This window comes from Chionomys nivalis, chromosome 7 (assembly GCF_950005125.1).
Source record: "Chionomys nivalis chromosome 7, mChiNiv1.1, whole genome shotgun sequence".
Taxonomy (NCBI): domain Eukaryota; kingdom Metazoa; phylum Chordata; class Mammalia; order Rodentia; family Cricetidae; genus Chionomys; species Chionomys nivalis.
In genome coordinates, this window is record NC_080092.1 from 13,635,131 (window position 1) to 13,697,637 (window position 62,507).

Genomic DNA, 62,507 nt, shown 5'->3' on the forward strand with positions numbered 1-62,507 from the left:
AGACCCTACGAGAAACTGCTCCATGCTGCCAGTTTGCCTGGCTTTAGACCACAGCATGCAGCATCTCAAAACCTTTGACCCAAAGGCGGTTTTCTAGTTACTTTCTGTTGCTCTGGTAAAACACTGACCAAAACAAACTTGGGAAGTAAAAGGTTTAATTGACTTATACTTCCTTGTCACAGTCCACTAATGAAGGAAGCCAGGACAGGAACTGAACACAGGGAGCTGGAGGCAGGCACTGAGGTAGAGACCATCGCAGAATGCTGCCTGTTGCCTACTCTCTCTGGCTTGCCCACCACTGGCACCTCCCACAGTGAGCTGGGTCCTCCTATAGCAATTAGCAATCAAGAAAATGCCCTTTTCAGGTGGATCTCTGAGTTCAAGGCCAGCCTGGTCTACAGAGTGAGTTCCAGGATAGCCAAGGCTACAAAGAAAAACCCTGTCTCAAAAAACAACAAAAAAGCCTCTTTATTATTATTATTGTTTTACACACACACAGAGAGAGAGAGAGAGAGAGAGAGAGAGAGAGAGAGAGAGAGAGAGAGGTGCTCAGAAATAGGGAAATGCCTCAAAGACATGCCCACAGGCCAATCTGATGGAGGAAATTTTTCAGTTGAGGTTCTCTCTTCCCATGCGTGTTAAGTTGACAACCAAGAGTAGCCATCACAGGGGTTGTCCAAGCTGGAAACCATCCTGAGAGCTGTTTCCTGTCCTGGCTTCCCCAGGGCCTTGTACTGCACCTCATGGGATGCAGTGGGTAGCAGCAGAGGCCTAAGTTGTCACCGCTCAGGCTGCCCACCTCCAGCCGCAGCTGTCCCCATAACACAGGCATTTGCAGGTTGAGGACATTGATGGTATATCCACATGCTGAATCCTGACCAGAGCAGAGGACAGGTAGCCCCAGCATCCAACAGGAGAGCTGATGGCAGACATGCAGTTGACTCAGTGAGTGGGCCATCATCTAAGGAGGCCATTTGGGAAAGAGATTCAAGTGAGGAGAATTGACAGGTTAGAGAGACTATGGTCCCAGGACCATCGGGCTTTAAACAAACACAACCACAAAATATAAATGGGAAAGATGGCATGTTCGGGCTGGAAAGATGACTCGGTAGTAAAAAGCACTAACTGCTCTCCCAAAGGTCCTGAGTTCAATTCCCAGCAACCACATGGTGGCTCACAGCCACCTGTAATGAGATCTGGTGCCATCTTCTGGCCTTCAGGCATACATGCAGGCAAAACACTGTATACAGAATAAACAAATTTTTTTTAAAAAAAAAAATGGCAGGATCAGCTCCCAGTAGGTCTACTACTGGGAGTGGATGAAATTGGGTTTCTTCCTGATCTTGTGAGAAAAACTAGAAAGGACGATAAGTCTCCCGCCTGCCCAAGACGCCCCTCTTCACAGATCTCAAATTTCACTTGAAGCCATGTGGGGACTAGATGTAGCTGGCCAGAGACGCTTTCTTTGTCTCTAGCTAAACCTGTGGCACCAAGACCCTTACAGCTAGAACTGAGCAAGGATGGGGCTGCCGGATGAATAAGGAAGACAGTTCATTCCTACAACCGATGAGCAGGGGATATCGGGGACCCAGGAAAGAGTACCAGCAGCTCCTACTGTGAGCACTGCCTTTGGTTACTGTACCCAGCTGGACCTTGGCAGCTTCAGGGTGATTCAGTCATCATCCAGGACGTAATCATAGCTGCCAGCTCCCAAGCAGTCTCAAGTGCCCACCCATTCCTATGAGGTCTGACTGCATCCACCTTCAGCTTAGCACTTCAAGAGGGGGAGGCATTAATGTTTCTATCTCTGTGTTTTTTCATTTGCTGAGAAGACCACCCTGCAACACCTTGCATCTCCTGAGGAGCCCAAAATGCAGCTGCTGATTGATTTGAAGCTGAGCTAAAAATAGCCACTGGCTCCAGCCAGGGCCAGGGGAAAATATCCCATTGCTAGGAGACGACCGTTGCCGGGAGACCGCCATCACTAGGCGACGCGTGCTGCTGAGGTGACAGCTGAGCCCTGAGTCATCCTCAGCCTTGACAGGGGGCGGGCCAGGCCAGAGCAGAGGCCACCAGAGAACCTTGGTGCCCTCACCCTCTCATCTGGGCAGTCGGACAACAGCTGTCCCATCTGCTTCTCTCCAGTGCTCTCGAGTCTCTGAGTCTGGGCAGGGACAGGGTGGAGGAAAAGGAGGGCCCGGGGGTACAGGTGGGGAAAGAAAGAAGAATGAAAAGGGGCACAGGGTAAGTGAAGGAAGGAGAGGTAGGAAAAGAGGGTACAGAAGATCAGGGGCACAAAGTTCCTATCTAGCCCCAGGATGACTCACTTTGTCCTTGAGGGGGTTGCTCACCACCGGTACTGTGCTAAAATATTCAAGGCATCCCTCCTTAGAACCCAGTCACATTTCCCAGAAGGCGTTCAGTGAAGGGAACAGCCTGAGGAGGATGTGACCCAGCCATGTGTCTCTGGAGCATGAGAGCCTCGTAAGGACATGCCTGAGGAGCTCTTGTGACGAGACTTAGAGCAGACGTAGAGCCGTCATTCTAGGCCCAGGGAGGGGTCCCCTGGTGCTCCCTCAGCCCTCTGTCTCTGAGCCAAATGTGCCAGCAGTCCTGGGCCCACAGAGTCCCCCATCACTGTAGAGCTGGACCCCAGCAGTCTAGACAGGAGACAGTCCTCTGTGCTCTGACATTCGGGTAAGGGTAATGATGGTGGGGGTGGTTTTAGATGAGGGATGTCTTCAAAGAGGGGTGCTCCAAGCCAGAAGGGTTCCAGGTAGTGAGTGCTCCCACGGAGAGTACTACAGGTGAGAGGTTCTCCAGTTAAATGCGTTTTGGTTTAAAGGTGTTCCCATAGAGGGTATTCCAAATGAGGGGTCCTCCAGGTGAGGACGCTTAACTTGAGGATGCTCCAGATGCGAACGCTCCAGTTAATTACATTTCAATTAAAAGATGATCCAATTGAGAGTGTTTCAAGTGAGGGGTCCTCCAGGTGCGGGTGTTTCGCATGAGGGGTGCTCCACTGAGAGACACTCCATGTGTCCTTAGGAGCCAAGTTCATAGATACTCCCATATCAGTCCCTTAAGACTAACCCAGGAAGAGAGCACCCTGGTTGAACTGGTCCCACACGCTACCTCATATTCTTCAAAGAGATGAAAAGTCACATGTACGGCCAGTTGGACTTTGTCTGATATACTTCTCTCAGGACATAAGCTGTTCTCCAAAAGCGAGCAGGAGTCCTTGACAGAAGGTGCTTCAAAAGCCAGTTTCCCTATCCTCCCTGACCATGTTGTGTATGTGTGCACCTCCCCTGTGCTCTGCTGGGTGCCCAGGGAACCCCACCTTGGCCCTCTAGGGGTTCTGTGAGCCACCAGCCCACTGTAACTGTACCATCAAAGAGAGTTAGTAGGCTCAGGCTGAGATGAGGAGGATTTTGGTGTTGTGGGCAGATGTAGAAATGGAAGTTCCTGCCGGGCGGTGGTGGCGCACGCCTTTAATCCCAGCACTTGGGAGGCAGAGGCAGGCGGATCTCTGTGAGTTCAAGACCAGCCTGGTCTACAAGAGCTAGTTCCAGGACAGGCTCCAAAGCCACAGAGAAACCCTGTCTCGAAAAACCAAAAAAAAAAAAAAAAAAAAAGAAAGAAAGAAAGAAAGAAATGGAAGTTCCTAGGAAGGACTGCCAAGTCTGAAAGTCAAATAAATTCATTCAGGGGCAGGTGACAAGAGGCTGCTCCAGGCCGGGCGGTGGTGGCACACGCCTTTAATCCCAGCACTTGGGAGGCAGAGGCAGGCGGATCTCTGTGAGTTCGAGACCAGCCTGGTCTACAGAGCTAGTTCCAGGACAGGCTCCAAAACCACAGAGAAACCCTGTCTCGAAAAACCAAAAAAAAAAAAAAAAAAAAAAAAAAAAGAGGCTGCTCCAGGTGTGGTGCCAGGTGAGAGAGGAGCTGCAGATGAGGGGTGTACACTCCTGGCTGGTACAGAGCCCTAGGAACCAGGGTCTCCCAGACTACATAGAGAAGAGAGCAGCCTAGGAGAGATGGCCCCTTACTGCATGCCAACTGACCCCTGGGAACCCTGGGGGAAACAGGGCAGGGAGCAGGAGAGACCAGTAAGGAGGAAGCTGCTGATGCCATGAAGGAGAAAAACAGGTGCCTGACCTGGGGAGGATGGCAGAGGTAGAGGGAAACAGGTGGGTCCCTTGATGGGGGGGCAGGAGAGGCCCCATCAGACCAGTATGCAGTAATCTCCTAAGTGTCCTCATTGGTGTTTTCTCAAAAACAGGGCCACTTTCTGGGACCCGTTCCAGGGCCACTGTGTGCCTAGGCCTGCCTCATACCCTTCATGTGTTCGTCATAAAGCCCAAGCCAAGGCACAATACCCTCTGCCCAAGGTCCCCGCCTGCCACCCACTGCTACCTATCCAAGGACAATGACTAGGTGAGTGGGAAGGACAGCCTCTGATGGCTCAGTGTCTACACTCGTCTCTGTCCCACGCCAATGCACATTCTTTGACCCATATCCAGACAAGATGGTGACACTCCAGTCCCAGCCGCACAGTTGCCTGCCCTGTCCTGGCTCTGGCAAGCTGGACTCAAGGCCCCCGCTAGAAGAACAGTGATTCACCATGTTAAAAACCAGCCAGGGCCTTGGAAAGAAGTCAGTTAATAAAGTGTTTGTCTTGTGAGCTCAAGGTCCTGAGTTTGATCCCTGGATCCAAATTTTAAAAATTTAAAAACAAAAAACTGGGGGGCTGGAGAGATGGCTCAGTGGTTAATAGCGCTGGCTGCTCTTCCAAAGGTCCTGAGTTCAATTCCCAGCAACCACATGGTGGCTCACAACCATCTGTAATAAGATCTGGTGCCCTCTTCTGGTGTGCAGGCATACATGGAGGCAGAATGTTGTATACATAATAAATAGATAAATCTTAAAAAAAAAAAAAAAAAACCTGAACTTTGTGACATGTGACTGATTGTATTCTCAGTACTGGAAAGGAAAACACAGGCTTATCCTTGGAGTTCAGTGTCCAGCCAGCCTAGCTTACTTGATCAGCTCCAAGCCAGTGACCTTTCACACACACACAGAGAGAGAGAGAGAGAGAGAGAGAGAGAGAGAGAGAGAGAGAGAGAGGAGAAGATGGGCTAGGGGAAGTACCTGCTAACCCCAGCACTGAAGGGCAGACGGGGATCCTGAAGACCTGCAGGTCAGTCGGTCTGACATAAATGGTGAGCCTCAAGTTCAGTGAGAGATTCTGTTTAAAAAAAAAAAAAAAAAACAAACAGGGTAAAAGCTGGGCGGTGGCAGCTCACACTTTAATCCCAGCACTCGGGAGGCAGAGGCAGGTGGATCTCTGTGAGTTTGAGGCCAGCCTGGTCTACAGGATAAATTCCAAGACAGCCAGGGCTACACAGAGAAACCCTGTCTCAAACAAAACAAAACAAAAAGTAAAAGAGTGGTAGAGGAGGGTTCTAATATCAACTTCTCACTTCCATGCTTGTGTGTGCGCACACATACACAGATATTCTTAGGTGTGCCTAAGGAACACCTGAGGTCGTTCTCTGATCTCTAAAGGCACCTGCACACACATGATTATATACAACACATAAATGCACACACACACACACACACACACACACACACCAGCCGGGATCCAGTTTACTTCCCTTCCTCAGTCCCATGAGGCCATGTTTGCCAACACCAGTTGGTCTCATTTGAGAACACTTCACCCTGTAGCTCCTCCTTTCAAGACGCTACTCTGCTGTCCCCACATCTGTTATCCCTGCTCCCAAGAGACCCCAGATTAGGATCCCATTAGCCTGCTGGGAGGCCGGCTATTCAGCCAGCAACCCTTACAGGGTCCTCCATACGAAGCACCTGCTTGGGGCCACACGGGCTGCTACCACCGGACCTCCACTTCATTCCAGAGGGAACCTGCGGAACGCAAGGCCTTAGGATCTTTGCACACCCCTTCTTGAACCGTTTCTGTCTCCTGTCTCTCACACCCCCTGCCCCGGGGAGGAGGGCATCTCAGACCGTTTGTGGCATTCTTAGAAGTAACCCCTCCCCACTATCTCTACACTGTCATGTGTTTTCATTGACACTCGTTTTAGTCATTTGCTTGCAGGTTTCTCCAGGTGCGTGACTATGTCACCACCAAGGGAGACTCTTCAGCAGCAGGAACAGAAAGGAAATGAGATCCTAGAGGCTTGCCCTGCGTCATGTGGAAGGTGTGTGTGTGTGGTGTGTGTGTGTGGAGGGGGTGCGACCGTGCTAGTGTCTCCACAGGGCCTCCCTTTCCTCGCCCTCGCAGGTGGCAGTCCAAGCAAGAACACATAGGGCCGTCTGCATCTGCGTAGAATCCGGAACCCTACTACCAACCGCTCGCGCCAAGGACCCCAGTTCTCTTCAGCGGGCGGGATTCTGGGTTGCTACCGCTTGGTGCAGAAGGGTCACTCAAAGCTACTCTTCGGCAGCGCGCCCTGTTTCCCATCGAATGTCCTCCCGGACGCGCGGCCTGCGGGGTTTGTTATTGTGCGAGCACCGGTCTCCGAGCGGGCGCTGGTACTTGGCGCGTGCCCGTCGGTACCGCACCGGGAGCGCGCTGCGCGGGGCGGGGCTCGGGATTCTCGACACCTCAGCCCGGCTCGAGAGCCGGGATTGGTCCGGACGCCGGGAGCGCGCGAGGGCGCGGCTCTTAGGGCCGGGCGGGGGGCAAGCGCGGCGCCGCTGGCGGCCGCGGAGGAGCGCGGAGGAGGAGCGCGGGGAGGAGGGCAAGGGGAGGGAGGAGGCGCCCGCCGGGCTCCCTGCAAAGCGGCCTTATTTATCTGGGCACAGCCTCAGCCTCCCCGGTGGGAGGCTCAGGGCGGCAGATCCTCTCCCACCGGGGAGCTCCGCTCTGGGCTCTGCCGAGAGGGCCCTGGCGCGGAGCGCCGGGCACGGGGCACAGTCGGGCCCTGCTAGCCAGTCCAGCACCTCGGCCGCCTCCGCGTTTGGCGGCTCTGGTGCTGGGCTCCCCATGACGCGAGGTCGCCCGGCGGACAGCGTGGCATGAGCCAGAAGTCCTGGCCGAGGTAAGGTGTATGTGCGCGCGGCCAGGCTGCGGGGAGGGGAGGGTCCAGGTCGAGCCACTGCCTCCGCGGAGGCTACAATGAGGAGGGGGCGGGGTGGGGACTTGGGACTGCGCCGCGGCCGCCGCCGCCTGAGCAGGGCTTACGTAATCGCAGCCCCTTCCCCACCTCATCCTCCGGCCGCTGGGCCAACCGGTCGTTCCACAGCCCCTAGCCCCAGCAGCCGGCCTGATCGCTCCCCGTTCTCCACCGGCAAGGCAGTCAGGTACCACGGAACCGCTTGAGAGGAAGCACGGTGACTGCGAGGACGCGGAATTGCAGGCAGTCAGCCCCCACTCCTCCTGGCTTGGCTCTAGGCTCTCCCCACTCCAGCTCTATGAGCCTCGGGCGGACTAGAGGACGTGACAGGTGTTGATACAATTAAACGGGAGGAGCCATGTGGATATGTGGCCTAGGGGCCTTGGACACCTTCTGGACATGAGCTGGTATAGAACGGCCGCCCACAGGGAGGCAGAAGGAGTGGGCTGGCATGTCTTTGGTTCTGGAGAGGGGAATGGGCCTTGGCCAAGGTTGGAAAGCTTCAAAATGGGAACGGGGTACCCTGAGATTGCTGAGCAGGGCTTCCATGTCCTTCTGGGATGTTAGGTCAATGGGGGATCTTCCCTGCCCTTTATCCCAGGAGAGAAGGTTGCACTGTTGAGGCCTGGATCTGGCCTACCAGCCCTCCTGCTAGCCCCTCCCAGCCTGAGCCAGCAGCTGACCTCCCAGGAGCAGATGGCAGATGCCACTTCACCTGCTCCCTCCTGCCATCCTGTACCAATGGCCCACTGACCAGGGTCTGTTCAGGCCTCCCTGGTGCCCCTTTGGACACAGGACCCTCTCTTCCAGATCATCACTTTGATGAGGTGCTGGACAGGAGCCTCAGAGCAGAAGGTGGGGGTTGGGAAGAGAGCCTGAAAGATTGGGGGCTGCCTAGATGAGGTCACAAGCCTGCCGGAGCCTGGCTGTCCTGCCTAGAAGGGGTTTGAGAGCTGGACTGGGAGCCATTAGGAGGAGAGAGAGGGAGATTCAAGGTTGAAAACATGGATGGTACTGAGATACCCCAGAATCCGGCTGCCCCATTTCCTGCAACCCTCACTTCTTGACTCCCCAGCCACCCGTTCCCTTGAGTCCTGGATACATATACACTCACCCCTTCACCCAAATTCTCACCTCCTGACACCTGAATGAGTCCTGTCTCCTCCCATTGTTTAGGTTAGAGCAAGGGATCTAGACCCAGGAAGTCCTGAGAGGCTGAGCCAGGTGGATCCCAGAAACAGGGGAAGGGGCTTCTGGCTGGCACTGTTCAACTATCCTCACCTGTTGGAGTCACTGATGTACCTTCCAGGACTGGCACAAGGAAGGGTAGTGGTGGCAACAAAGCAAGGTCTGGGAGGCCAGTGCATGGCCCTAAACCATCCCTGCTAGTGGTCTAATGGCCAAACGGATTGCAGAGAGCGCAGCTGAGCTGCATTGGCAGGTGTCTAAAGGATCCTCGGGCCTACCTCTTGGAGGTCTCATATTCTGCAGAACAGGGGAGACCTAATAAACTAAAACCTCAGTGCCTCATGGCCATTTGCCCTTAGCTTGGTCGCAGAGCCTCAGTGTGCTGGAGCATCAACGTGGGTTCTTCTCAAGGCCTATGTACGTCCTGGGCCACCAGTCTCCCCATCCCCAAATCCCTGGCGCATCCCCCAGAGGCTGCTTCAGCAAGGGGTGGAAGAAGATGCTGCTGTTGACACATGCAAAGTGGCATGGATGTGAATGTCCCTGAGTCACAGCCCTGTCACTGATCATGTCGCCTGCAGTGTGCCCCCAATCCCAGCTACCCTGCTTGTCACCCCAGTCCCTGGGGCTACCGCCACAGACTGAGCTAGATATGAGTATTTGGGTTGTTTTTCCCAAGCATGAGGAACTGATCAGGGCAGGTTCTATGCAGGTCAGGCACAAGCATCCAGGGTGGCCTCTATCCTGACCTGGTGCTCACAGAGATGACTATGTCAGAGATGGGGGGCAAGCCCCTAGACTGATAGCTGTGAGGAGTGGGATATTGGTGGGTGTGTAGTTTGCAGTGTTTAGGACTTGAGGGTTAGAGACCCCACTGGATGAGAACTATGTGCAGAGGCCACTAGCCAGATCACAGGAAGATACACCCAGTAAGACAGAAAAAAGAGAAGCAAAATGCAGCGGACGTGTTCCTGGTCTGAGGGTTTGGGAATCAGGAAACGCTGGGGTCTTGGGACAAGTTGCGCCTTTATGCAGCTTCCGAAAGATTCATCTCTGAGCCTTGTTTTCCCCAGTGGTGCTTCAGACAGTAATGAGGCAGGGGCTGCTAGGAGGACAAGGCCGCCTTCTTCCCATCATCTCGGTGGTTCCTGTCTCTTCCAGGGTCAGGCCAGATTTAGGGGGACAGGCAGCTATATTCTTTAGCCATGAAACTTCAGAGGGGACTTAGCCAAAAAAGAGCTGCAAGAGCTTTTCTCCCCAGTATCTGCACCTCAAGCTCACAGGGACTGGGGAGCCAGGAGCTGACACCAATCTAGATCCTTCCCTAGAAATACTAACCACAGTTGTACCTGGAGTTAAGCTCTCAAGCTGCTCCTTCCCCACCGATCAGCCAAGCCTCTGAAGTTCTGGCAGCTGCACCCCTAGCAGTTTGGGTGACTAGTTCTTGTTCCTTCCTTCAGCAGTACCCAGAAACCACACATGCATGGTACCATTTGTCCTCAAGGAGTTACCAGGCTAAGGGGAAAGACAGAGATGGTGAGGACGATCCCTGTGATGGGTGACACTCAGAATACTAGGATGCTAGCTATGGGGGCAGCACTGAGAGTCTATGGAACAAGCAGGGGTCACTATTTGGTCAAGTGATGGGGAACAGGAGGAAAGGAATAAAGGACAAAGGCCTGACTGGGCAAGAAGTCGGGACTGGAGGTAAGGCTGTGAAGTTATATTCAGGTCCTGGGGTCCAATAATTGGATATACAGAAGAGGCAAGTTCTTGTGGCTCAGCACCTTGTTAATCTGGAAATCACCAAATACTGGAACTTTCCCAGGAGCCCCGTTGTGCCCACCATATTCCTTATGCTCACAGTGAGTCCTCTAGGGAGATGGAAGGCCACAGTCAGCTGGAGTACCTCCATGAGGCTTGGGATGATGAGGACATGGCAGCTGAGGAAGTTATCCCTGTCTCCTCCTAGCCTAGGATGGACTCAGGGACCCCAAGCTCCTCCTCAGCCTAGAGCTGATCCAGAATCCCACTCTAAACCGAGCACTGCACACACTGGGCCTGTGACTGAGTGCAGTTCAGTCATCATTCCAGAAGACCTCTCCCCAGTATTAGCACCTAAGATGCTCGCCTGGGGAGGGAGAGGCAGGCTGGATGTCCTGGCCACTGATCCATCCTCCTTCTAGCAGGCAACTCCAGACAGGTATGGGAGCCACCCTGGGTGGAGAGAGGAGTTGCAGAATGAAGAAGGGGCTCTAACTGTACATGGTAGTGCATATCTGTGATCCCAGCATGTGAGGTAGTATGAGTGCTGCAAATACAAGGCCAGCCTCGGCTACATGATGAGATCCTGTCTCTCCAACACCTGGGAGCAGGCCCTATGTCACCCTCTGGCTAGAGAGCAGGGCTGGGTAGAGGGATCCTTGCTGGAGCCTATCAATAACCTCTTATTTACCTATGTAAACAGCTGAAAGCCTCAGCCCTTCCTTGGGTCCAGGTGAATCTGCTCCCAGTTTTGAACCACAGAACAGGGGGTGCTTGGGCTTGGTTCTTGCCACAAGTGGGAGAAGCAGTGAGAATCCCCCTAAGCATAAAGCTGGGGAGCAGCAGGATTGCCTCTGTGACTTCCAACCAAGGGCAGGGGCCTGGATGGGGGATTTAGACAGAGTCTGGCCTGGTTTCACCTACCTGATGTAAGTCTGGAAGGTAGGAAGGGGATCGTGTGCTTCTGCAAACGTGAGTTCCAGAGCTGCAGCAAGGGACAGGAAGGAGCCCTGCAAATGCCCGGGGCATCCACGTGCATCTCCCCCCACACACCCCCAGCAACTCAGGCACTCCACGTGCACACCCGCGGCTGGGAGCATTTTCAGCCTAAATCGGTACAGCTCTTGGATTATTTCTCCCCTGGCACCGCCTCCGCAGCCTCCTCCGGATCCTAGCCAAGCGGGCGGCTTCTCCCCCTGCCTCTTCCTGTGGAGCTGGGTTTGCCGGAGCCACCGATCACCCCTCCTCCGCTCCACTGTCTGTGGTGCAGTAAGCCCAGCTGACCCCAATGAGCGCGGGAGCTGTCCATGGTGCTGTTCTCAGGGCTCCGAGAGCGCTGGTTCTGCGCCTAGTGGCTGAGGTTAGATGGGCGGCGGTCTAGGCGTAGACTGTGAATCATGGATGTGGCGGGTATTCTGGCTGTGGCTGTCTCTCCATCTTCAGCATAGTTCCCAGGAATGTGGGTGGTGCTGAACAAGAACTGGAGCAGTCAAGGAAGAACCTCATCTTTCCCCATCATGAATGCTGCTGTCCCGCAGCAGGCCCCTTCCCTATATTGCTCTAAGGCAACTGGAGTAACCACACTTTGGACTCCCCTTGCCATGGCACACAACTGTAACTCCTCAGAGCCTCAGGCTCGTTGTATAAAGACTGGGTAACAATAGTGGCTACACAAGGGTGTCTGCTGTGAAGCTAAAATATGTGGTTGTTCCAGGGTGCATTTGGGGAGAGATAGCTACTGTCCTACTAGCTTTTGTGTAACTGCTAATAGCCAATGGCCATCCTTAGACACAGAGCTAGGTGATGATGGATCATGAGGACCATGCTCTGGGGAAATTCCAGTCCAGGGCTTTCCCCCTCCCAGAAGTCAACACTGGCACAGATCACCGTGCAGTATAGAAAGTCAATGAGATAGTGCCTTAACGCAGCGGGGAGGACTCCATCCTGGTGGTTCTCATCCACTCTCTTTTGTGTCAAGCCAGACTGTAAACATGAGTGGCCAGCTTGGCCCTGCAGCTCCAGAAAGGGGTCTCAGCCTAACATGAGTCCTTCTCTTCTGAGGGTGTGCATATTCCAGTGCCCACCCCTTAGGTAGCTTCCTCACGCATCCCTTGGTACTGGGCAAGATTCCCTGGTGAGGCTATGACCCACTGAAACCAGGTAGGAGGGTATGACTGACAGAGGACCTGAGGAAACTTTTGCTGACTCCTCTGAGATTGTAGGGCAGGAAGTTAACAGCTCACATGTGGATCCAGTTCAGTTCTAGAAACACACATACATACAGGAAAGGAGGTCATGACTTGCCCTTGGGTCAGTTCTGGAACTCAGAAAAAACATCCAAGCCCCTTATCCTAGTACACAAACCCTTCCACAAGAGAGAGTCTGTGGTGTCACCTCCCAGATTTCATGTTGAGGAAATAGAGTCACCAGTGGCTAGCCAAGAACACACATTCAAAGTAGGGGTTGGGCAGTGGTGGCACACGCCTTCAATCCCAGCACCCTGGAGGCAGAGGCAGGTGGATCTCTGTGAGTTTGAGGCCAGCCTGGTCCATGGAGTGAGTTCCAGGACAGCTAAGGCTGTTGCACAGAGAAACCCTGTCTAAAAAACAAACAAACAAAAAAAAAAAAGTAGTGGCCATTTGAACTCCAGAGTGTCCAAATTTGAATCTGCAAGTGAAACCCATGGAAAAACCACATCTTTTCTGGATGTTGGGTAGTGGTGGGCGTGATATTTCTATCTGGAATGCAGAGCAAATGGTTATGGCATTGTGAGGTTCTCTTTGTCCCTTCCCTCCATGCTGTCCATTCACGATGCCCTCTGCCACCCGGTTGCAGCCCTGGGAATCTGAGGGGAGCTGAGATGAGTAGTGAGTGACCCGGACCTGCTTTATGGGCAGGTGACCCTGGCCTGCCACGTGACTTCCTCTTCCAGCTCTGGCCCAAACTTTAGCTCAATTACTTAACTACTGGCCGTGACCTCAAACAAGCAGTTCACTTGGCCTTGGCCTCCACTTCCTTGTTTGTACAACAGATAGCTTGGCACCATCCTCAGTGGGTCCCGTGGAGGATTAAGGAGCATGTGTCCAGCAGGGCTAAAGAGGTGTCTCAGCGGTTAGGAGTACTTGCCACTTTCACAGAGGACCTGGGGACCTGGAACTCCAGTCCCAGGAGATCTGATGCCCTCTTCTGGCTTCCGAGGATGCCAGGCATCCATGTGATACACATACATACATGCAAACAAAACACTTATACACAGAAAATTTTAATTTTTTTAAATATGAAAAAGCATGTGTGTAGGTATCACTCTACTGCTACTGCAGTCCACTATGGGAAGATGCCTGCATTCCAGAGTTTACTATAGGTGTGCAAATTATTTTTTTAATATTTAACTTTATTTTATCTATTTATTTTTTGATTTTTTTTTTTGAGTCAGGGTTTCTTTATGTAACAGTCCTAGCTGTCCTGGAACTAGCTCTTGTAGACCAGCCTGGCATCAAACTCACAGAGATCCACCTGCCTCTGCCTCTGGAGTGCTGGGGTTAAAGGCATGCGCCACCACCACCAGGCACTTTATTTTATGTGCATTTGGTGTGAAGGTGTCAAATTTCCTTGGAACTAGAGTTACAGACAGTTGTGAGCTGCTATGTAGGTGCTGGGAATTGAATCTGGGTCCTCTGGGAAAACGACCAGTGCTCTTAACCACCGAGCCATCTCTCCAGCCCTGGTGCACAGATTCTTGAGAGCTGGTCTGTGACTCTCAGGGCTGCTGGCACCCCGGGAAAGAGGGAGTCAGAGACTGCTCAAACACTTTTCATTAGTTTTCCTGATCCTGCTCAGCAGGGTAAGCCCCAATAGTGGGCATCAAGAGGGCAGAGGTGGAGGGAGCAATTAAGGCTCTTTCTCTCCCTAACCTTGAATGGGAATTAAAACATCAGAAAGCCCCTATGAGCAGTGCAGGCTGAGCCAGTGAATATGACAGGCTGTGGATGTTTGGGCTAGTATGAATAAGGTCAGCCTGTTTCTAGTGCAGTCAGAGAAAGGCTGTGCTAGGATCCCTTCTGCTGAGTGGTCCAGGAAGTGCTGCCGGAGAGGATGCCCAGAGGGCTAGCTCTCCAGCTACTCCAGAGACTGGCACACTCATTTGTTCCTCCCATCTCATCCACAGAACGCACAAGGAAAATGTCGAGCCCAAGTATCGATGGTGACCCCAAGCCTCCATGCTTGCCTCGAAATGGTCTGGTGAAGCTGCCTGGCCAGCCCAACGGTCTAGGCGCAGCCAGCATCACCAAGGGCACACCTGCTGCCAAGAACCGCCCTTGCCAGCCACCACCCCCACCCACCCTTCCACCTCCCAGCCTGGCTACACCACTGTCCCGGGTTGCTCTGGCCGGGGGGCCATGCCCCCCAGCCAGTGGACCAGCCTCAGGCCCGGTGCCTGGACCCCCAGTGGAGCGGCCACCACTGGCTACAGATGAGAAGATCCTTAACGGGCTCTTCTGGTATTTCTCAGCATGTGAGAAGTGCATACTAGCCCAGGTGTGCAAGGCTTGGCGGCGCGTGCTCTACCAGCCCAAGTTCTGGGCAGGCCTCACGCCTGTGCTGCATGCTAAGGAGCTGTACAACGTGATGCCTGGAGGCGAGAAGGAGTTTGTGAACCTGCAGGGCTTCGCCGCTAGAGGCTTTGAGGGCTTCTGCCTCGTTGGGGTCTCTGACTTAGACATCTGTGAGTTCATCGACAACTACGCGCTCTCTAAGAAGGGAGTCAAGGCCATGAGCCTCAAGCGCTCCACCATCACTGACGCTGGCCTAGAGGTGTGTCCCCAAATTGGCTGGGAGTGGACAGGGCCAGAGGGGCAGGCACAGGCAGCAGCAGTCCTACAGACATGGGAGGTGGAGGGGCCAAGAGCATGCTCAGTGTACACAGGACAAAAAGTAACAAGGATGGTATTGTCCGGGCCTAATGCAAAACGAAAATATGGGCTTGTTGTTAAAAAGAATAAGATTTCAAGGTTGGGGCAGAAGAGTGGTCAATTCCATGTGAGTTCGTGCTTGCTAGTGAAGCTGGCCTTGGTGAGTGGGATGCCAGAGGGAGGGGAGAGGGGACAACTGAGAGTCTCCTAGGAGCAACGGTTGAAGGAGCATCTGGGCACTCTGCCCTTTCCCCCCCAGGACCTGGATTGTAATTTTAATATTCAAATCATCTGTTCCAAACACCCACACTGGCCTTCCCTGGCTCATGGGTCTCCTGTGCCCTGCCTCTCTTTTGGAATATTGGCAAAGAATAACAAGCAGTTTAAGTGCATTCCTTGGAATTCAGCTTAATGCATGCTTACACAAGTCCACACCCAAGAGGCCACTGCTTCTGGGTTCCCAGAAGCTCTTTCTGCTCTCCATAGGCAACTCTCATTACCCCTGGCAGGATGGGTACCAGGAGTGCGTGGGGGAGCTGTCTTAGCCTCTGTTCTGTACCTGCCTGTAGGTGATGTTGGAGCAGATGCAGGGAGTAGTGCGCCTGGAGCTGTCAGGCTGTAACGATTTCACTGAGGCTGGCCTGTGGTCCAGCCTCAGCGCACGAATCACCTCCCTGAGCGTCAGTGACTGCATCAATGTGGCGGATGATGCCATTGCTGCCATCTCGCAACTTCTACCCAACCTGGCAGAGCTAAGCCTTCAGGCCTACCACGTGACTGACACTGCACTGGCCTACTTCACAGCACGCCAGGGCCACAGCACCCACACGCTGCGCCTGCTCTCTTGCTGGGAGATAACCAACCATGGGGTGGTCAATGTGGTGCACAGTCTGCCCAACCTCACCTCACTCAGCCTTTCAGGCTGCTCTAAGGTCACTGATGATGGAGTGGAGCTTGTAGCTGAGAACCTGCGAAAGTTGCGTAGCCTTGACCTCTCCTGGTGCCCTCGGATCACCGACATGGCACTAGAATATGTGGCCTGCGACTTGCACCGCCTGGAGGAGCTCGTGCTGGACAGGTGCACACATCCCTACCCGCCAGGCTGGTACTGGCGGGATCTCCAGGAACTGGAAGCCTAGAGTGGGTGGTGCCATTCCAAGGGCTCCTGGGATGGGGAAAGCCACAGAGAATGCCCAAAGTCAGAGTAACTTCAGCACAGCCTGGAGGAAAAGCTATGTTCCAAAAGGGGAAGGAATCACAGGGAGGGCAAGTGTAGGGGTGGGACCAGGATAGGGCAGTGATGGGTGGGGCAGGGGCTTGTTCTGGAAGCCCTTCCGGAAAGGAGGGAGGGACCTAAGTGGGAGTGGGGTGAAGCGATTTAAAGGTGGGCAGTCCCCCCCCTCTGGTACAACCACAGGTGTGTACGCATCACGGACACTGGCCTCAGCTATCTGTCCACCATGTCGTCCCTCCGCAGCCTCTACCTGCGATGGTGCTGCCAGGTACCTCCATGCCCCCAGGGATCTGGAAATTAAAATGCGGTGGGTGGCATGGGGTGGGGGGAGTAGCATCAATCCAAACAATTCTTGAACTGCACTGGGCCCCGTTGGGATCCCTTTGCGCCCAGCATTCAAATGAATTGGAATCTTAGGCTTCTCTAAGGCTCTCACAGGTGCTTCCAAGCTCCGCTTCCATCTCCATTTTGAACCCCCACTTCCTGCCCTTCTAGCCTGGGAGCAGGCAAGTGGAAATAGTTAACACAACCTCCTCTCACTTCCGCCCAGGTGCAGGACTTCGGGTTGAAGCACCTCTTAGCCATGAGGAGTTTGCGACTCTTATCTCTAGCAGGTGAGACCTCCTGTGTGCCTCGTGGGCAGTGTTGTCTACTCGCCTACTCAGTCTGACCTCCCTGAGGTCCCTTAGGCAGACAGAGTCACTTCAGGCTTCGGCTAATCACATCCCAGGTAGCGGGTGGGAGGAAGGGCGAACTCTAGCAGTCCCAGCCCGTCCCGTCCAGTCCCGTCTTACACGCCCTGGTGCAGGTCCCGCCCATCCTGTTAGATTCTCACCATTCCACGGCCCAGTACAGGTCCCGCCTCATTAAACTTATTGTAGGACCCACCCCCAGCAGGCCACCGCCCTCGCCGGTCTTGCCCTCCTGCCCGGTAGAGCTGAGATACTGAACAGCTGTTCCTTTGCCTTGTTCTTGCAGGATGCCCACTCCTGACCACCACGGGGCTATCGGGCCTCGTGCAGCTGCAAGAACTGGAGGAGCTGGAGCTGACCAACTGCCCTGGAGCCACACCCGAGCTCTTCAAGTACTTCTCGCAGCACCTGCCGCGCTGCCTCGTCATTGAATAGCGCAGGCTTCCCCAAAGGCCGCGGGAACCGGCCACGCCCTGGGCAGTAGCCCCTCTTCCATCCCTGCCGGAGCACCACTTTTCGGCCCTGCGCTGGAGGCGGGGCAAGCAGAGGGAAATCCCGCCCCGTGCCTCCCTTGCTCCTCTGCTCCACCCCCGCCTGGGGCAAGAGACAGAGGGGCCAGCCCCACTCAAGCACGCACACTCGGGGACTTTGTGCATGCCCCTCGTGCCCGCACTGCACGCCCGCCCTCCACCATGCCACAGCCGCCGCCATCTCTCGCCCGCCTTCTCGGGGGACTAGGTCCTTTGGAGGATGCTTTGAGTGCAGATGCCCTCACTGCCTTCCCCATTTCATTCTGCTCTCTGCCTCCCCCGCTGTCCCCCATCCCGGGCAGGGCCCAAGGGGATGGAGGGATTGGTCCCCCAGGACTCAGGGGCCTGGAAGAGCCCCCAAGGGCCTCCCACATCTTCCACTGCACCGCGCCTGGAGCCCTCCAATGGGTATAAGGCGTCACAGGCCACTGCCAAAGCCATGGCCCCCTGAGGAGCCCAACTCTCCCATGCCCACCTGACCCAGTGGCTTCCCTTCTTCCTTGTTGCCATGTGGGTCAGTTCTTGTCCTCTGTGCCCTCTTTTCCCCTTCTTTCCCCCTGGCCTACAGATACTTGGGCCCTGGCCAGGCTGGGACAGCTTTAGGAGGATGCAGACCTTGGAATAATCAACTTTAGCCTAACTGGTGCCCATCCACCCAAGTGCAAGGGTGGAATAGGCACCTGACAGACCCCAATCTGGAGCTACTCACAAGGCTGTCAGGCTTTGGGAGCGACCCACCCACTCCAGCCTCTACCCCTGCTGAGCTCAGGCCTCTCAGCACTGTGCTTCACCCTGGATAGGTCTCCTCAGGTGGAATCTGAAGAGTGCCTGGCCTAGGGTCAGGGTCAGCACCGACCAGTGATTCTGATTTTCCAGTGGCCAGCACACCCATCACACCCAAGGAAGGAGGGCTCCTTTCTAGTCCTCCTTTACCTCTCCCAGCTTCCAAAACCTTTGCCTGTCCAAATGGGCTGTAACCAGGTTTTGTCAGATCCCAAGACATTTGGAAGTCCTAGGGGATCCTGGCATATGTGTGGCAGTGCTGACAAAGGGGCTGGGAACCCCTTCCCTCCCAACCTTGAGCCCCAGAAGACGCAGCACCCACAACCAATCTTGGGACATCCCTATCTGGTTGGAAGAGAGTAACTAATTCCCAGAGAGCCAGAGGGAGAGAGAGAGAGAGAGAGAGAGAGAGAGAGAGAGAGAGAGAGAGAGAGAGAGATGCTGTTGACAAAAAGTAAGAGTTCAACAGCCCAAAGAGTTCCCTGCCCCTGAAGTGTTGGCCAGGGAGGCTCCAGGCTGAAGTGGTCAGGAGCCAGGTTCTTCAGCCCTTCTTCCCACAGTCCCCCAATAGGGAGGGGGAAGCTGTCCATTTGCCCAAAGTATTCCTGCAACTGAAGCTGTGAGATTTCCAATGACTGTAGGAGGAAAACTTAAGGGGAGAGAGGAACACAAACAAAACCAACCAACCCCTAAAATCATTTTCTTATTGTACATACGACCTCATTCTCCTGTATATGCGGAAGATATAACCTTATATTTGGTAAGTGTTTCTTGTGCTATTTTATCACGTGACCTGTTTATAAAAATATATATTAAAAAAGTTGTAAAAACATGAGTCTGGGTTGTTTTTTGGTCACTAGGCCAAGCTGTAAGGGTTAAATCTGCTCTGGATGGCCCAGGTCTTTGGGTTCTCCTGCCTCTCTCAACTCACCAAAGTGACTCATTTCTTCCATAAACATATAGAGGTTGAAGGCCCAGGGCTGGACTGGAACCTTAGCAACTGACCAACAGACATTTTCTCATGCCCTGAATGTACAAAAGGGAGCAATGCGGCTGATGTCAATGTGTGTATTTCTTCAAAAGGATCTAGGGTCTAGCCTACCCTCCTTCAAGAAGAGCACAGGGTCTGTTGCACAGGGTCACGAAATGAGGGACTGCAATGGTCTAAAGGATTACAGTGGCACTGGGGAGATGGCTCAGTGGCTAAGAGCACTTACTGTTCTTACAGAAGACTTAGGTTCAGTTCCCAGCACCCACATCTGTAGTGATATTTCATTTGTATTTTAATAAATAAAGCTTGCCTGAAGTTCAGAGAGTAAAACAGCCGCACTGATCAGCCTTACAGACCAGACAGGGGTGACATACACCTTTAATCCCAGTAGCCACACTAGTTTGCCATAGAAGCAGGGCAGAAGTAGTGTACAACTTTAATCCCAGCACTAGAGAGGAATATAAAATGAGAGGAGACAGTTCTCACTCTGAGATTCCTGGAGGCAGGATCGCCATTTCAGACTGAGGTAAAGGTAAGAGCCAGTGGCTAGCTGTTTTGCTTTTCTGATCTTCAAGTCAAACACCAATTTCTGCTTCTGGGTTTTTATTAATCATTCTACACACATCAGATGGCTTTAAGCTGCCTGTAACTCTAGCTCTGGGGGATCTGATCCCTACTAGCTTCCTATGGATCTGGAATGCACAACGGTGCACATAAAAACTCACACAGGGCCAGGCGGTGGTGGCGCACGCCTTTAATCCCAGCACTTGGGAGGCAGAGGCAGGTGGATCTTTGTGAGTTCGAGGCCAGCTTGGTCTACAAGAGCTAGTTCCAGGACAGGCTCCAAAACCACAGAGAAACCCTGTCTCAGGAAAAAACAAACAAACTCACACAGCCAGTACTCAGGAGGCAGAGGCAGGAAGACCTCTGTGAGTTCGAGGCCAGCAGGGCTGTTACACAAGGAAACCCTGTCTCGAAACACCTCACACACAAGCGCACACACACACACACACACTATAGGAAAAAATTAATTAAATAAAAGATCACCGTGTGCCAGAAGACTGTGATTACTATGCCCACCCCAGGAGAAAGTGGCAACTGAGACTAAACCTAGCCACTGACAGAACTGGCTGTCAGGCCCTGCAAGTACCAAAACTGATGTAACCACATAAAATAGATATAAAATCCATAATAGATAGAACCAGACAGTGGTGGCTCATGCTTTAATCCCAGCACTCAGGAGGCAGAGACAGGCGGATCTCTGTGAATTTGAGGCCAGCCTGGTGTATAGATTGAGTTCCAGACTGTTACACAGAAAAATACTGTCTCAAAAAGCAACAACAACAAAAAACAACAACAACAACAACAACAAAAAACTCTGCAATAGACAAAGCAGGTCACATTAGACTGGGGTAGGAGGGATGGTCTAAGATGGTAGGCATTTGAGCTTAAGTGATGAGGGCTGAAAAGGGAACATTCTGCAGGGGTAGAAGACATAGGTAAAAGGCACACACAGCTGGTGAGGAGGAAGGAGAGTGCTCAGTGGTGAGGAGGAAGGAAGCTGGAATGGAACCCTGCTGAGGAAAGGGGAGCCAAGAAACTCACAGCTGCACAGCTGCAGATACACCAGGACGGGATTTATTCACAGTGCAGTAAAACCTTGAGTGGAAAAGATACCAGGCTGCTTGCGCGGGTGTCAGAGCAGAAGATGGTGAACCCAGGACCCGTCAAGAAGCAGCACCTGAGTTCAGCAAAGTGTGTGTGGGGGAGTAGGATACAGCACTGGGAGAGAGTGGAGGAACTCGTGATCTGCTTAGAAAATGGCTCACTTAAATTCTGGTATTAAGATGTTGAGATTAAAATAAACAGGGACCGGTAAAATAGCCCAGTTGACAGAGAATTTGTCTTGTATGCATTAGGATCTGCCCGGGCTTGATCTCTGACATCACAAAAACAAAAACTAATCAAATAAACGCAGACATATCGCCAAAGTAGAACCCGGGAACCTGATGAATCCAATTCTGGTCCATTCGCTGGGTCAAAGCGCCGCGCGCAAGCCCGGAACCTTTATAGTATGTTATAAGAGTTTGTGTCCACTTCCGGCGAGGCAAGAATAAGAACGGACTACTTCCGGTAATGGGCGGGAAATAGATGAGTCTCTTCCTGTACGGTAGCTGAGGAACACTGTGCTTTCGGTAAATGTCTGGCGTGCGACCGAAACAGAAGCTTTCCCAGCACCTGGTTCTGGTCCCACGGTTTCCGCTGCCAGGTGCAACCAGATACCTATACTTAGTGCTGTGGCCTCTCCTCTGCCTCCCCAGGTCTTTAAAGTCAGTCCTCCGGACCCCTCCAGCTCCTCTACCCTTTCCTCTCGTTTGTTCGTTCCTCTTCGGAGCCCCGCAATCCTCGGAGGCACGGGGCTAACTGTGGAGGCAGAAGCCACTTATCTCTACCCTGGATCGACCTACCAAGGGTCTAGTAGCATCCAGGCTCTCACTGATGGAGGATTAACCACATAGACTGGGGAAGGCAGATACTGTGCTGATGAGCCTCAGGCTAGCTATGCAGCCTTCGGGAGAACTCCATTTGAACCTTCCTGTGATGGTGATTGACTGATGGACCATCGCAGGCCGAAGGTTCAAGAGGACAAACAGAACTGTTAGGACACCATGGCTGACCGGGCCAGCTCATTTCACTGACCTCTAGCCCCTGATCCCTGTGCGGCCATGGAGAAGATGTCCCGAGTTAGCACAGCCCTGAGCGGCAGCGCCCTGACGGGCCGTACCATGCACTGCCACCTGGATGCACCAGCTAACGCCATCAGTGTGTGCCGTGATGCAGCTCAGGTTGTTGTGGCAGGCCGGAGCATCTTCAAGATTTATGCTATTGAGGAGGAGCAGTTTGTAGAGAAGCTTAATCTGCGCGTGGGCCGGAAGCCCTCGCTCAACCTGAGCTGTGCTGATGTGGTCTGGCACCAGATGGACGAGAATCTGCTGGCCACTGCAGCCACCAATGGTGTGGTGGTGACGTGGAACCTGGGTCGGCCATCCCGAAACAAGCAGGATCAGCTGTTCACAGAGCACAAGCGCACAGTGAACAAAGTCTGTTTCCACCCCACCGAGGCCCACGTGCTGCTCAGTGGCTCTCAGGATGGCTTCATGAAGTGCTTCGACCTCCGCCGGAAGGACTCTGTCAGCACCTTCTCTGGTGAGGCCCACAGAGACAGGCTGGGGCAGATGCGTGTTTCTGTGGGAGTTCAGTCTTACAAGCAGGTCAAAATGTGCTTCCTCAGAGAGCTTTCGTTGCCCTCTCGGAGGCTGAACAGCACTGGGAGAAAGAGTGGGTGGAGAGGGAGTAGGTTGGCCCCAGCGAGGATGAGCCCAAGCCCTGGTGGTGGGGGCGAGGCAGGAGGACAGATTGGGTGTAGCTGATGAGGAAGGTGGAGCCTGCAGACACAGCCTAACAGTAGCTGGGTCTCTCTTCCCCTCTCCTTGCTTCACTGCAGCGAATCTACTGGTGTCATCAGGCCTCTCAGCCAGGGATGTGGAGTGAGGTGGGAAGAACGCAGGGTTCCTTTGACGGCAGGCCTGGCTGGCTTTATTCAGCCTTGAGCTTCCTCTCCCTGGCTCTTATGAAACCAAATGAAGCAGAAGCAGAGCCTTGGGTCCCTGGAGAATTTGTGGGATAAGACGGATCTTGAGCTGTCTGATGGGGAAGACCAGACACTGCCCGTGCAGGCTCCTGATAGTAGATATGGTCTCTAAGCTCTTCAGTCCTTCGGGGCTAACTGGGCAGCTAGTTATTTAATATTTATTTATTTATTTATTACGTATACAATATTCTGTCTGTGTGTATGCCTGTAGGCCAGAAGAGGGCACCAGACCCCATACAGATGGTTGTGAGCCACCATGTGGTTGCTGGGAATTGAACTCAGGACCTTTGGAAGAGCAGGCAATGCTCTTAACCTCTGAGCCATCTCTCCAGCCCCTGGGCAGCTAGTTATTGAGCAGAGAATGAGGCAACCTCCTCTTCCATTCATGTGGTCTGTCACGGCCCCAGGGCAGTGTAGACAGCCAACTGGCTTGGACTTTTACACCCTCAGTGCTCACAGAATCCAGGGAATTGAGGCCTGGGAGTTTGTGCAAAAACTGCCTGGCATTCTCTCTGGCCTAGGCTTCGGAGACCCGCTCCTGGCAGATTCTGGTGCTTTCCTCAGTCCTCTGTGCTCCCTAGTTTGGCCACAGGCTGATGAACGACACCATTCCAGCACCTTCAAGGGCTCCCCAATCCCCCGAGAGCCAGCCTCTCCCTGATGTCTATCCCGATGTGTGCCCACAGGCCAGTCTGAGAGTGTGCGGGATGTGCAGTTCAGTATCCGCGACTACTTTACCTTCGCCTCCACCTTTGAGAATGGCAACGTCCAGCTCTGGGACATCCGGCGACCTGACCGCTGCGAAAGGATGTTCACAGCCCACAATGGGCCTGTCTTCTGTTGTGACTGGCACCCAGAGGACAGGTGTGGTATGGGGGCTGGGGGGACATTAAGGCTGGAGGCTACAGGACAGTGGGGTGTGGCTGGGTCTCCCTTCCTGCAGGAGAGGTCACTGAGAGCTTGAATGGGACCTTCTCCACAGGGGCTGGCTGGCCACGGGTGGACGAGACAAGATGGTGAAGGTCTGGGACATGACAACACATCGTGCCAAGGAGATGCACTGTGTGCAGACCATCGCCTCGGTGGCCAGAGTTAAATGGCGGCCTGAGTGCCGCCACCACCTGGCCACGTGCTCCATGATGGTGGACCATAACATTTACGTATGGGATGTACGCCGGCCCTTCGTGCCCGCTGCTATGTTTGAAGAGCACCGTGATGTCACAACAGGCATTGCCTGGCGCCACCCACATGACTCCTCTTTCCTACTCTCTGGCTCCAAGGACAGCACATTGTGCCAGCATCTGTTCCGTGATGCCAGCCAGCCTGTTGAGCGTGCCAACCCTGAGGGCCTCTGTTATGGCCTCTTTGGGGACCTGGCCTTTGCTGCTAAGGAGAGCCTGGTGGCTGCTGAATCTGGGCGCAAACCCTATGCTGGTGACCGGCGCCACCCCATCTTCTTCAAGCGCAAGTTAGATCCTGCTGAACCTTTTTCTGGCCTGGCTTCAAGTGCGCTCAGTGTCTTTGAGACAGAGTCTGGTGGTGGCAGCATGAGCTGGTTCGTGGATACAGCTGAGCGCTATGCTCTGGCTGGTCGGTCACTGGCTGAGCTCTGTGATCACAACGCAAAAGTGGCTCGGGAGCTTGGCCGCAACCAGGTATGTAGGCTGGGGGTCCGGGGGTCACGATTTGGTCCAGAGAGTGCTGCTGGGGTAGGGCACCATACCCACAACCGCCTTGAGCTTAGCACATTGCTCTGGTTGGTCACAATGCCAGCCTTTGCCAAAGTATTTGACAATGTTAAAGATCATGTGAGCCAGAGTAGCCCAGACCCTGGGGTCAGCCTCAGGACTGGAGGCCTAGGGAGTCAAGTGCCCACAGCACCCTCTTCTGCCTCACTTTTGGTGCTAGAGCTGCCTTCAGCATGCCACCTCTCTTCTCCCCTTGCTAATCCTAGCACCTGGTGCCTCACAGTTTTGTCACCAGAGGGTAGAGACAGTGCTCTCTCCATGTGCCACAGTTTCCCCACGAATTGGTATATGATTCTGCCCAGGAGATGGGGGCTAGCCTGGGTGCTGGGTGCCCAGGACCCATGAATGGTTGGTGCCTACCCCTAGGTGGCACAGACATGGACCATGCTACGGATTATCTACTGTAGCCCCGGCCTGGTGTCCTCTACCAATCTCAACCACAGCGTCGGCAAAGGCAGCTCTTGTGGCCTACCACTCATGAACAGGTAGATCCTTGGCCACTTCCTGCCCTCCCCTCCCCTGCGGATTGCTGGGGCCTGGCCACCCACAAGCCTTCCCTACCTCTAGCTTCAATCTGAAGGATATGGGCCCAGGGCTGGCCAGTGAGACACGGCTAGATCGCAGCAAAGGGGACACACGGAGCGACACGGCTCTGCTTGACTCTTCAGCTACTCTCATCACCAATGAGGGTAGGCAGGGATGCTGACGGGAGAGGGCTGGGGAGCCACTCCCTGAATGACCTCCTTTCCCTGTTCAGCAGATAATGAGGAGACTGAGGGGAGTGACGTGCCTGCTGACTACCTGCTGGGCGATGTAGAGGGAGAGGAGGACGAGCTGTACCCACTGGACACGGAGCATGTGCACTGTGAGTGGGGGCTGGGCGTGGTAGAGTTGCTGTAGAGGGCTTGGACCTGGAGCATGGCTCTGAGCAGGAGCTGAGGGGAGGGGGAAGCCTAGGCTCAGGTCCATCATTCCTCACCCCGCCCCTCAGCGGAGGAGCCTGAATATGTGCTGCCGCAGGAAGCCTTCCCACTGCGCCACGAGATAGTGGACACACCATCCGGGCCTGAACATCTGCAGGACAAAGCTGACTCTCCGCATGTCAGCGGCAACGAGGCAGACACAGCCTCCTTAGCACCAGTAGACTCTTCTTCCTCCCTACTTTCCGTCTCACATGCCCTGTATGACAGCCGCCTGCCACCTGACTTCTTCAGTGTGTTGGTGCGGGACATGTTGCACTTCTATGCCGAGCAGGGCGATGTGCAGATGGCTGTGTCTGTTCTCATTGTACTGGGTGAGAGAGTGCGCAAGGACATCGACGAGCAGACCCAGGTGTGTGATGGGTCTAGCCACTTGTTCCCTCATCCAAGCCTGCTTCTTTTCTGCTGTACCCCTGCCCCGGTTTGCCTGGAAACACTAACCTGAACCGTCTCCTTCCCCCAGGAGCACTGGTACACATCCTACATCGACCTGCTGCAGCGCTTCTGCCTCTGGAATGTCTCCAACGAGGTGGTGAAGCTGAGCACCAGCCGGGCAGTTAGCTGCCTCAACCAAGCCTCCACCACTCTGCACGTCAACTGTAGTCACTGCAAGCGGCCCATGAGCAGCCGTGGCTGGGTCTGCGACAGGTGCAATGACAGACAGAATTTGGGTGGGGGGTTGGGAGGGAGGAGACCCAGAACTCCCCAACTGAAAGGCCCTCCCATTCCCAGGTGCCACCGCTGTGCCAGCATGTGCGCTGTCTGCCATCACGTGGTTAAAGGTCTGTTCGTGTGGTGCCAGGGCTGCAGTCACGGCGGGCATCTTCAGCACATCATGAAATGGCTGGAAGGCAGCTCCCAGTGCCCTGCAGGCTGCGGCCATCTCTGCGAATACTCCTGACCTGGCCTTCCCTGAGACTGAGGCAGCTTCCTCAGCTCAACCCTGAAATCCATCTGTCTAGGCCCACAGCCTCTTACCCATCCCATGTACCGGGATGGAAGGTAGCTGCAACCTGTTAACACAATAAAAACAGGAGCTGCTTAGCCACTTGTCACGTTGATTGCGCCGCAGGCGGGAACTTCCTTACAGGAGGGAACTTCCGGTAGGGGCACTGTAGCCATGGTTACCCGCAATAGCCAATGGCTGCTAAACACTCCGCCTTGAGGAAATGATTGAGGGTGGGAGGAGAGGATGGTGTGTGTGTGTATATGTATGTGTGTATGTGTGTATGTGTGTGCGTGTGTATGAAAGAGAAGGCTCCCAGGGTCAGGCTGGCTGCTGCTTGCCGATAGCTACAGCAGTCGGGGCGGTAGGCCAATGGTTTGTGGTTACGCAAGTGTCGACGGAATTCCCAGTGTGCTGCGCGCCTGCGCCCGTATGTTCATGGCGGCGACTATCCGGCTAGGGCCGCTTTTGCTCTTTGTACTATGGACGGTGGTGACTGTGGTTCTGCCTGGCTCTGGCGAAGGGGGATGGTGAGCGGCTGGGAATGAGCGGCGGGAGGGAACCTGAACTCAGAGGCCTGGCAGGTTGAGCTAACCTGTTGTCCCCGCAGGCAGCAGAGCGGGCTGGGGACTGCAGTAGTAGTGCCGGAGGAGCGTTGCACCGTGGAGCGCCAAGCACACCTCACATACTCCGAATTCATGCAGCAGTATGTGTCCCTGCCCCTAGTGTCTAGGCATACCCCAAGCATGGCCTTTTGGCTGCGGAGGTCATACCTTCACTGCCTGATGGAGTGAAGGTATGAACACGAGGTTCTTTCTCTCCCAGCTATGCCTTTGTCAAGCCGGTCATATTACAGGGACTCACGGACAACTCGGTGAGTATTTGTGCATTTGTACCCATGTGGGCAGCTAGTCCAGATTGACCAGTTGCTCAGTTATTTTATCCTCCAACCCCAGCGGTTCAGGGCCCTGTGCTCTCGGGAAAACCTGTTGGCCTCGTTTGGGGACAACGTTGTTCGCCTGAGTACAGCCAACACCTACTCCTACCGGAAAGGTGAGCTTATCACACCCTTCAAGGCCTGCCTGTTTGCCAGCACCCCAAAGGCAGGACTGACCGGTCCCGACTGGCCCCTTTCTTGTAGTGGACCTGCCCTTTCAGGAATATGTGGAGCAGCTGCTGCATCCCCAGGATCCCACATCCCTAGGCAATGGTGAGCCAGACCTAGGCAGCATTGGGAACGGGACACTTAGGAGTCCACTGCTGCCGGTCGGTATTCCTGCCTCTCATCTTCTCTGCTGGCAGACACCCTGTACTTTTTTGGAGACAACAACTTTACTGAGTGGGCTCCACTATTCCAGCACTATTCTCCGCCTCCGTTTCGTCTACTGGGAACCACCCCTGCTTACAGCTTTGGGATCGCAGGTGGGTGCTTCTTCAAAACAGACTTGGGGAAGCCCATATATATATATAGTGTTTATCAGCTATCCACAAACGACCTCACAGGAGCTGGATCTGGGGTACCCTTCCACTGGCATGGACCTGGTTTCTCAGAGGTGATTTATGGTCGGAAGGTGAGTACAAGGAAATGAGGGTAGGAGCTGACGTTTGGGGTCTGTAGTCCGTAACACACAGTGATCTAATATTCTATTCCTTCCTCCAGCGCTGGTTCCTCTACCCTCCTGAGAAGACACCAGAGTTCCACCCAAACAAGACCACACTGGCCTGGCTTCAGGAAATATACCCATCCTTAGCCCCATCAGCTCGGCCCCTGGAATGTACCATTCAAGCTGGTGAAGTCAGTGGCTGGTTAGTGGGGGACTGGGCCAACCCAAAAAGCCCCAACCAATCTTTGTGCTCTTTTCTCCCAGGTGCTGTACTTCCCTGACCGCTGGTGGCATGCCACACTCAATCTGGACACCAGTGTCTTTATTTCTACCTTCCTTGGCTAGCCAAACAGGCAACTGGCAAGCCCACTGCACCAGCACATGCCAATGTAGTGCTCACAGACTTTATTACAGGACAGTGGCAGCAGCAGCAACCTAAGCCCACCCTCACCCGCTTTCCAGCCCAGAAGGGGGACAGGGGAGGCTCATGGCCCAGCAAAGGGTATGCCGAGAAAGGGAGCAGTTCAGAACCCATCAGCAGGACTGATGGGGGCAGGCCCAGGGACACAAGCTATATACAGGAACTGGAGCTTCTGTCTCCAGACCTTCCTGGGCTAGGGTGCCAGGCAGGACATGGCTTTAGTAGTCCTCTACCCAGCCATTTTCAGAGATGAATGCATCAATGACTTCCTTCATGGCCAAGTTGGGGATGAGTTGTTCCTGGGTCAGAGGGCTCCGGGTCACAGGGTCAAAGTGGCCCACACGCTGCAACAACAGAGTCAAGGTGGTCAACTGTCTGAGTTTATGTCTGATCCTAGTCCCAAGGCCAAGGCCCCTTACCTGCAGGTGCTCCTCAATGTCCTTGCGGTCGTAAGTGATACCACTGGGTGTGATGCAGGGCTCCCGCATCAGCTCAAAGCTGATCTTGCCACACAAGTAGTCGGGGATATCTCGCTTCTATAGCACAATGGGGAAAATGTCTAGAAGAGTCATCACACCAGCACCTACCCCCAGGCTTTGAGAATACTCACCTTTCTCTTCTCGTCCACCTGAGAGAAGAGCTCATCCATGTCTGCCATGTATTTATCCTGTAGAGTTGAGTGCCATGTGTGGGCAACTCCTATCTCCTCCACACAGACACACACACCTTATGTCCACCAGGGCACTCATGTCATGCATGGGCCAACAGATCCACCATAGGCTGGGGCACTTTTCATGCCACACACAAAAACACACACACAACGACCCACATGTGGACTAGGGGCACCCTCACGTGCTTGGCCTCAATGCAGGCCTGCTGGGCCCGGACGTGGCCATCATCCTCATCACCCTCATGGTTCCGCTGACACTCTTCCAGTTCCCTGAGGGTTAACCAGAAGCTAGTCGGTGATGGTCCTGACCAGAAAAGGCCAGAGCCCTCCCCGTTTCAGGCCCCTTTCCTCTTGGGCTTCCCGTGTGCTAGTGTTGTCTTTCAATAAACTCTTGTGCTGGTGACTCAGTGTCAACCCCATGAAGTAGCTCAGTGGGGGGGAAGACCCACCTCTCTCGCTCAGCAGCAATGAGCCTGGTGAGATAAGAGTGCAGCTCACTCTCCTGGTGAATGCGCCGTTCCTCAATACTGTTCCAGCGCTTCTTCTTAGCAATGCGAAGGGCACTGGGGATGTCATCCCCAAAGTTGAGTCGCTGCTCCTTGGCCAAACTATAGGCTGGGGGAGCGGACACTTTAAGTTACACTCATCAGCAACCCTGGCCCCAAGGTACCCACAACCTGGCATCGTATCAGCCCACCTCGCTGCAGATTGGCAATGGCCTCATCGTAACTCTCCATCTCTAGCTGGCACTGCCCCAGAAAGAAGTGCGCCTTCACAGACTGCCCATCCAGCTCCAGGGCTCTCCGGCAGTCAGCGAGTGCCTGTTCAGGCTGCTGCATCTTCAGATAGCAAAGGGCCCGGTTGGTGTAGTACACTGCCACAAGTGGGTTCCGGGTCTAGGGACCAAAGCCAGGCATCATAAAGAGTGTGGGCTCATCTGGACCCTTCTATCCCAGGGTGCTGACTGCCACCAATGGTACGGTACTGGTAATGCTCCAGCTTTGAATTCCATGACTGGGATCGAGAAACTGAAGGTTTCCAGAGCTCTGGACTCTGGCTGTGATCTCTTAACTCCAACAGAACTGCTTTTGTGAAAATTACCCAGAATCTCTCAGTTTTGGGGCAAGGGTTCCTGGTGTCATCCTAAGCCTGCCTCAATCAACCATTCCTGGGCTCGGGAACAGTAAATCTGGGAGCTAGGGGAACAAGCTAGGCATCGAGTCCTGGCTGTCAGAAAATCGTCCCGGAATCACAGAACTGGGAGGCACATCGGGCCCCGCCCCCGCCCCCGCCCCCCGCACTCACGATGGCGCGGCCGTAGCAGGCCGCCGCCTCCTGGTACTTGCGGCCCACGAAGAGCCGGTTCCCCTGCTCCTTGAGCTCCTGCGCACTCGGACTCTTATCAGGGCTACCACCGCCAGTGCCCAGCCGCGCGCCGCCCTCCTTTTCCTCCTTGCCCTTCATGGCGCCGCGCGGCACGGCTTGGGCTCCGCGCCCAGCCACCTAGCTCTCGCAGCCCGCGCAGCGATCAGCTCCGCCCGGTCGGCGATCCGCCACCGGAACTTCCGGCGTGGGGCGGGGCTGACATGAGGACACGTGAGCAGAGGCGGAGCCTCGCGGCTGCTGAGCCAGTTCACGAAGCGCGGTGATGCGGTGGCCGCGCTCTCTACGGGCCCCGCCCCACAGTAACCAGAACCTATCCTCACTATTCGGACTAAGGCTCCGCCCCCTCGGCGTTCAAGCCCCGCCCTCCGGTCCACTCCACGGGAACGTGGCAGCGGTCCTTGAGAGGTGGCGCTCCGAGGACCGGTCACTGGATAGCTGTCCTAGCTCGCCATGCGGGCGCACGCGGGAGTTTGGGAGCGTCTGGACCGCTGGTAGGACCGCGGAATACAGGGAAAGAGAGGAAGGGAGGGAGGGAGGCCGGCTGGTCAGACTGTCCTCGCGGGTCTTCCCTGGGAATCGGGAGGAGCTGCCTGCGGCCATTAATGGCTGAGAAGCAAGCACGTGACACCTTGACACGAAAGGACCTGCAGTGGCTGATATAGAAGAAGCTACGGGTTCGCGGCTGGACTGCTCTCCCTTTCTTGCGGTCATGGGGAGGAGCTTCTTCAAGGGCGGGGGCCAGCAGGTTTCCTTGGAGAGCGCCTCGGACCCTTTGACCTCAAGGTCTGTAGAAGAGCCATTCCGAGCCGCCGCAGCTGCAGCAGCTGCTGACTCCCCCACCCCAGCCCCCGGAATTGGAGAACCAGAACTCGGCTTTCTGCTGATTTGTGCGCCGCAGTCACACTCCTCTGCATGGTCCCTTGTCATTGCCTCGGAGTGAGTAGGGAGCATCTTTGCCCAAGTTGGGCGGGGACTCTAGGAGGTTTAGCTCCAAAAAGCTATCTCCAAAATCTCCTTGTCACTCTTTGCAGTGGTCCTGGCGGCAGGAGCTTCTGAGGTGGCAGCTCACAAAGAGGCAGTGACTACAGTGCCTAGCTTGCTAGCCCTGCAGTACAGTCAAGACTGCTTGAGTGTTTCTGGCACGCTTGCTGTTTCTGGCCCAGATGCAGGAGGGCACTGCATTCCTGAGCCAAGGTGAGCCAGCTGCTAGGGCCTGAAAGGTCATGCAGGACCCCATCAGAATTCAGGTGGCCAGTAACTCTGTACCCCAGGACCCTTGTGGTCCTCACTAGTGAGTGCCTTTGGGCTGTAGACTCTTCCTTTTATGAAGACAGCATTACCCGCTAGGGCTATGGGGCAGAAGCTATACCCTGACCTGCTGCCTGAACTTAACCCCAACTGGGCCTCCCACAAGGGTTGTAAGCCTGCCAAGAATTACAGGACCCAGCCAAGTGAGCCTGGCTCTGCTGTGGCTTGTCTTTGGAAGGGAGGCTGAATAAACTGTCGACTGGAAGCCCTTGGAGCACAATAAATGATTGCTGACCTTGGCCTGACCCGGAAGTTGACAGTCTCTTACCACGGGCCCTGCCTCCTATGTGGAATCTGGCCAGTGCTGGCCGGAGGAGTAAAGCCACCACCTCATGCCAGATGCAGAGCTTCAAGGGGACAGGGAGCACAGACCATCCTGGAGGGGAGGTGTCCCATGTGGTCTGGGTGAGGGGCAAACAAGCCTGCAGAGCCCCAGAACAGCTGCCTAGTGATGTGTAAAATATTTATTCACTCTCCAAAAAGGCTCAGACTGCAAGTCCTGGGGATCGGTGGGGAGGGAGGGAATCTCCTCTGGGGCCACATCCAAGGACCTCCACCCAGCCTTGGCCTAGTGGCACCCTCCCCCAGAAAGGCCGGGGAGGGGCAGCAAGGGCTGCAGTAAGACTCGGCCTCAACCTGGTGGACCACAGGGCCCGCCTGCCCCGTAGGGAAAAGCAGCCCCGAGAGGTCCGTTCATAGAGGGCAGACATGCAGGCCCACCTGGTGGCGGACCCACGGCAGGCCCAGCTCTAGCCATGTGGCCTTAAGGAGCAGGTCAAGGTGGAGGGGGGATATCGGCACCCAGCAGGTCATAGGCAAAGACGTTCCAGAAGATGGCGAAAAGCAGGAAGGTGCCATAGGCAAGTAGCACCACCCACCAGCCGCACTGGTCCCTCAGGCGCTCCTCATAGCTCCGAAGGATGGTAAGGCCCATGCTTACACCTACCACTGCACCAGCCAGGTGTGCCATAAAGCTGGGCTGTGGGCCTGAGGCAGGCAGTGGTGGGGAGAAGCGCAGCCACACAGCCCGGCCCACTTCGGAACTCACTGCAGAGGGAGCAACAGGTGGGAGGGGCCCTGTCTGGAGGTAGAGGGCCTCCCAGCGCCCCACCTGCCCCGCTACTCACTGCACACCAGAGCCAGCACCATCCTCAGCAGCTTGTATGGACACCTCATCCCAGCCCAGTTCTGATGGGGGCAGGCAGACAGGCTGTGAAGCATGTCAGGTGGGCCCCTTCCCACCTCCCCAGAAGGGCAGCCCCATTACCATGACAACATTGGCCAGGTGTGCTGAGCACAGCGCATAGACCCCTCCAGAGCCCCCTACCACAGGGGCACGCATGTCTGTGATAGAGACAGTCAGGGAGCCTGTGGGCAAAGGGAGAGGTGAAGGCACAGCTGGCCCTCGGTTCACCAGGTGAGGTAGGCAGGGGACCCTCTCGCCAGCGTGCCCGTCTCACCTGCCAGCACACCTGCCAGGTAGAGCAGGCTGATGCGAAGTACACCGTGTACCATCTCCAGGGGCACCCCGATCATCAGCTGCAGAAGGGCATTGAAGCCTAGCTGCTCCAGCCTGGCCACAAAGGAACATTGGGGAGGGGTGATCAGGTGTGTGCCCTGCCTACCCTCAGACTACCTCTGGTCATTGCAACCCCCCTAGGAGAGGTAAGGGAACAGGACTACTGGAAGCCCGAGGCTCACTTACCCAACATGCATGAACATGTAGGTGAGGAAGCGCCAGGCGCGAGCGCGGTGTCCCGGGTGATACACGAGAGGGCTCTTCATGTATTCAGGGTGGTAGGTCTGAAGCACCCACTTGTTGAGACGTGCCCCGTAGCACAGGAACACGATGATCTGGGGACACTAGTGTTAGGGCTGGTCAAGACTAGGGACTCAGGAGGCCCCGGGGCAGCATGTGGGCAGGCCCACCTGGGCAAGGGTGACAGAGGCCATGAACACAGGGGGTGGGCAGCTGCGGTGCCGGTAGAAGTACCAGCGGCGATCCACCTCACAGGGCAGGATCTCGTAGGCCACATATCGCACAAACCGCTTGTAGACACCCAGGCCTGGCTCATCTAGCAGTCCGTCCCGAGGCAGCGCCCGTTGTCCATTAGCAATGGCCCTCTTGAAGCTGCTGGAACGCTTGCTGCTGATCTGAAGGGAAGGGGTCTTAGTGCGGGTGACAGTACTGTCCTTGTGGAACCCTGCCCTAATTGGCTAGGTCGCTGTTAATCTGAGGCCCTATTCCACACTGCCCAGGTCCATAAGCCCTGCCCAGTAAGCTGTCTGCCCACCCAGCTTTGGCCAGAGTGCTGTGCTTGGCCAGGTCTGGGGCCCTCCCCTGCTGCCCACACACTATGGCACTGACCAGGTCCACCAGCTCCTGGTAGCAGACCTGGCCCCGTTCGTTGCTCTGAGCCAGAGCCACCAACATGTCCAACTTGGTGGGGTCCAGGGGCAGCTCATGGCTGTGTACCAGACCAGCGAAGGTTTCCGCACCGATGAAGCCCGTATTCTCAGGATCCAGCTGCTGTGGTGGGGGAGTAGAGGGTGGGCCAACCCCCAGCCACAGGGCTGAGCCAGGCTGGCTAGGAAGGCTGGACTTTTTGTACTAGTCAGTGCCTATTTGCTAGAACCAGCTTGTTTCCAGGCCCTGGCAGGGCAACGTGCCTGGTGTGGCTGCTCCACCAGCTCATATTCACCCTATCAGTCCTAGAAGGGGGAGGGCCTTAGGGGGAGGATCTAGAACCAAGGACCACCACCCTCCCTACCCAGCTTTCCGTAGAAACCCAGTGAAACCTTTCCTGGGATAATGAGTCTCAGAGGCCAAGGTCGTGCAGGGAGGGGAGGCTTCAGAGGTGGCTGCCTGGTAGGGCCTCTGCGAGCATGGTCCCTCCCCCGAGCCCCTCACCGGCTGGAAGGACGCCAAGGCAGTGCCAGCTCCCACCCACCACGCACCTGCTCCTGGATGAGCTGCAGCAGCGAGCTCCTGTCCATAGAGCCGGGCCGAGGGCTGGGGTCGGCCGAGGCCGGGAGGGGCTGCTCTGCGGACCGCTCCGCTCCGCCCCGGCCGGCCCGCTCCGCCTGCTCTGCTCTGCGTGCACCAAGCTCAGCGTCACCGAGATGCCAGCAGCCCTGCGCGCACACGGGTAGAGCACGCGCGTACCCTGCACGCGCACGCGCGGACCGACTCGACGCACATCCTGGGTAGATCCGTCCCCCACCAAACAGCTCGACCCAGAACCACCGCCTGCGCACTGGTCTTGCTCTTCATGCTGAAGCTTTTCCCAGGAGGCGGTAGCTGGGAAGCTGCGGCACCCATATCCCTCTTACGCAGCCTTTCTGGTTTCTGTACTTGTACTCGGTATGCTTAGCACCTTCTCTAGGAAGCTTACCTGACCAGAAAATAGGCCTGTGACACTTCCCCAGAAAGCCAAGGTCCATTTGCACCCCACTGCACTCAGACCTTCTCCAGAGCTGCGAGCTGCTTGCAGTAGACACACCCTCGTCCTTATTATTTGCAGTATTGCAGCAAGGAAGCCCCAGGTCTGGCAAAGCAAGCAGACACCAGGTAGTAGGATATCCCTAGGCTGCTGCTCAGACCTAGGCTGATCCTTCCCCAGTACTCATGGCTAAAGCTGTTTGTTCTAACCAACCAAATACTCCTGGCACTGGATTTGAAACAGCAGGGCCCCTAGTGCAGAAGCACCATTCAAGACACGGGGGATAGCCAGGCAGACCCATAGACTTCTGAAGTAAGGTAGGACCGCAGCTTGGATAAGGAGGGGATTTGTTCCTGAGGACATTGAAGGTGGCAGATCAATGGGATGTGTAACCATGGCAAGCCCAAGTATCACTTAGAACAGAACTTGGCTAGAGATAGATGCGACAGCAATTCCTCTATAGAGAATACAGCTGCCTACAAAAAGCATCCTGTCCTAGTGGGACAGGCCACTAGGCTGGGACACTGGCAGAGGAGAGCCTCCCCACCAGGCAGACATTCTGGGGCAGGGAGTACCTACCTGCCCCAAGTCAAATGACACACTGGTTACCTAGATGTGTGAATTCCTGTATCAGTGTCCTTGGTGCTAGGCTATGTTGCAGGATCAACTCTGAGCCCCAGTTCATCCTCCCCTCAGCTCCTGGACTCCTCTGTCAGGCTACACAGAAAACCTAGGCTCGCTGACTGGGCTGTGGTTTGGAGGTGGGGTACCCAGCACAGAAGCACAGGGAAGGGCCTCGCACACACCCACCCCACTGGTAGGTGCTGACGTTACTGGAAACAGACAACTGGGTCTTCCACAGCCATTTATCACAGCGACTCATCAGACCTCAGAACAGGGACCCAGGAACAGAGGGAGACAGGACGGTCAGGGGACATTTCCAATATACACACAGACAAGTCACATTTAGACTGGCTGAAGAAAAGCGATCTTTATGGTGCTGGAGAGATGGCTTGGTGGTTGGGACCACTTGCTGCTCCTGCAGAGGCCTAGATTTCTTCCCAACATCCAAATGGTGGTTTACAATCATCAGTTAACTCCAGTTCTGGGGGATCTGACATACTTGTCTGGTCTCTGTGGGCACCAGGCACACACATAGTGCATTTACATACATGCAGGCAAAACAAACATAGAAATAAACTTTTTGTTTTGTTTTCTTTTTCCCGAGACATGGTTTCTTTGTGTAGCCTTGGTTGTCCTGGAACGCACTCTGTAGACCAGGCTGGCCTTGAACTCAAAGAGATCCACCTACCTCGGCCTCCCAAGTGCTGGGATTAAAGACGTGTACCACCACAGCCCAGCCTCATTTTTGAAAGAAAGGAAGAAAGGAAGGAAGGAAGGAAGGAAGGAAGGAAGGAAGGAAGGAAGGAAGGAAGGAAGGAAGGAAGGAAGGAAGGAAAAAGCTGCCTTGAGATACCAGTACCCAAGAGCTGGAAAAGACAGGTGAGGTTTAATCAGGGAACCCAATTCCACTTGCTCTGCAGCTGGTAGAGTGTAAAGCTCCACACCGTACAGAAAGGTGGGAACTCGGTGACTATTAGGTCCCTCCCAATTTGACCACCACCTCTTGTCCCCCATATGCCTACTGGCCATGCAGAACCAGGAAGCACCCTGAGAGCCCCTGGTCTTGGTCCCTGGCTTCCTTACCCACAGCCCAGCCCCTACCACACAATATTCCCTCCAAGGTCATGGCCTGACACCTACAACCTGCACTCCCAGGCTCAACAGGACAGGGCAAAACAAAGCCCTGTTGGGGGACAAGAGATTTCAAAAGTCAAAGTTTAGACACAAAATCCCTGAGCAGGTACCCCACATCAGTCCCGGGGACCCTGTAGCCACACAGCCATTACACCACCAAGCTGAAAGCCCATACTCCTCTGCCAAACGGGCCTCCACAAGGCACCACAGTGTGCTGTGCCTTGGTCAGGAGAGGCTCATGGGTCCTTTATCATCGGCTCTTCACTAGGACCCTGTACAGTGAGAAGCTAAGGACGGCAGCCACCGCAGTCCCGACAGCCACCAGCATTCCTCGGAGCCAAAAGGAGGAGGGGTGCAGCTCTGTGTGTACCAGGTGCCTGTGGAGACATGAATGTGTCATGTGTGTGCTAAAAGCTCACTGCTGAAAACCCGCGTCCCGAGCAGCCAAGAGGCCAGGCCAAAGGAGGCCGGCCACCCAGCATAGCTCTCTGGGTCACAGGCCCTACCCTGCAGCTCTGACACCTTCATACCCAGATGACAGACTAAACCCCAGGATAGCGACCCCACACTAAGGCTGTATAAGTTATACCCACGGGAAGGTAGCCATGGTAGCAAGTTGGGTAAAAACAGCCGTGTTGGGCTGTGCTGGTCCCAAGCAGGAGAATGAGGCGGGGGCAGGCAGCCGGTGTCTACGGCAGAATTCAGCTGGTGACAGGCCTGGTGAGGCAACACCTTCAGGGAGATCAGCTTTGGAGGAGATAAAGAGGCAGGGGGTCTGCCCGTCCATGTAATGGCGCTGCCAGGAAAGAGACGAGTGAGAGCTGAGCTCGCTGGCCTTTCTAGCTAGCCTGTGGCGGCTGGGATGCCCTTACAGGACCCTAGGCCAGGACTTGCCTTGTATATGGTAGCACAGTGTACAAAGGTCTTGGGGTCACTGCTATCAAACATTAAGCAGGCGACATCACAGGTAGTGTCCAGAGAGGTGTCCAGCAGGCTATCCGCACTTACTTCACACAGCTGGGACAAACAATAGCCTTAGCGGCTTCCCCAAGGCTCAGTTCCCTGACAGCCACCCTGGGACAGCTCCATTAGGAGAAGGAAGAGGGAACATGAGGTGTCTGTCGCAGGTCTACCCTCCAAGACAGGGTGCACGGTCCCTCACTCACAATCAGGTACTTCTCTTGTCCGCTGACCCGCACTGTATTGATGGTGTACATGGGGGGTTCCTCAGGGAGCTCCCTGGCTTCCTGTGTGAACAGTAGCAAAGAAGTCTTGATTTCGCTCCCTGTGGTACCTCTCCTGCCCCTTGAGTTCTCGGGGAGAGGGCTGGGGCCACCACGGTTCTCACCCTCAGGCTGTGGCCAAGGAAGGCCTGTAAGAAAGCCGACTTGCCCACTCCTCGGGCTCCCAACACCTTGCACATAAGCACACTGCGCTGTGTCTGCCCTTTCTCCTGGTCTAGCCTCTTCTCACGGGTAACTGTAAAGAACTCACGTGAGGGGCATGGCCATCGAGGAGTCGGGCCTAAGGACCGAACAAGTAGTTACCCACCTGTGATGGCCTGTGCTTGGGAGTCCTGCTCACAGAGGGTGGGGTAGCCCAGGTAGCCAAGGTGTGCAAGGCACTGCCGGACATCTAGGTAGGTCACTAGGCTGGGAGTAAAGGGAGGCACGGTGCTTAAGAGAGTAAGGCAAGGGTGGGGAGGACTAGACAGGCAAGCACACACTGTACTTACGTCCACTGGCAGAGATACCCATGCAGGGGCAGCCGGCCAGCCTGAGTGGGGACTGTGTGTGAGAGTTCGGGGCCCCAGGGTGCCACCGAGAACACACTGAAGAGATCCTGCAGCTCCGTGGGTGAGAGGGCACCGTCATGGTCCTGCAGACAGAGGGGCTATGGTGACACGTGCTTGGGGTGTGTCGAGGAGCAAGGGGAGCAGTGCTCACCTGATCATGCTTCTCAAACACCCGCTGCACAAACTGGTAGCCGCGGTGGTTGAGCTCTGTGCTGCAGCCAGAGGGTACATGCAGCCTGTGGGGACGGCAGAGGCAGGCTAGTGTACTTCGGACTGCCACAATGCAGGACCTGCCCGGGTAGTCAGGCACTCCCAACTGAACCCTCTGATCACACGGTTGGGGCTAGGCAGGGAGTGGCTATGAGTGCGTGTTGAGAGGCCAAGCTAAAAGTCCCAGGTTGCAAGATCAAGGTAGATCCATCAGGAAGCCAATGCTGAGGGCCTCCCAATCCCAGAGAGGCCCAAGAGTATGAGCCCTGCTGCCCACCCGCCTGCAACTCACGGTGGAGAGAGGTAGTCAGGCGTCAGCTCCAGTGAGTCACTGTACCCAAAGCGCCGCAGGATGGTCCATGTGGTCTCGTGACGGCCACGTTGGATGAAGAGTGTGTTCAGGAAGAGGAAGCCTGTGAAAGGATGGAGGGCTCGCACTCAGCCCAGTCACTCCCCCGACACAGAGGTATACAACGATGTCTACCTCACCTTCCAGGGTCAGCCGGTTGTCCTGCACGCCACCTGCCACGTTCTTGCTTACCACCCTCTTCACATCATCCAGGGCCTGTGGGGCCAGGGGATGGCCGAAGCAGGACTTCTGCCTCCGGTAAGAAAGGGCTTCAGGTCAGTCAGCCGCCCCTGATTCCTCTCTTACGCAGGCAGCTAGGGTCTTGGGGCAGGAGCACACCTGGAAGGCATTGAGCTCCCCATCACTGAGCGCGTGGTCTAGGTCCTGATCTGAGAGTCTGAAGATCCGTGTGAGAGCCTTGGCGCACGCAGGTCTTAGCTGCAGGACACAACACCAAGTGGCCCTCTCCCTGTTCACCCTGCCAGTGCTCCCATTCATTGCTCTCCTTACAGAACACAGAGCCCTTAGGATGAGTCTCGGGGAAGTGTGTGTCCCTCACCCACTGCTCACCTGTTTGGCCTCGGGGTCATAGAGGGGGGCTGTGGGGTGCAGAACAGCCTTCTGGGCATAGTAGAACAGTTCTGAGATATTCCTCAAGTGCTTGGCGGAACACTGGACGAGGGTGGGGACAGAATCAAGGAGGGATTGAAGACGGATACAGGAGAGCTGCTACAGGGTCTTAACACGGGCCTTCCCAGACTCCCTGCTCACCTCAACGCAGGTCTCTATCTCAGGAAACTGGCTCATGATGGGTAGCACAGCCTCCATGGTACTCCCTGGTCGCAGGTCTGACTTATTGCCTACCAGGATGATGGGCAACCTGGGAGAGAGGCCATGATCACCAGGGATGGGGAGCAGGTGGGGCCTAGTCCCCCCAGCTGAGGCCCTGCTGGTCACCTGGGCCCTGTGGCAGTCCTGCCATTCACCAGCGGGATCCACTTGGTTCGGATCTGAAAGACAAAGCGCAAGCTTGAGGAAAGAATGCAAACACGCTCACCAGCCCACGCTCCCCCACCTGGGGCTAAACAAGCTTTAGGACTGAAGGAGAGCTGGAAGCCAGCTGTGGTCCTGGCTGAAGCTGGTGGGAGACTGTGGGTGACAGATAGGGACTTGTCTGATCCCAACAGCTGCAATCTCCCCAAGCAGGCTGGGGTCCCTAGCTCAGAGGTATGGGGCTCTCTGAAAAGCTCAGCAGAGATGAGGCTGGGAATGAGGATTGGGGATCAAGAGCCACTGTGTCCTGCCCAGATCAACTGTCAGCTAAGCCAGGCACTAGCAGCAGGGGTTGAGAATGGACAAGGAGCTCCCCTCTTGCTCACCTTCTCAATGGTGGCTTCCTCAGACACATCGTACACCACACACACTACATTTGCCTAAGGAAAAGCAAGACACAGGGTGACCTTTACCAAACAAGCCTCTCCCTGCCGCACTCTCCAAGAGACCCCAGACACTAGCACCCTGGCTCCAGTCAGCACAGTCTTGCCCTAAGTGCTTATGACAGACCCTCCACATGCAAGGGTACAGGCAGCAAGGATGCTGTGGACAAAAGCAAGGAGACACTGCCTGCACCCATAGGACACAGAGGCTGAAGGGCTGCATTCAGGAACATGGCAACTCTGGCAACGGCTAACTCCTAATTAAGATGGCATCCACCCCAGCCTGGGGAAACAAGAGCAGTAGACTACAGTACAGAGCTGTGGCACTGGGGAAAGGGAGCGTATTGTCTAAGGAGAAGCAGTGGAGGATACGCATCTGCTCCCCCTAGACCCTGGGAAGGAGCAAAGGAAGGAGCTCCCTTCTCTCCCTGAGCACTAACGGAGGCACTGGACCGATCCTGGTTCCCAGTAAGCTGTGATCTGGGAAAGCCAACAACATCCAGTGCTGAAGGTCAAAGCAGAATTATCAGGGTCAAGCACAGCCTGTCACCTAATCCAGCTCCGCAGAAGAGGAAGCCGATTAAGACTAGGTGGCAGCGAGCTGGGACCAATGAATCGGGCTCAGTACCCAAGGCCCCTCAAGATGCACCGCACCTTGTGGATCTCCTCCTGAAGTTCCTCCTCTGTCTGCTCCGCTTCTAGATGGAAAGAAAACCCGATGCAGAGAGGATGGTGCGTTCGATGCAAACCGGCTGAAGGCCCAATACATACCGGTTGAGGGGCCAGCACTTGGGGATACCTGAGTAATCCACGATGTGGGTGGGCACCTTCTCCGGAGTGACGTCGGCGGGGATGGTTATCTCCTCCGCGCGGGCAGGGACCTGCAACAGGTGGTTTGGGATTGACTGGGGAGTCCGGACGCCCAGAGCCTCGCATCCGCCCCGAGTGTCCATTCCGGCCGACGCACCTCTTCGGGAAACTCCTCGCCGACCAGCGACAGGATCAAAGAAGTCTTCCCCACCTGGGCTGCGCGCGGTAAGGGGAACAGTAGTCAGGAGCGCTGTCGAGGTCACGCCGACCCTGCCCGTCTGCCCGCGGCCCCAGCACCTACCTTCGCCCAGCAGCAGGATACGCACGTCGCGCCGCATGGCTGCAGCCCGCAGCAGCACCCCAAACCCACCCCTCCCTGCCCAAAACGGACCAACTAGACCTAACCCCAATCCCAACCCTCTCCTTCAGCCCGCTCAAGCCCCCACACTTCCTGTCTTTAATCCCGCCCTTACACAAGCTTCCGGTCCCGCCCGCGCAGTACCAGCTAGTGGCTGAGCTACGCGTCGGCGCCGCCACATGGGTGCTCGTAGCACTGCAGGTGGTGTAGCCACTTGCCTTGGACCCAATAAGCTTCTCAGGGCCAGTGGCTAGCAAGGCTGGACAAAGGACAGGGCTGGGCGTAGGGGCAAAGGCTGAGTTCAGGACAGAAGTGATGCAGAGATGCAATTTATGGGGCAATAATAAAACAATGTATCAATATAACAAATGCCAGTTTTTATTTATTTAAACTGTACAAAATAAAAACAATAAAACAACCGTCGTGTGAAAAACCTTCCCAGTATGCTGTCTTTTGTGTGTTCTGAAATGGTTCTGGGGATCAAATGCATGTCCTCACACATTCTAAGCCTCCTTAAATCTTTTCAGATCACCCACATTCAAAACAGTGTAGTTCTGAAGTCTGTCCAGCCATCCTGGTTCAGCATGCAGCAATCCACAGCCTGGCTTTTCTGCCTATGTTCCTAGCAAGAGTTCAGGGCTGGTGACTTCCCACACCAGGATCTCACTGTGTGCAGCTGTGAAGAGCAGTCTGCCAGACGGGGTGAACCTACACAGGTGTACTGAGTCATCATGGCCTTCAAAGTCCTGGGCAGTCCCTGACACACAGTCTAGAAGCCTCAGCATGCATTCTGTGGACAGATGACAGGATGAGAGGGCCAGGCAGCATTCAGAGGGATGCCCAATCTTCTTGTGCCCCGCCTGCACCAGGGGATCTTGCTGAGTGGAATCCCGACCATGATCAATATCTATATCACCAAACCTGCTATAGCCGAAGGCCGTCAAAGCTGTCCCATTGGCCTCAGCGCAGGTGCTGCAGTTGGTAACTTGCACCTTGCCTTGAGCTTAGGCCCTCTTTGGGGTTATGTCTCCACACTCTTCATAGAGAGGGAGCCCCAAGGCACAGAGGTGAAGAGCAGGAGAGCCAGTTTGCCATTCCCCAAAACAGCACAAGTGTATCTACCAGCACTCACCAGCAAAGCCAACCACCATGAGCTGGGCCCCTGCGGACAGGCTCAAGGACATGGCAAAGAAGGGCAGTGGTGTCTTCTGCACTACCTGTAGGAAGACAGCAGACGGCATGACACTGGGGACTCCTGCTAGGGACACAGCCCAGACTCCATGACTTTATGACCGTGCATGCACAGCCCTGGATGCCCATCCACAAGGCAGCAATTCTATCATAACTCACAAACCTGCTTTTGGCGGAGGCTGTAAAAGACCACCTCTTCATGTGCACCAAGGCCCACGCACACCAGTATCGCCCTATCCCAAGGGCAGAAGGCAGCAAGAGAGGGGGGCAGGAGGCCTAAAGTCTGTGAGAAATAGTGTGTTGTGTTGAACTGTGCAGGTCGTAATCCCTACCCATATGCCCCGGGAGCTCTTACCTCTGAGGTGGCAGGTGCAGGAAAGCTCAACCACTCCAGGAGCTCACAGCGGTCCTGGAGCCAGTCAGAGGCCCAGATGCTGACCCGCTGGTCCCCGCTTGCAGCCAGCCACAGGTCAGCACCCTCTACCCCTAGGTCTCCATACTGGGAGAAATGAGGGATATGAGAACCTGCCGACTGCCCAAAGCACCCCAAACCTCTTCCCATCATCACCTGAGGTTGCCTTACCTCTTTGCTTGTGCTCTGGATAGCAGAGATTGGAGCACCCCGGTGGTCACTGAGTACACGGAAGGTCATTCCTGTGCAGGGGCGGCTTATAGCCACAAGTCCATCCTTGTCTCCAGATAGGATGGTCTGACCTGTGCCAGATGGAGATTAGGTTGCCACCCTGTGAGCCTAGCCCATGCGCTGAAGTGTGATGTGGGTGAGATGAGGTTGACACGTCACTCTGGCCCCATCTCCTCACCATCAGCGGAGAAGGCTATGGCTGTCAGAGCAGTCCGGTGGGGATGCATCTTGAGCTCCATTGCAGTGCGAGAGATGCTGAAGACTCGAAGTGTGCCATCACTGTAGCCTGCCACCACCTGCTGCTGCTCTGGGAGTCCACAGGATGGAGGGGTCCACGCAAGGCAGAGGCAGCTCTGGTGTCCCAGGGAGGTGACAGCACTGGCTTCAGTGCATGGGAGCGCAGCATATGACCTGGGCTCTACTTTGAGCATACACTAAATCCCATCCGCACTCACAACTCCCAACCTACCTGGTTCAGCACTTGGAACTGGATCACCAACTCCATGCTGGCCAAAGACCATACCCTCACGCTGCCATCCTCGCCACAGGTGGCACAGTGAGACTCGCTGGGGCTGAAGACCACCTCGTTCACCTGTCGGAGCCCAGTATGGCTGAGGGGATGCCTAGCTGGGCCTTTCCTACCCTGGTCTCCAGGACCAGGCTGCCACACAGGAACATCTGTCTCCTGCCCAAGCCTACTTGGCCCAACCATCTCCATGTGAATGTACATGCTACTTCCCTAGACCTGGGGATGACTCCATCAGTAGGTGGGAAACATTGTCAGAACCTAAAATATAAGCCGGGCGGTGGTGGCGCACGCCTTTAATCCCAGCACTTGGGAGGGAGAGGCAGGCGGATCTCTGTTAGTTCGAGGCCAGCCTGGTCTACAAGAGCTAGTTCCAGGACAGGAACCAAAAGCTACAGAGAAACCCTGTCTCGAAAAAAATCCAAAAAAAAAAAAAAAAGAACCTAAAATATATAATGTGACCACGTGTCTCCAACAGGCTACAAACTAAAAGCAAAAGCACAAAACACTTGGCTGTCTCCAGTGCTTGTGACATGCGTGGCTTTGTGGCTTTTTTCCCCGTCAGGCTGTTGACTGTCTTGATGAGAAAACAGGTGTGTATTTTGTGGGCACCACTAAGAATCAGGGTTTTTGGAGGAAGGTGGCACAGACACCACGAACCAATGGAATTCAGTGTAAACTGATGCATCACCTGGAGAAAATTCAAGGTTAGGGGTTGCTCAGGGGTCCTGGGCCCCATCTCCAGCTCCATCAGCTGATCCAACAGTGGGCTAGTGAGGCTCATATCATGGCAGTTAGGACTGCCAGCACAGCTCAAGGGCTGTGATCCAAACTTCTGAAGGAGGGAGAGCATGTTGGCTATTTGAACAAGAGGAGACTGGCCATAGAAAGGATGGTCGCACTGACACACAGCCTGCATGAACCTGGAATTCTGATGGACAGTGGAGGAAGCCCGATACAGGCCACATGCAGGATCTATCACATGACTGTCAGGCATGAATAAATCCAGATACTCCCATCAATTGACTGGCCTGGCCACACCTGAAACACCCAGACCAGTTCCAACTGGATCTGAGCAGATTCAACCAGAACTTCCTGGGTCCTCCTGCCACCTGAACTCCACAGTAGAACTCTGATGATGTCAGCAGAGGCAGCCTCTGGGAAGTGCTAAGCAGGTGATGCGGGCTCTTCAACAAGTTACAAGTAAAATATAGAAACACTAGCAAGGATCTAGAACACTGCAGAGTCAGTCAGGCCCATAGCAGATATAAACAATGCCTGAACTCAAGAGGGTCCACTTGAGTCTCCCTAAGAACACTAGCAGCTGAGGACAGGATGATTAGAGCGTAGGAAGAGGATAGGAAATGGGCTTGCTGCCCCAGCCTGTCCTGCCTGGGGTGGTGGAAATCCTGTCTTCCTTAACAGCCCAGCAGGCTCACCTTGCTCCTGTGGCCACTGATGAGGCGGGTGCTAGTGCCCTCTGTCCAGCTGATGTACCAGAGTGTGCCAGCTGTGGTGCCCACTACACCCATGTCCATGCCACTGTCAAAGCTGGCACTCACAACAGCCCCATCCAGGGTCAGCTCACGCTCCATGAACACAGAACTGGATCTAAAAGGGTAGGGGAAAGGAGTCTTGAGGCTGGAGACACGAGCCAGCCAGTACACCAGGTGATGAGGAACCAGCAGTCATCTGGTGCTATGTTCTCATGGGTAAAGGAACCAGGACCCTACAGAGCGCAGGCACTTCAAGCCCATCTCTCCTTGGTCTGCAGCCTGAAAGGCCCATGCTATGCCTGAGTGCATTCTCAAGGAGGGACCCAGCTGAGGACAGGTATATAGGGCAGCCTTCATGTGAGAGCTGTGTTACAGAATGGGTGTGGCTTGCAGGAGCCAACAAGGACTTGAAATTTTGCAGCCAAAACCCAAGGGAATAGAGCCCATGGCAGCTCACCTGGCACCTGAACCCTTGAGCCTCAGCTCTGGCACAACGCCCACAGCCCAAAGACGCAGCCTTCTTGTGTTGCTGCCACTGACCAGTCTCGAACCCGAGCACAGCAGCACTCCTAGAAGACAGGGTGGGCATGAGAGACCCACCCCCCAGGTTGTGACAGCTAGTACGTTTGGGGGTCATAGAGGTTGTTGGGCACCCACCAATCTCGCCTTCATCAGCCTCCCAGGCCAGGAAGCAGCGGCCAGTGCCAGTGTCCCAGACACAGACCTGGCCAGAGCTGGAGCCACAGTAGAGCAGGGGGCTGGCCCCGTAGCAGAGTGAGGTCAACTCGGATGCCCCCAATTCCTCAGGGACTGGTTCCCGGTGGACCTGACAGAGCACAAGTGTGGCTATGGGTCAGTGATGCCCTGAGGCAACCAGACTCCATTCTCTGAAGTAGCCCATTAAACACCTCAGGGCTGAAGAGATGGCTCAGCAGTTAACAGCACTAGCTGTTCCTCTTCCAGAGGCCCCAGGTTCAATTCCCAGCAAACACATGGCAGCTTACAAATGTCTGTAATTCCAGTTCCAGGGGATCTAACACCCTCACACAGACATACATGCAGGTGAAACACCAATGAATATAAAATAAAATTAGAATAACAAGCAAAGAAAAGAAACACCTCAGCCAGCAGTCCGGTACCTGGAAGCTGGTATCTGTCCCATGGTGCTGCAGGAGCCAGAAGGTAATGGCACTTGTGCCCACACAGATGAGTTCATTGGCATCCCAGGGGTTGAAGGCTACACCATGCACAGGCTCTGGGAAGCGAGTGGATGACAGGAGTTCATAGGTAGCCATGCTCCACAGGGCAAGGGTGAGGTCAGCATAGTCCCCTGGGGACACAAAACAGGGACATCAGGCGCAGTCCGGCCACCAGAGATCCTCGGAAGGCTGCCCTTTCTCCGCTTCCCCAAACCCACCTACCCAGGGTCACAAGGAACTCATCATCAGGGGAGAAGGTCAGAGCCTGCACAGCTGTGTTATGGTGGGAAAGGAGGTGCTGACAGATGCCCTTGGGGACATCCCAAATGCGGATCTGGCAGCGGGCAGCTGTGCCGCCACAGCAGGAGGCAGAGGCCAAGACCTGCAAGCAGGAGGGTAGGTGGTCAGGGAGGAAATCGTTACGTATGCCTGCCCTTGCTGAGTGGAGGAGAAGCAAGGACAGTGCCCTTCATGCTGAGCTAGAACTAAGCTCCGCTGTGCACTGTGCCCACGGACACGCACCTGGCCATCCTGGTTGAGTGCCAGAGTGGAGATCTCTTGGGGGTGGCCAAGCCAGTGTTGCTGGGTGCCAGAATGCAGGTCCTCCACCACCACCAGTCGACCACATGTGTAGGCAAAGAAGCCTGTAGGCAAGAAAAATGCCAAGGTTCCTGTCACTGCTGATAGTCAGACCTCACGGGGCCTTGGCATCACAAGGGCATGTGCCAGTGCCCTGCACTCTAGAAGTGCATCTCGCGTTCATTTGCTATGGAGGACCCGCCCTAGAGGATGAGACTGCGCACTCTAGCCCTACCTGTATTGGGCCTCCAGACCATGTTGGCCCGCCCGTTCCCATTGTAGCCCACAACGGTCTTCAGTCGCAGCTGCTCTCTGCCAATGGGAGGGAAGGAGACACTCTACAAGGAAGCAGACCCAGAAAGCTGATAATCAGCACAGCTGGCCCCAAAACTACATGGGTAAGCTGACTGGAGACATATAGACAGAGTGGTCAGGTAAGGGACCCATGGGTATCAATACAGAGATAGGTGGGACACATGGGAGCCATAGGAACCAGGACTTGATCCTGGGGTGTGGAGCAGCCCGGGAGGGGCAGCACTGGAGAGACAGAGGTGGCTCAGCAGAGCGCCAGCAGTATATACATGTGGACCACAGAATGGTGGGTGTGTGGGTGCATGGCATGAAAGCTACCCTCTGGGAAGAAGACCTAAAAGAGACTCTGGGGAAGACTGAGAGGGCCCACGGTCACCAGAGGAATACTCAGAAACCCCGAGAGTGGCAGCATGGTGTGCCGCCGACCTTGACCCGTGTAGAGGCCTTATATCGAGCTGTGAAGTGCCTGTAGGAATCTGGACGGGTTGGGAGCCCAGTCTTTACTCTCCGGAGGCTCCATTCATCTGACAGGAGAAGGAGAGCAAAGGGCACTGAACTACTACCAGCTGAGACCCCTCCCCAGACACAAACCCCCAACCCTGCTAGGCTGACAGCTGTGTTTCACCCACTGCAGGTATACCAGGATTCCCAGGGTCCTGGAGGTGACCTCAACTCATCTTTAAGGTAAAATTACTACAAACCCCCAAACTGCCCTGACTGAGGCCTCAATTCCTGCTTGTGGCCACGTGCTTACTTGTCTGGCTAGGATGAACTACAGCTGATGCCCAAGAACCCTTTGCAGTCTCCCGAGGACCATCCCCAGCTCCACTGGCTTCTCTCTCTACGAGCACAGGTGGGGTCGGTGCCTGGGCTTGGAGGAATGCCTCAGAAACATCATGGTTCTCCTCACAGAGCCCTTCCTCATCCGATGTGGAAAAGGTACCTAGGGTTAGGACCAACAAAAAGAGGGAAACAGAGCCAGATATGGTGGTGCATGCCTTTAATCCTGACAAGCAGATCCTGGTGAGTTCAAGACCAGCCTGGTCTACAGAGCTAAATGCTAAGAGCCTGTCTTGAAAGAAAGAAGATGAGGGAAACAGCTACCTGGCCTGACACCACCCCAGAATCAGCACCAAGGAACACATTGAGTCCAGGTAACCCAGACCTGCTTAGGACTCCAGCCCTTACCAGCGCTGCCTTCAAGGGGTCTGTCATGGATACTCAGTGGGGGTGGTGATGCCTGAGATGGTATGGGCACTTGCTGCCGAGGGAGTCCACTGGCCCCAGATGCCAGGTCCTCCAGCTGTCCTACACTGGAGCCTAGAGATAGAGAGACCATATCAGGGTTGGGCATATCAGATCTGTCTATTAGGAAGACAGTCTCTGTGGTGATGACAGACATATCAGGCATAGGAGAGGAGATGGTGCCATCTGCCCAACCTGTGTCAGCTCCAACCAACTACTAGGGCTATACCCTCCTCTGCCAGCTAAGCCTGGGTCACTCACCAGCCTCATGGACTGCAGGTACCCCAGGTTCACTTTGGTCACTGAGAACAAGAAAAGGTGTCAGGAGGCAGCCAGCAAAAGGCCCATGCATGTTGTGGAATATTATTTTAAGATGTGTTACATTTGTTTATGCTGTGGAACATTTGTTTAATGATGCAAAGGTGTGTTGCATTCTTTTATGTTACATTTGTTTAAGTCTGTGAAGTTGAGATACTTTGCCTGTCTAAAACACCTGGTGGTCTAATAAAGAGCTGAACGGCCAATAGCGAGGCAGGAGAAAGGATAGTGGGACTGGTAGGCAGAGAGAATAAATAGGAGAAATAAGGAAGAAAAAGAAAGAAGTGCAGTGGAGACACATGCCTTTAATCCCAGCACTCAGGGAGCAGAGACAGGCGGAGCTCTGTGAGTTTGAGTTCCAGATAGGCTCCAAAGCTACAGAGAAATTCTGTCTTGAAACAAAACAAAAACCAAAAAAAAAAAAGGAAGAAGGAGCAAGAGAAGGAGAGGAGGACCCAGCCACCCAGCCATGGAGTAAAAGTGAAAGTAAGATGCACACAAGCAAGAAAAGCCCAATGGCAAAAGATAGACAGAATAATTTAAGATAAGAAAAATTGGCTAGCCGGGCGGTGGTGGCGCACGCCTTTAATCCCAGCACTCGGGAGGCAGAGGCAGGCGGATCTCTGTGAGTTTGAGACCAGCCTGGTCTACAGAGCTAGTTCCAGGACAGGCTCCAAAACCACAGAGAAACCCTGTCTCGAAAAACCAAAAAAAGAAAAGAAAAGAAAAGAAAAGAAAAGTTGGCTAGAAACAAGCCAAGCTAAGGCCTGGCATTTATAATAATTAAGAATACACCCCCAGCCGGGCGGTGGTGGCGCACGCCTTTAATCCCAGCACTCGGGAGGCAGAGGCAGGCGGATCTCTGTGAGTTCGAGGCCAGCCTGGTCTACAAGAGCTAGTTCCAGGACAGGAACCAAAAGAGAAACCCTGACTCGAAAATAAAAAAAAAAAAAAAAAAAAAAAAAGAATACACCCCCATGTGTGATTTACTTGGGAGATGGTGGCAGCCCCCCCCCCCCGAAAAGACCAAAGAGTAAAGGAGTAAAACACAACCAACAACATACACACAGACATGTTGAAGGGCAGACACTTGCCTCTCAGGGGTGGCCAGGACATCCCAGAGGAAGATGGCATCCCCCACGCTGAGGACCTGCTGCTGATCAGGGGTGAAGGCTACAACACGCACAGGCTCTGAGTGGCCAATGTAAACCTAGGGACAGCAAGCAGCACACACAGGGACCCAGAGCATGTCTAGGATTCTGAACTCCCAGTATCTAGGTATCCCCGTGTAGCGTTTGGCCTCAGTGGGCAGAGGGTTCTGCACACCACCCGCCCTCCTTCTAGCTCCTGCCTTCCCTCACTTGGTCCTCCAGGAGTCTCCTCAGTCACCTATGGGGAGCCCTCAGCACATACCTGGCAGCTGGGGTTCGCCTGTGTTGGATAATCCCACACTGTAATGGTCCGGCCAGTGGCTGCCAGCAGCAAACGAGCATCCTCACTAAGAGCCAGGGAGGAGCAGGCTCTGGAGCGGACGCTGGAAAACTAGAGGAAGCATTCTCTAAGACGCCCCTTTGTGGTGGCCCAGTGGGCACTGGGGGCAAGGCTGCAGGAACAGGGAAGGATCAGCAGGCCAGCTGCCCGTAGTCCCATGACTCACCTTCCGGATAGTGTGTCCGGACACAGCATCCAGTACCACAACCTTGTTAGAGGATGTGGACACCAGCAGATGGCCTGAGTCCCCAGGGCTGAAGCAGACGGCCACAGCCCAGTCCAGGTGGTTGCTGGCCAGGTTGAGGGTGCTGATATCAACGTGTAGTAGCTGGGGGCAAGAGACACTTGCACCACCCAGAACTTGGGAGGAAGTGGCTTCAGGAGCACCCACCTGGGCACCCAGACATAACCCCCCACATAGGAAGCTGACCTTTCAGAGAGCAGGGTGAGCCCAGAACCCCCTTAGCATAGTAGGTAGGCCTGGGCCTGCTCCTGAGTAGCTGCAGCCTCTTACCTACTCCTGGACTGCTTTCTATCTAGCCGGGTAGAACCCCTGACCCAGGAGGTCCCACACTCACCTTGTCCAGGGAGGCTGACTCCATGACTGTCACCATGCACTTAGAGGGGCCCACAAAGGCCAGCCGGCAGCTGTCTCCACTGACTGCCAGGATATTGGGGTTGGGGCGGCCATCCTGACATAGCATGTTGGCTGTAGCAGCACAGGGCGGTGGGTCAGCAGGTGACAGTAGACAGTTAATCCCGTCTCCCCTGCAGCATGCACTGGCCCTCTACAGCTTCCACAGAACACGCACTTCAGTTCGCCAGTCCTCATAGGCCACGATCACATGACTTACCAGAGGCATAGATGCCCTTTTAACAGGTCTCTTCCAGTCATTTTCCTGGTGCCCAGGCTGCCCACCTTCTACAGCGGGGTAGGCACAGACCCTTACTGACCCTTGGCTTGTGAGGAAGCACATGGCATAACCTAGGCCCTAAGAGTGGAGGTAATGGCCCTGCTCTGGTTAGATATTCCTGGAAACCTGACACAGCAAGGGTCTTCTGGGCAGAGGAAATTGAGAAAATGCCTCTATTAGATTTGCCTGTAAGCAATTCTGTGGGGACGTTTTTTCTTTTTATGTGATACATCATAGTAATTGATCTTTTTTTTAAAGATGTATTTATTATCTACACAGTGTTCTGCCTGCAAGGCAAGTATGCCCTGGAAGAGCAGCTAGTGCTCTTAACCTCTGAGACATCTCTCCAGCCCTTTTTTTTTTTTGTAATTTTTCAAGACAGAGTATCTCTGTGTAGCAGCCCTGGCTGTCCTGGAACTTGCTTTGTAGACTAGGCTAGCCTCAAACTCACAGCTGCCTCTGCCTCCTGAGTGCAGGTATTACAGGTGTGCACTACCACACCCGACAGAACATTTTCTTTATTAATGACTGATTAATCAAGGGAGGGCCCATTTTGGCAGTGCCACTTTTGGGCAGGTGGTCCTGGGTTGTGTAAGAAAGCAGGACGAACAAGCCATGGGGATCAAGGCAGTAAGCGGCTCTCCTTCATGGTGTTTGCTTCAGTTCCTACCTTAAACTGTCCTGATGGATTGTAAGCTGTAAGATGAAATAAACCCTCTCTTCCCCAAGCTGCTTTTGGTCATGGTCTTTATCACAGCAATAGAAAGCAAACTAAGACAGGTTTCTGCAGTGCCTTGGAACCAGTGAGTGGCTAGGAGCCTGACCTGCCACACGTAGGACGCAGCATCGGGAGACAGCACAGTTGTACTGGATCAGGGAGCCCTGAGAGCAGGAGCTGAACAGGAATCTGCCGTCAGGGGTGATGACCAGGCTGGTGATGGCCCCTCGGTGACGCCTGCACCACACATGGGACACTCACTGACCTTGGTCCCGGGAGCTCAGATGGGGTTCGTGGTGGTACCGGCTTTCCGGCAAAGGGTCTTCCCCACTTGGAATCCCGCACATCTCCTCAGCTTCCACATTCACTGCTAATGTCTGTGAGCCCTGATTCCCCAGGGGCACTCACGTGTGTTCTACCAGGACTCCAGAGTTCTCCAAGCTGAAGGAGCGCACAGCCCCACTGCTGAAGCCACAGAAGAAGTTTGGCAGCGTGGGGTGGAAAGCAACAGCACAAGGGGTTTCCTCAGAGGATGAGAAGTCATACAGCTGGAGGGAAGAGGCCACCATGAAGGGGGGGAAGGGCCAAGAGAACCCAAGAGAAAAGAGTACCCTAGGTGACTTTAGCACCAAGTTCCAGACATCGGACTGGAAGGACCAAATCCCTGTGCTCCCCACCACCACCCCGCCCACAGCCCTTTTGTGTGGTATCTGGACCTACCTGCCTTTTGCTATTCCCCACCTGTTGGAGGGTAGTCAGGTCCCAAATGCGGACAGTGTGGTCAAGGGACACAGTGGCCATCTGTCCCCGGTTCTGTTCTGTAGAAAGCGCCAGCACTGGGGCCATGTGGGAGCGTGCCAGCACAGTATACTCCCGGGAGGGGACATCAAGGAAGCCCAGGTGTCCTGAAGTAGTGGTGGACAGCACACGCAGGCCATCGGGACTGAAGGAGACTGAACTCACAGGGCCGTCATGATCTGTGGGAAGGGTGGGTCAGCAGGACTGGGGCACGGCAAGCTTCAGCACTAACTCCAGGAAATGTCACACCACACTATGTGGGCACCGAGGTCCCCAAGACACCAACCACTTGTTCTACGGCTGCCAAGGTCACCAGAGTATCCTGCCCACTAGCCACTGCCCCCAAAGCCCCTGTGAAACCAGCCTGCAGCCACTCCTGTATTGATAGGTGTCAGGCTCAGGATAATGCCCTGACCTCTCAACTCACTGTCCAGACCAGGAATAGTGTTATCAAAACCAGAGTCAGAGACCCCCACCCTCCCCAAGCCAGGATAAGTAGATATCTGCGGTCTCACCAGCCTCTAGGAGCACTGAGGAAAAGTCTAGGGGCCAGAGTCGCAGGTAGCCATCCTCAGAGCCCACAGCACATGTGGCAGGAGAGACGCTGATGCTGCTGATGGCAATGCCGGACCCTGGAAAGGGCAGGCATCAGCATCTCAATGTGATGCCACTTTCCCCAGGGACGGGTGCCCACCTACCCAAGCTGAAGTTCTGCTTCTCAGTGAGCGGAACCCCAGGGGACTGTGTGGGCAGCAAGCGGCGGATGTGCTGCACAGTCATGCGCTGATGGTCAATCTCCAGGATGTGGCCGCTATGGCTACACACAAAGCTGCCCAAGGAAGGTAAGAGGTGAGGCAGGGAACTTAAGGTATGGGGTGGGCTGGATAACGACGAAGACGGGGACTCACAGTATGCCACCTGAGGGTGCCCAGGAGCCATCCAGGGCATGTGCAAAGGCGAGGTCAGTGAGTTCCAGTGCACAATACTCGCCTAGGTCCACAGCACAGGAGCGTAGGGCACCACCCCGCAGTCGCCACAGCCGTACACTGCCCCGACCACATGAGGCCATCCTGTAGGCACAGAGGGGTAAGCAATGCGGAGCAGGGGGCCTCAAGGCCTAACAGATCCTGCCTCGGTACCTTATTGCCTGGCCACATCACCTGGTTTCATCGAAAAAGGCAATCCGGAAGGTCTGAATATCAAAGTCAGTATGCACCTTCGCAAGGACCGCTACCTCGCCACCAAGGCCCACCTGGTCTGTGCCCCAGGCCACTACCACCTGCAATAAATCCACAATGAACTCCAGGTGTAGACACCAAGCCCTGTGAGATCTTTGGTCCTGCCCTGAAAGGACTAGCTGAGGCCATAGCCCCTCAACAGCCGAAGGCTTTCCCCCGACTTAGGAATCTGTCCCTAGATGTCAAGTCTGCAGTGTGCAGCTGTAGCTGCCTGAAAATATACACAAAACCTGACTGAGGCCGGGTATAGATCTCGGTGGCAAGGCTACTATCTAACAGGTGATGCCCTGGATTAAATTCCTAGCATTCAAGGGAAAAAAGCCAGAGGTAGCTCACACTGAAACACTGGGTCATTTCAGAGCACTAAATGCCTGCAACTCTGACAGCACTGAGCATTTAAATACAGATTTGGAGTGTGTCGCCTTGACTGGCCTGGAGCTCACTATGTAGACCAGACTGGCCTAGACACATGCCCACCTGTCTCTGCCTCCCCAGTGGTAGGGCTTTAAACCCAGTACTCAGAGGCAGAGGTAGGAAGATCTATGTGAGTTCGAGGCCAGTCAGGTCTACAGCACAAGTTCCAGGACAGCCAGAGCTGCTGTTACAGAGAAACCCTGTCTGGGGGGTGGGGGGAATGATGACAAAAAGAATGTGCCACCACACCCAGCCCATCACGATTCTTTTTAAAAAAATATTTTATTAGCCAGGCAGCGGTGGCGTACACCTTTAATCCCAGCACTTGGGAGGCAGAAGTAGGTGGATCTCTGTGAGTTCAAGGCCAGCCTGGTCTACAAGAGCTAGTTCCAGGACAGGCTCCAACGCTACAGAGAAACCTGTCTCGAAAAACCAAAAAAATAAAAAATAAAAATAAAAAAATAAAAATAATTATTTTTATTTTGTGTATATCAGTGTTTGTCTAAATGTGTCTGTGCACCAATGTATGTGCAGTGCCCACAGAAGCCAGAAGAGGGCATCCCATCCCCCTGGGATTCCATGCTGGTATTTGGAAGTGAAGGGTGGGGGGATGATCGGAAAAACAGCCAGTGCTCTTAACCGCTGAGTCATCTCTCTAGCTCCACCTCAAAGCAAGGCATAAATAATACTTTAATAAACAGAAACAAAGACAAGAGTTTTAGAAACCAGATACTGGATGGAGCTCACTATCCAAGTGATAGGGCCCCACCTCCTCTACAAGGTGTATTGACATATTACCGTCCTTCCATGTCTGTCTTTGCCCACACCGCAGAGGAGCGCCCCACTGCCAGAGAAGCTGTAGATGTGGAAGATGATGTCAGCAGCTTCTGGGCACCCCCACTCCCACTGCTGCCCTGCCCCAAGGCCACTGCACCTGAGGGAGCAGATGGTGTGCAGTGGGCTGCGGAAGAGGGACAGGCATCCTCCAGTCTGGAAGTCCCAGAGTCGCAGCATGCTGGGAGGCTGCACTTGGGCTGAGGCTAGCAGTGTATCATTCCCATCAAGGGCCAGGGCAGAGACCTGGAGAAGGATAATAAAGAGGGAGAGTACATGGCCTACAGTTCACCTCCCCACCCAGGCCCAAGAGGCGTGTACCTTGTCTGTGTGGCCAAGGAAAAATCTCTGCTGTCTGGTATCAACCTGTAGGACGATGATGACTGCATGGCAGGGGTAGACAACAGCCATGCCATCTTTGGTCCACAGGGCCTACCACATAAGGGACAGAACCAAAATCACGCACAGAAACCCAGTCAAGTTCCTCTCCACTGTTTAGAAGGGGAGGTACATGCACACACAAAGACACACACATACTTCACACGTATTAGGGAAGGCTAGCATACAAATCACTAGAAGGGAAGGCTGGCACACACACATTAGGCATCTGTCCCCCCATTACAGGCATTTGTTGAGACAACTAAAGGCCCTTCAACATAAGAGACTGGTGATCTTGGTAGCAAAAGACCAAAGACTCAGAGACCATGCCCAGAAAGGACTGCTGAGTGCCCAGGGTCCTTGGTGGGCAGGAAGGAGAGAAATACTACTCCTTTCTAAACGAGGCTTTGCCTAGAAGCCCACTGCACGTGCTGGAGGCCAGTATTCCACACCACACCCAATTCCAACAGTTCCAGTCTGGATCAGAGACCCATATTCAAGAAGGTCTAAAGACGCAGTGGGCTGGAGAGATAGCTCAGCAGCAAAGAGGGCTTACTACTCTTGCAGAGGACTCAAGTTCTACTCCAAGCACCAATGACTTACAACTGCCTGTAACTCTTGTTCAGGGGATCCGATGTCCTTTTCTGATCTCTGTGGGCTTCTGCACACATGCAGTAACCGTACGTATGTTCAGGCACACACACATAAAATAAATCTTTATGAGGCTGGAGACTATGGGGCAGCAGTGTAAAGCACTTGCTGCTTTTACAGAGGGTCAGGGTTCAGTTCCCAACACCCACATGATAGCTCACAACTATAGATAACTCCAGTTCCAGGGTATCTAATACTCTCTTCTGACTTCCCTGGTACCAGCACATTCATGGGACACATATATACATGCAGGCCAAACACTCATACACATAAAATAATCTTTAAAAAGTTAAAAAAAAAAAGGTGTAACCCAGAGCTATTGGGTCCTTGGGAGCCCTTTGACCCAGCCACTGCCTGTCAGACCTTGCCAAGTTAATAGGGGCACCCATGACCTGACTCACATTTGCCCACACAAGAATGGGCAGATGTGGGCAGGGCAGGGCCTCTTAAGGACCGTAGGGAAGAAAGTGCCCAAGACAGGACTAGAAATCTGTTCTTTCCAACAACTCACTCGTGCCACCCACTGAGAACTGGCCTGGAAACTGCCTCAAAGCCTCACCCATTGGGTGCTGTGACCCCCAAAACCGATGACTCCCTTGAGCCTTAGGACTGGGTCTGGGAGGAAAAGCTGAAATAGGAAAATGAAAAATGAGATTTGAGGAAGACACTCCAGCCCTGCAAATGCCCCCACCTGTGCTACCTCTAAAGGAAAAGCTTGGGTACGGGGTGGGGGGGGGGCTCCTGTTAGCAGTCATCTTCTGGCTGCAGTGGTAAAGCCTCCATAAATGTCATGTCCTATGCCGTGACAGACTATCCGGGGGTGACTCTTAGAGCTGGCAACAAGAACAAACCCTTCTGTATTCATCTACAAGGTCTGCTGCTCAATGCAGGAAGGATTAGAGGCCCATCCACTGTGAATACAGCTCAGGGCCTCAGGCTGGCCAGCACCTCATCTCACTAATGCCCAAAAGCCTTCAGCTGGGCACTCACCTTACAGGAGCCAAGGTCCTCAAGAGCCATAGGCACCCCATATGATTTGTTGGCCAGCACATGTCTGCCACCGCCCACTGCGTGTGCATCAGTGGTCTCATCCCAGGACGAAGGATGTTCGCCAGGGATGCTGGAGGCAGCGACACTGGAGACCTCTGGATGTTTGTAGGTCAGGCTGACATCTGGAAGGAGTCTGGGTACTGAGGGGACCTTGCAGGGCTGTAGCAGAACGTGTGCCATCAGCACCCTAGGGGCACCACTCCCTAGCCCTTTCCCAAGTGCACTCACCAAGATGGGACTAGATATCTGGACCATGGGGGACCTACTGCTCTGTAAAGGTTTGCCAAAGACCTTTGGATGAGGCAGGCACTGTGACACACGCCCTAGGAAGACCACAACAGAATAAAGAGTCTGAGTGGAGTAGCCAGAGGTCAGCAAAGGTACAGGGTGGAAAAGGTGGCTTCCCTCACCCATTCTATAGACACCACACCACAAGCGCTGCCATCAGTCTACCAAAGACCCTATAGCTCCCCTCCCAAATGGAAAGCCTGGGAATCAGATGCCACTTGCACAGACTTTAAAAGTGGTTCTAGGTGGTGGCGCACGCCTTTAATCCCAGCACTTGGGAGGCAGAGGCAGGCGGATCTCTGTGAGTTCGAGACCAGCCTGGTCTACAAGAGCTAGTTCCAGGACAGGCTCCAAAACCACAGAGAAACCCTGTCTCGAAAAACCAAAAAAAAAAAAAAAAAAAAAAAAAAGTGGTTCTAGAAGCTCAGATGACCATTGGCTAGGCCCTTCTCTGTGCCTACCTCCAGACTGCCCCAGGCACACACCAGCTATAGTCTCCACACTACTGAACCCTTCTCAGGATCCCTGACCCTGTTCCCACCAACGTATGCACCCTGTAATGTCACAAGCTTACCTGTCTCTGGAGGGGAACGCCTCTTCTCAACCTGCTCATAAGGCGCTTTTGAGCCATCGCTTGGAAACCTCATGGGTAGCAAACACAGGCAGAGGCAAAATCAGTATCTGGGGACTGAAGATCAACCTAGCCCCTCACCATGAGGTTCAGAACTGCTCACCGAACGTGGATGTAATGGTCATGCCAGCTCTCCCCTTTGGGCACTGGGAAGGCCATTTCTCGAGGCACAGGGTTGACAGGCAACTTTGCACGCCGGGCCTCAGTGACGGTGACAGCTACAACGGTCAGGGCTGTTCTAGATCAAGGGGAGTTTGTCCTATCCCTTCCCATCCCAGACAAGTTGCAAACCCAGGCATCTGCTAGTATACTGTTGGGCCACCAGCCCACCCCAATGCTTTTTCTAGAACTGGGGGCATTGGTGTGTGGCTCTGATCTGCCAGGGGAGGGTTCCAGCCTTCTGACTAGGATTGGGCATGAAGTGTGGGCCTTACCGGGGTCAAAGCACACATCAGTGGTGTAGAGGTTTCTGACTAGCAGGCTGGCACATAGCCTGATGCTCTTAAGGTGGCCATAGTGCCGGCTCAGGTAGAACATCAGAATGTCACGCAGGTCCAGCTGCAGGCAGGTCCAGCGGGCATTAGGAGGCACTACCCCTGCCAGGTCTGTATAACAGGTGCAAGGTCAACACCTATCGTTTTGTTTCCCCATTTCCATAGTTGTAACCCTCTCAGCCCCAGACCCCAGCCGTCCTCAGGGCCACATACAAGCCCAACCGGGACTGTACCATCCCGTTCTAAGCCTTCAAGCTGTCCCTCCTGGACCAGGTGTCACTACCTCTTCTGGGCGTCTTAGTCTCGAAGACAAAGGGGAACTGAAGCCATGTGGCAGAGGACTTGAACTCCTTAAAGAGGTTGGAGAAAGACACACGGATGACCTGGCCGTCCTGTGAGGCAGAGTGAGGTCATTAGATGGAGATTACGAGGGAATAGGCTGCATCAAACACACAGCCGTCCTTCCAGACTGAGCACCTCGGTGGACACGTCCAGGTGGATGACAAAGTGCTTGGTAGGCAGGGGCCGGAAAAGCACATACAGGTACCGCCCAGTCAGCCCCAGAGACTGGGTGCTGGTTCTAGGCAGCTGGATGTAGTTGCTGGCAGAGACCGAACCACGGATGCGATACACGGCGCTCTTCAGGACCTTGTCCTACAAAGAGAGAGGAGCTGTGAACAGCGCAAAGATGGGGGATACTCAAGAGTGCCCACCGGAAGATTTCTCAGGAGCAGGAAGGCCTCCGGCCCGTACCGTCACCACGGCCACATCTCCCTCTTTGCTGGACCGTTTCCACTCATCCACCCTGAAGTGTTTGAAAACGTTGAGAAAGGGGTGCTGCCAGGCTGCAGAAGGAACGCCGCCTGAGCACCGGTCTTGGGCAGCGCGCCGCGCCCCTTCGTCTCCGCCCGCGGGACGGGCTTCCGCGCGACGAATAGTCAGTGACGCAGGGGGAACCTCGGACCCGGGACTCCCGGGACGCGAGACCAGACGACAACACGCCGGGCGCGCACCGCTACCGCCAGCCATGGCGCTACAGCTCGCGCTTCCCGCCTCAGCTGACGTTGTCCTACGCAAGACACGCATCACGGCGCCTAGCAACAGCCGCCTGGCAACGTCGCGTCACTTCCGCCAAGGTGACGCACAGAAACTCCCGTGGTTGCGTGGCACCCGGTTGCCTAGCAGCCCCCCTCAACACCCCGCCCTCTTGAGTGTTCCCAGGCTTCTCTGGGCTCTCCCTGGCCACTCCCACTGCTGTCGCTTCCTGCTTGGGCCTGTAGCCACGCCCAGCCACCCAGGTCACCGGTAGCTGTGCTAAGTATGGGTGGTCGCCAATCCTCTCTGAGGCCTCCCATGTTTGCGGGGCTGAACCTTTTTTCCTGTGTGGGAGCAGGAGAGGTTATGCTGAGGCCTGACCATATCCACGGTCCACCCAGGCGGGGCCTCATCTCTGCCTTCCAACCCTGTGGAGGCACCTGATCCAGTTACTCTGGGTCTCCCTACTTCAGGAAAGCAAGTTACCAGTGCCCACTGGGGCTAGGATGCCAAACAACCACAGTCAGCATAGGTTCACCGCATACACAAAGAAACCTGAGACATCTTTCACAATATCCCACAGCCAGGCTTACAGACCTGAGAGAGAAGGCGGCAGGACCTGCAGTCTAGGGCTAGGGTCCCGGTCCAGTTCAGTCCCTGTGTAAAAATGGACTCTAGGACTGGCTGCTCTTCCGAGGAGAGGGGTTCAATTCCCAGCACCCACACGGCAGCTCACAACTGTCTAACTCCAGTCCCAGGGGATCTGGTATCTTCAAACAAATGCACACAAAAAAAATTATTTAAAAAAGTGAATGAACTCTAGCTCTAAGTGGAGACATGCCCTAGCCTACCCTTTAAGGGTTAATTAACTCTGTGTCAGGAACCTGGCTAGGGAACCACCCCTAGGATTCACCTTACAATAAAGTGCTATTTCTTCCTTTTTAGAATCCCTGTGCCCTAGTGCAGTCTGTACCGGCCAAGCCAGTGTGAGGCTTGACCCAGACTTCCTAAAGCCTCAGTCAGGGGAACTTTTTCTTTCAGGCGCTGGACTAAGTATGTTTCTAAAATTCAACTAATGTGTTGGGTTCCTTGTTCTTTTTCAACTTTTTTGAGACAGAATCTATATAGTGTTGGCTGTCCTAGAACTTGCTATGTAGACCAGGCTAGCTTTGAACTCAGTGTCAGCCTCTGGAATTCAGGGATTAAAGGCCTGGGCCTCCCGGGCCTGCAGATGCCAGTGGCTGACCTTCTCTGCCTTATCTGCAACAGCAAAGCTTTTGTTCTTCCTTCTCCTCCTCCCTGCCCTGCAGATCAGAGATTTATTTACAGCTTGCCTGCCCTGGGGTTTTTCTTCTAAAGGCTAATACATTCTCAAACCCTTCTTTGTTCTTGCTTCTGTTGGTCTCTCTATGCAGTCCTGGCTGTCCTGGAGCTCACTTTGTGGGACCAGACTGGCTTCAAAAATCAGAGATCCTCCTGCCTGACCTCTTTTTTGCTTGTTTGTTGTTTTGTTTTGTTTTTTGAGACCTGTTTTCTCTGTAGCTTTGGAGCCTCTTGTAGACCAGGCTGGCCTTGAACTCACAGAAGTTCACCTGCCTCTGCCTCCCAAGTGCTGGGATTAAAGGTGCCTGCCATCACTGCCTTGGCCTGCCTGACCGCTTAGATTCTAATATTAATGAAACTAAGAACCCCAAGGGGAGACTAGGTATCACCAAGATTTCTGGTAATACTCTTTCCTGCTATTTAATTCTTTACTTGGCAGGAAAAAGAAAAAGAAAAATGCAACCCTGTACCCATAGCCAGCATCACCTGACTCTTAGGGTTTGATTTTGGTGTCTGTCAATTGCCAAAAAGAGGTAGTAGAGTCAGATGGGATAGCTTGGGTCTACATACTTCCAAAGTGAGCTGATCAAGGGCCCCATCACCCTGGTTAAACCCAGCATGATGGGGCAT

General features: G+C 54.6%; 7 protein-coding genes across 12 annotated transcripts; 3 read left to right on the forward strand and 4 right to left on the reverse strand.

The window, feature by feature from the left end:
- Positions 1 to 6,751: 6,751 nt before the first annotated feature.
- Fbxl16 (F-box and leucine rich repeat protein 16) lies at positions 6,752 to 19,081 on the forward strand. Its single transcript, XM_057775477.1, has 6 exons — positions 6,752 to 7,070; positions 14,263 to 14,909; positions 15,577 to 16,085; positions 16,425 to 16,509; positions 16,792 to 16,855; positions 17,220 to 19,081. Exons 2-6 carry the CDS (start codon positions 14,277 to 14,279, stop codon positions 17,366 to 17,368), a joined length of 1,440 nt encoding a protein of 479 aa, XP_057631460.1. The 5' UTR covers positions 6,752 to 7,070; positions 14,263 to 14,276; the 3' UTR covers positions 17,369 to 19,081.
- A 2,308-nt stretch (positions 19,082 to 21,389) lies between these two features.
- Positions 21,390 to 26,654, forward strand: Wdr24 (WD repeat domain 24). Of its 2 annotated transcripts, none has more exons than XM_057773865.1 (9): positions 21,390 to 22,444; positions 23,576 to 23,753; positions 23,872 to 24,544; positions 25,004 to 25,122; positions 25,205 to 25,326; positions 25,395 to 25,502; positions 25,629 to 25,969; positions 26,081 to 26,265; positions 26,350 to 26,654. In XM_057773865.1, the coding sequence occupies exons 1-9, from the start codon at positions 21,964 to 21,966 to the stop codon at positions 26,516 to 26,518; spliced, it is 2,376 nt and encodes a 791-aa protein (XP_057629848.1). In that variant the 5' UTR covers positions 21,390 to 21,963; the 3' UTR covers positions 26,519 to 26,654. The 2 variants fall into 2 exon arrangements, with proteins under 2 accessions (XP_057629848.1, XP_057629849.1); XM_057773866.1 differs by having other exon boundaries at positions 25,398 to 25,502.
- Positions 26,655 to 26,790: 136 nt separating this feature from the next.
- Positions 26,791 to 28,572, forward strand: Jmjd8 (jumonji domain containing 8). Its single transcript, XM_057773874.1, has 9 exons — positions 26,791 to 27,093; positions 27,174 to 27,269; positions 27,389 to 27,437; positions 27,520 to 27,616; positions 27,705 to 27,773; positions 27,866 to 27,985; positions 28,067 to 28,134; positions 28,224 to 28,358; positions 28,432 to 28,572. The coding sequence occupies exons 1-9, from the start codon at positions 26,936 to 26,938 to the stop codon at positions 28,510 to 28,512; spliced, it is 873 nt and encodes a 290-aa protein (XP_057629857.1). The 5' UTR covers positions 26,791 to 26,935; the 3' UTR covers positions 28,513 to 28,572.
- Stub1 (STIP1 homology and U-box containing protein 1) lies at positions 28,566 to 30,836 on the reverse strand. Of its 2 annotated transcripts, XM_057773873.1 has the most exons (7): positions 30,564 to 30,835; positions 29,956 to 30,154; positions 29,708 to 29,873; positions 29,441 to 29,528; positions 29,199 to 29,255; positions 29,008 to 29,124; positions 28,573 to 28,932 (listed from the first exon to the last, which is right to left on the reverse strand). In XM_057773873.1, the coding sequence occupies exons 1-7, from the start codon at positions 30,720 to 30,722 to the stop codon at positions 28,807 to 28,809; spliced, it is 912 nt and encodes a 303-aa protein (XP_057629856.1). In that variant the 5' UTR covers positions 30,723 to 30,835; the 3' UTR covers positions 28,573 to 28,806. The 2 variants fall into 2 exon arrangements, with proteins under 2 accessions (XP_057629855.1, XP_057629856.1); XM_057773872.1 differs by having other exon boundaries at positions 28,566 to 29,124; positions 30,564 to 30,836.
- A 1,479-nt stretch (positions 30,837 to 32,315) lies between these two features.
- On the reverse strand, positions 32,316 to 35,308 carry Rhbdl1 (rhomboid like 1). 2 transcript variants are annotated; one of them, XM_057773869.1, is made up of 8 exons: positions 34,911 to 35,218; positions 34,321 to 34,482; positions 33,882 to 34,106; positions 33,658 to 33,806; positions 33,413 to 33,525; positions 33,220 to 33,320; positions 33,080 to 33,140; positions 32,320 to 32,999 (listed from the first exon to the last, which is right to left on the reverse strand). In XM_057773869.1, exons 1-8 carry the CDS (start codon positions 34,947 to 34,949, stop codon positions 32,728 to 32,730), a joined length of 1,122 nt encoding a protein of 373 aa, XP_057629852.1. In that variant the 5' UTR covers positions 34,950 to 35,218; the 3' UTR covers positions 32,320 to 32,727. The 2 variants fall into 2 exon arrangements, with proteins under 2 accessions (XP_057629853.1, XP_057629852.1); XM_057773870.1 differs by lacking the exon at positions 34,321 to 34,482 and having other exon boundaries at positions 32,316 to 32,999; positions 34,911 to 35,308.
- Positions 35,309 to 35,651: 343 nt separating this feature from the next.
- Positions 35,652 to 42,163, reverse strand: Rhot2 (ras homolog family member T2). 2 transcript variants are annotated; one of them, XM_057773867.1, is made up of 19 exons: positions 42,055 to 42,163; positions 41,911 to 41,969; positions 41,743 to 41,824; positions 41,598 to 41,641; positions 40,887 to 40,940; positions 40,465 to 40,517; positions 40,279 to 40,387; positions 40,078 to 40,179; positions 39,847 to 39,945; positions 39,648 to 39,756; positions 39,451 to 39,571; positions 39,100 to 39,184; positions 38,889 to 39,031; positions 38,705 to 38,805; positions 38,502 to 38,632; positions 38,320 to 38,400; positions 38,048 to 38,170; positions 37,747 to 37,949; positions 35,652 to 37,530 (listed from the first exon to the last, which is right to left on the reverse strand). In XM_057773867.1, the coding sequence occupies exons 1-19, from the start codon at positions 42,089 to 42,091 to the stop codon at positions 37,404 to 37,406; spliced, it is 1,863 nt and encodes a 620-aa protein (XP_057629850.1). In that variant the 5' UTR covers positions 42,092 to 42,163; the 3' UTR covers positions 35,652 to 37,403. The 2 variants fall into 2 exon arrangements, with proteins under 2 accessions (XP_057629850.1, XP_057629851.1); XM_057773868.1 differs by lacking the exons at positions 40,078 to 40,179; positions 40,279 to 40,387; positions 40,465 to 40,517; ... (3 more) ...; positions 41,911 to 41,969; positions 42,055 to 42,163 and having other exon boundaries at positions 35,661 to 37,530; positions 39,648 to 39,760; positions 39,847 to 39,857.
- A 330-nt stretch (positions 42,164 to 42,493) lies between these two features.
- Wdr90 (WD repeat domain 90) lies at positions 42,494 to 60,548 on the reverse strand. Of its 2 annotated transcripts, none has more exons than XM_057773864.1 (41): positions 60,273 to 60,548; positions 59,997 to 60,173; positions 59,803 to 59,911; positions 59,460 to 59,630; positions 59,129 to 59,243; positions 58,969 to 59,036; positions 58,335 to 58,429; positions 58,047 to 58,265; positions 57,616 to 57,684; positions 56,349 to 56,459; positions 56,128 to 56,273; positions 55,992 to 56,049; positions 54,702 to 54,820; positions 54,450 to 54,611; positions 54,240 to 54,370; positions 54,057 to 54,173; positions 53,485 to 53,720; positions 53,152 to 53,291; positions 52,850 to 52,980; positions 51,690 to 51,820; positions 51,278 to 51,439; positions 51,034 to 51,162; positions 50,715 to 50,830; positions 49,564 to 49,604; positions 49,246 to 49,377; positions 48,812 to 49,000; positions 48,484 to 48,581; positions 47,981 to 48,083; positions 47,689 to 47,810; positions 47,389 to 47,548; positions 47,107 to 47,297; positions 46,625 to 46,793; positions 46,425 to 46,536; positions 45,911 to 46,082; positions 44,415 to 44,537; positions 44,124 to 44,298; positions 43,886 to 44,016; positions 43,658 to 43,801; positions 43,466 to 43,585; positions 43,244 to 43,328; positions 42,494 to 42,819 (listed from the first exon to the last, which is right to left on the reverse strand). In XM_057773864.1, exons 1-41 carry the CDS (start codon positions 60,546 to 60,548, stop codon positions 42,734 to 42,736), a joined length of 5,541 nt encoding a protein of 1,846 aa, XP_057629847.1. In that variant the 3' UTR covers positions 42,494 to 42,733. The 2 variants fall into 2 exon arrangements, with proteins under 2 accessions (XP_057629847.1, XP_057629846.1); XM_057773863.1 differs by having other exon boundaries at positions 42,494 to 42,901.
- Positions 60,549 to 62,507: the final 1,959 nt, after the last annotated feature.

Coding starts and splice junctions, on each gene's coding strand:
- Fbxl16 (XM_057775477.1), top strand. CDS start 14,277: ATGTCGAGCCCAAGTATCGATGGTGACCCCAAGCCTCCATGCTTGCCT. Junction 14,910..15,576: donor TCACTGACGCTGGCCTAGAG/GTGTGTCCCCAA, acceptor ACCTGCCTGTAG/GTGATGTTGGAGCAGATGCA. Junction 16,510..16,791: donor ACCTGCGATGGTGCTGCCAG/GTACCTCCATGC, acceptor ACTTCCGCCCAG/GTGCAGGACTTCGGGTTGAA.
- Rhbdl1 (XM_057773869.1), bottom strand. CDS start 34,949: ATGGACAGGAGCTCGCTGCTGCAGCTCATCCAGGAGCAG. Junction 33,526..33,657: donor TACATGTTCATGCATGTTGG/GTAAGTGAGCCT, acceptor CTTTGTGGCCAG/GCTGGAGCAGCTAGGCTTCA. Junction 33,321..33,412: donor CCTGGCAGGTGTGCTGGCAG/GTGAGACGGGCA, acceptor CTTTGCCCACAG/GCTCCCTGACTGTCTCTATC.
- Jmjd8 (XM_057773874.1), top strand. CDS start 26,936: ATGGTTTGTGGTTACGCAAGTGTCGACGGAATTCCCAGTGTGCTGCGC. Junction 27,986..28,066: donor TTACAGCTTTGGGATCGCAG/GTGGGTGCTTCT, acceptor ACGACCTCACAG/GAGCTGGATCTGGGGTACCC. Junction 28,359..28,431: donor GTACCATTCAAGCTGGTGAA/GTCAGTGGCTGG, acceptor CTTTTCTCCCAG/GTGCTGTACTTCCCTGACCG.
- Wdr90 (XM_057773863.1), bottom strand. CDS start 60,548: ATGGCTGGCGGTAGCGGTGCGCGCCCGGCGTGTTGTCGTCTGGTCTCG. Junction 56,274..56,348: donor TCCTTGGCCACACAGACAAG/GTACACGCCTCT, acceptor ATCCTTCTCCAG/GTCTCTGCCCTGGCCCTTGA. Junction 54,612..54,701: donor GCCTTTTTCGATGAAACCAG/GTGATGTGGCCA, acceptor CTGTGCCTACAG/GATGGCCTCATGTGGTCGGG.
- Stub1 (XM_057773872.1), bottom strand. CDS start 30,722: ATGAAGGGCAAGGAGGAAAAGGAGGGCGGCGCGCGGCTGGGCACTGGC. Junction 30,155..30,563: donor CCTGCTACGGCCGCGCCATC/GTGAGTGCGGGG, acceptor TTTGGTCCCTAG/ACCCGGAACCCACTTGTGGC. Junction 29,125..29,198: donor AGGTGGACGAGAAGAGAAAG/GTGAGTATTCTC, acceptor ATTGTGCTATAG/AAGCGAGATATCCCCGACTA.
- Wdr24 (XM_057773865.1), top strand. CDS start 21,964: ATGGAGAAGATGTCCCGAGTTAGCACAGCCCTGAGCGGCAGCGCCCTG. Junction 22,445..23,575: donor CTCTGTCAGCACCTTCTCTG/GTGAGGCCCACA, acceptor GTGTGCCCACAG/GCCAGTCTGAGAGTGTGCGG. Junction 24,545..25,003: donor GGGAGCTTGGCCGCAACCAG/GTATGTAGGCTG, acceptor GCCTACCCCTAG/GTGGCACAGACATGGACCAT.
- Rhot2 (XM_057773867.1), bottom strand. CDS start 42,091: ATGCGGCGCGACGTGCGTATCCTGCTGCTGGGCGAAG. Junction 41,642..41,742: donor CCACATCGTGGATTACTCAG/GTATCCCCAAGT, acceptor CTTTCCATCTAG/AAGCGGAGCAGACAGAGGAG. Junction 40,388..40,464: donor AGGACTGCCACAGGGCCCAG/GTGACCAGCAGG, acceptor CCTCTCTCCCAG/GTTGCCCATCATCCTGGTAG.